This window comes from Elaeis guineensis, chromosome 10 (assembly GCF_000442705.2).
Source record: "Elaeis guineensis isolate ETL-2024a chromosome 10, EG11, whole genome shotgun sequence".
Classification (NCBI taxonomy): domain Eukaryota; kingdom Viridiplantae; phylum Streptophyta; class Magnoliopsida; order Arecales; family Arecaceae; genus Elaeis; species Elaeis guineensis.
The window spans coordinates 36,885,682-36,957,770 of NC_026002.2; the positions used below are offsets into that span (position 1 = coordinate 36,885,682).

At 39.7% G+C, this 72,089-nt stretch overlaps 2 protein-coding genes across 2 annotated transcripts; both read left to right on the top strand.

Moving 5' to 3' along the window:
• Positions 1–13,043: 13,043 nt before the first annotated feature.
• Positions 13,044–28,974, top strand: LOC105052389 (protein DETOXIFICATION 21). The gene is made up of 8 exons (XM_010933186.4): positions 13,044–13,392; positions 15,018–15,559; positions 15,695–15,781; positions 15,899–15,955; positions 16,249–16,487; positions 27,880–27,998; positions 28,421–28,507; positions 28,687–28,974. Exons 1-8 carry the CDS (start codon positions 13,114–13,116, stop codon positions 28,765–28,767), a joined length of 1,491 nt encoding a protein of 496 aa, XP_010931488.1. The 5' UTR covers positions 13,044–13,113; the 3' UTR covers positions 28,768–28,974.
• Positions 28,975–35,243: 6,269 nt separating this feature from the next.
• On the top strand, positions 35,244–44,230 carry ADPRF (ADP-ribosylation factor 2-like; the record flags this gene model as incomplete). Its single annotated transcript, NM_001303607.1, is given in 7 exon segments — positions 35,244–35,375; positions 35,899–36,059; positions 39,361–39,431; positions 39,613–39,732; positions 40,953–41,071; positions 43,413–43,494; positions 43,946–44,230. Coding segments are annotated over 6 exon segments (546 nt in total). The 5' UTR covers positions 35,244–35,375; positions 35,899–35,911.
• Positions 44,231–72,089: the final 27,859 nt, after the last annotated feature.

Genomic DNA, 72,089 nt, shown 5'->3' on the forward strand with positions numbered 1-72,089 from the left:
AGGGGGCAGTCGAAGGAGTATCGGCTCCTCCACCCACGGAAGAGGTTCGGGCCGAAGCACGTGAGCCCGAACGACCTGCGGCGGCTCCCGTCGCGCCCTCGGAAGGGACCCAGTCGAGTTCGAGCTTCTTGTCTCTCTCCGATCTCCAGGCCTGGGCGATCGATCGGGGGAAGGCTCCGATGGCACCAGCGGAAGACACAAGGTCGGGGGGCCGCATCGCGTCGTCCGACGTTCAGGTTCCCGAAGGAGCGTCGGCCCTGGCCAACCACAATTTGGCAAGGAGGTTGTATCGGGCAACCATTCTCCCAGCCGACCGGGAGCTTTTGAGGAGTCGGTCGGTGACCGAGATGCTCTCTTCCTTTTATCCGACCATGATCCAGGTGAGCTCTGCTTCTTCTCCTCCATTATTATTTACGTTATTTCATTTTTCTGACGACCGACCTTCTTCTTGCAGCTGATCTACAATATGTCCGAGCTTGAGGTCGGGTACCGGAGGTTCAACGACGTCCGAGTGGCCTAGAAGAATAGGGCCGAAACTGCCAAAGCTGAGAAGGCGATGCTGGTGGACCAGCTGAAGTTGTCGGTCGACTGCGAGGCTAAGCTCGAGGAGGAGATCTCCCGACTCACCAACGGCCTAGCCACCTCGGAGGCCGAACTTCAGTCGGCTCGCGAGCAGGTCCAGTGCAAGACCCGCTCCATTCACCGACTGCGGCGTAAGCGGGATGGCTGCGTCAGGAAGCTCGAGGTCGAGCGCGAACAGCTTCGGGTTAGCCTGGAGAACCTGGCTAAGGCCGAGGAGAACTTGTCCTCCACCCAAGCCGACGCCGACATAGCAAAGGCGGAGGCAGAGTCGGCCAAAGAGGCGCTGAGCCGGATGGTGGAGGACTTTCGTGGCTCGGACGAGTACCGAGAGGAGCTTCTCGAGAGCGGCTTCACCTCCTATCGGGTGGGCTACGAGGATGCCCGAGATGCGGTTCAGAGTCTGCACCCGGAGCTTGACCTAAGCAGCATCGTCCCTCCAAGGTCGGAAGATCGAGCTGCAGAGGAGGAGGTCGACTCACTGCCGACGGGACGAGTTGCTGAAGGTGATGCGGCTCCAACCTTCGGTCCCTCCCTGACCCGAACGGGCACACCGATTGCTCCCAAACTCTCTCCAGTGCAAGAAGTCGACTCCGATGAATAGTCAGAGTGTCTGCTCTGTTATCTTTGTATTCTTTTGTTTCTGTTTCGTTTTTGATATTTGTAATCGGGCTTCGGCCCAATTTTGTAAGTCACTTCAACTAAATGAAATCAAAGACTTTTCAAATTTTTTTTCGCATGCAGTTCAAAGTGTTTGATTTGCCGAGCCATCCCCGAGAGTATAGGTCGTAGCTCCGATATACCTCGTTAGGACGTTCGGTAGGATCCAGCGTAGCCGATCAAAGTAGTCAGTAGCGTGCACCCCGCCAAAGGCAGAGCAAGCCTCGATCATAGGTCGGCGTCCCGACTGTCGTATAGGTTGCATAGGATCCGATGGTCGAGAGCCGTATCGATTGTAGGTCGAGTGTCCACTACCCAGACCTTGGTCGGGCATGCACGTTAGGCCGAGTGTCGGCCAATCTCCGAACGTAGCTCATTGACACGATCATTCCGTAGAGTCTGATAGTCGAGTAATGTCCGACGTATTCGGACAGGATAACGATGACAAGTCGAATATCCATTGTTCGGCCCTTGGTCAGGCGTGCATGTCGGGACGTATGATAAACGGTGGCAAGTCGAATATCCTTCGACCGGTCGTGATCAAGTCGATATGTCGCAAGTCGAATACCTGTTGCCCAGATCTTAGTTGGGCGGGTACATCACGATGTATGATAAACGGTGGCAAGCCAAATATCCTTCGATCGATCGTGACCAAGTCGGTATGTCGCAAGTCGAATACCCTTTGCCCAGACTTTGATCGGGCAGGTACATCACGGTGCACGATAAACGGTGGCAAGCCGAATATCCTTCGATCGGTCGTGACCAAGTCGGTATGTCACGGGCGTGACTGCGGTCGTCCTGGCATTTTGCCCTTCTTAGTCGAAGCTAAGTCGGCAAGTTAGCCAGCCGCGTTGCTCGAGAGTCGACTGTGGAAGGAGTGCGGCTTCAACTTAGAGAGGTTTCATCGCCAGTGCTGGCCTTCCATTAGTGTAGACAGAATAGTTCTCGTAAGAGTCATGTGTCATCGGCGATCGAGCCGTAGATTCGACGATCGAGTCGTAGATTTCCAACGAGATGTTGGGCCCAAGTCGGGACGTCGAGGCTCGTACTTCTGGCGAGGGCCGATCCTCAGTGGAGAGCCGAACTTTGTAGACTCTGGAATTTTGAAATTGAATTGTATTCCGAGCAAGGGCATACAGAATTCATTGATGATACAACTTCAGGTTGTCGACATTCCAAGTCTGGAGAATGGCCGTCCCTTCCAGGGTCTCAAGTCGGTAGGCGCTCGACCTGCAGGTGTCTGCTATCTTGTAGGGTCCTTCCCAGTTTGGAGACAGTTTTCCTTGAACCTGAGGCTTCGAGACTTCCGCCTTCTTTAAAATCAGATCTTCGGGTCTGAAAGACTTTGGCCTAACTTTAGCGTTGTAGTATAAGGCCACTCTTTATCGGTAGGAAGCCATGCGGAGTTGAGCCTCGCGTCGGAGCTCGGGTAGGAGGTCCAAGTCAGGTCTCCGACACTCGAAGTTGTCTGATTCACAGTATTGCTCAACTCTAGTCGAGGTAGCCTGATCTCTAGTGGGATCATTGCCTTTGTTCCATAGGCCAAATTGAAAGGAGATTCTCCGGTCGGGACCCGGGGTGTCGTTCGGTATGCCCACAGGATCGAGTGCAACTCTTCGACCCAGAGATCTCTGGCTTCATTCAGTCGAGTCTTCAACCCATGCAAAATGATCCGGTTGGTTGCTTCGACTTCTCCGTTGGACTGTGGATATCCGACCGATGTCAGCTTGTGCGTGATATGAAATCTCGCACAGAACTCTCTGAAATCATTGTTGTCGAACTGTCGCCCATTATCGGTGATGATGGTGTGCGGCAGTTCGAACCTAGAGATAATGGACTTCTGAATGAAGTCTTCCATCTTACGCTCGGTGATTTACGCTAAGGGTTCGGCCTCCACCCACTGGGTGAAGTAGTCGATCGCGACAACTATAAACTTTCTTTGGCCAGATGTCGGAGGGAAAGGACTGAGTATGTCGATCCTCCATTGGGCGAAGGGCCATGGGGCGACGATGGAAGTCAGTTGGTTGGCGGGCCGGTGTTGTAAGTTGACGTACTTCTGACATGGCTCACACCTCCGAACCAAGTTAGCCGCATCTTTCTTCATGATGGGCCAGTAGTAACCTTACCGCAGGACTTTGTAGGCCAAGGATTTACCCCCCAGGTGACTCTCGCAGATCCCTTCATGCACCTCTCTGAGTGCATAGTCTGCATCCATCGGTCCCAGGCACCATAGCAAGGGAAGGGAGAACGACCTTTTGTAGAGTCGCCCGTCCATCATTACATATTGGGAGGCCGTCCATCGGAGTCGCTTGGCTTCCGCAGGATTTTCGGGGCTGATTCCGTCAGTCAGATACTGAACGATCGGGTCCATCCAGTTTGGCTCGGTCGTCAGTTGTAGACCTCCTCAACCCTGTTGATGCTCGGTTGCTCAAGACTCTCCACGGGTGTCCGGCCCAAGGCGCCGTAGGCGGACGTCGCAAGCCTGGAGAGTGCATCGGTCCAAACATTCTCCGACCTGAGAATGTGGGAGATCTCGAAATACTTGAGGCGTGCCACGAGATCTCTCACCTTCTGGAGATATTTCACCATGGTCGGATCCCGCACCTCGAATTCGCCTTTGACTTGCCCCACAATCAGCTGGGAGTCGGAGAAGACCCTAAGGCTGTCGATCCCGAGCTCCTTCACCACTCTCAAGCCAACGAGAAGCACTTCATACTCAGCTTGATTATTGGAAGCTTTGAAGTTGAATCGAAGGGCGTACTCGATAACTACTCCCTCCAAGTTGGTGAGCAGGAACCCGGCCCCGCTCCCTTGGGCATTGGAAGCTCCATCTATGTGTAACACCCAGGTTGACCCGAGGTCATATTCAGAGGTCACAGCTTCTTTGGAGCTCCCGCCTTCTGACATTTGGTCGGCTGTCGGGCATTCCGCAACAAAGTCGGCCAGGACTTGGGCTTTCAAAGTAGGTCACGATCGGTACTGGATGTCGAACTCGCTCAGCTTCACCGTCCATTTCGCCAGTCATCCTGATGTGTTGGGGCGATGGAGGATCGCCCTCAGGGGCTGGTCGGTGAGGACCACGATGGCATGTGCTTGGAAATACGGACGGAGTCATTGCGTGGATATGACCAGGGCAAATATCATCTTCTCCGCCCTTGAGTATCGAGTTTTGGCTCCGTGGAGCACTTTGCTGATATAATATACGGACTGGTGAGTTCGGCTCTCATTCTCCCGGACGAGTACCGAACTAATCGCCTCTAGGACGGTAGCCAAATAAAGGTACAATATTTCTCCGACCTCTGGCTTTACAAGTAGGGGTGGAGAAGTCAGGTACTTCTTCAAATCTTCGAAGGCTTGCCAGCACTCATTCGGCCAAGAGAAGTCCTTCGTCTGCCTCAGGGTTTTGAAGAATGGGAGGCACCTCTCAGCCGATCGAGAGATGAATCGACTGAGCGCGATGATCTTTTCATTGAGCTGCTGCACCTCTTTTTTGGTGTTCGGGTGCCGCATGTCGATGATCGCTTTTATCTTCTCGAGATTGGCCTCGATTTCGCATTGAGAAATGAGGAACCCGAGGAACTTCCCTGAAGCTACCCCGAAGGCGCACTTAGTCGGATTTAGCTTCATCCGATGTCGACGAAGAGTGCGAAAGATTTCTTCCAAGTCTTGGACATGATCTGAAGCCTGCACACTCTTTACCAGCATGTTGTCCATGTACACCTCCATGTTGCTCCCGATTTGAGCTTTGAAGTCTTATTGATGAGGCGTTGGTAGGTGGCTCCGACATTCTTCAGATCGAAGGGCATCACTCTGTAGCAGTAAAGGCCCTTGGCGATCACGAAGGTCGTATGCTCTTCGTCCTGGGATGCCATCCAGATCTAGTTATATCCGGCGAAGGCATCCATGAGGTTGAGCAATCGGTGACCGGATGTCGCATCCACCAATTGATCGATCTTCGGTAGTGGAAAGCTGTCCTTCGGGCAGGCCCGATTCAAGTTGGTGTAGTCGATACAGATCCTCCACTTTTCATTGGCTTTCTTCACCATGACGACATTTGTGAGCCAGTCGGGATATGTGATTTCTCTGATGAAGCCCGCCTCGAGTAGCTTGTCCACTTCTTCGTCGATGGCCTTCTGTCTTTCAGGGGTGAAAGACCATTTTGTCTATCTCACCGGCTTCGCACCAGGGGCGATATTGAGTCGGTGAGTCATTGTTTCCGGAGGTATGCCGGACATATCCGCTGCCGACCTAGCGAATATGTCGGCGTTAGCTTTCAACAGCTCTATCAGCTACCGTCGCTCCAGATCGGACAACTATGACCTGACCCAGACAATCTGTTCAGGATTCTTTATCATCGAGATGGAAATCAGCTGTTCAGCCGGTTCACTCCGCTCCTCCTCTTCCCGTTGGTCCAGCTTGTCGACCGTCAGGGAGTCCTTCGATTCATTGCTTTGAGTAGAGATTTGGAAGCATCGTCGAGTGAGTTGTTGATCCCCGTGCATTTTTTCAGCTCCATTTTTAGTCAGAAATCAGACCAGCAAGTCCTATGTCGAGACTATCGCTCTAAGGTCGTTTAGCCCGGGTCTTCCAAGTATGGCGTTGTAGGCCGAAGGTACTTGGATGATCGTGAAGGTCATGTGGACGGTGCTTTATCGCGGTTCGACCCCAGCTATCACGGAAAGAGTAATTTTTTCTTTCACTGCGACGGTCTCCCCAGCGAAACCCATTAGGGGCGTAGAGACTCTCTTGAGTCGGTCGATCGACAGTCACATTCAGAAGAAGATCGAGTAAAATAAAATATTAGTCGAGCTTCCATTATCAATAAAATTTTTTTTTACATTATAGTTCGCTATTGTCGTCGAGACAACAACAGCGTCATCATGGAGAGTTTAGATTCCTCGAGCATCCTCATCTGTAAAGATGATTACATCATCCTGGCGTGGCCTCTTCGTCGACTCTCCTTCAGCAGTCGTTCCTCGATCCAGTCGTTTGAAGATCATGTTGATGACTCCAGTAGTAGGTTGGTTATTCACTGCCTCTTCAGTCGGTTGGGGTCGTTGGTCGTTAAGGGGTCGAGCCGACGGATCCCTTCGGTACTTTCTGAGATATCCTCATCGTATGAGGGCTTCTATTTCATCCTTGAGTTAGATGCATTGCTCGATATTATGACCGTGGCCCCGATGGAATCGACAGTATTTTTTTTGATCAAGGCCTTTTGCCTTCAGAGGCGGAGGCCGTCGCAAATATTCCACTCCTTCAATCTCCATCAGGATCTGCGCACGAAAAGCAGAGAGAGGAGTGTAGGAGTCATACCTGCGATGCGTCGGTCTCGAACTCCACCGTCGAGGCGATCTCGGACTCCGTCGTCGGGGCGAGACCCGTTCATCAGTGAGGGGCCTGCTGGGTTCAGCAGGAGCCTAATTTTTCTTCCGCTTCTCCTTCTAGCCCACGCCCTCGGTCAGACGTCGGTCGGAAGCTCCTTCGTCCACGCGCATGTATTTATACGCGCGCTTCAGTAATTCGACATACGTCTGGGGGAGAATCTTGTCCAAGGAGTATAAGAATCGGGACCTCAAGTGTGGCCGTGTTGAATCGAGCCATAAAGTATCGGAGTGTCTCATTTTCTCCCTGTTTGAGGGAGAAAAGACTGTCCGAGATTCGTGACGGCTTCCAACTGGTGCTGAAATGGACCACGAAAGAATGCTTAAGCTGCCCGAAGGAGTGGATACATCCTGAGCGGAGATCGGAGTACCAAACCCTGGTAGCTTTACGAAGTGTGGCGGGGAAGCCGATGCAGAGGAGGGCATCGGTTGCCCCTTGAATTGTCATGAGAGCCTTGTAGCTCTCCAGATGGTCAACTGGGTCGGTGGAGCCGTCGTAAGGCTCCACATGAGGCATCTTGAACCGACTAGGGATCGGTTCGTCGAGGATAAATTGGGAGAGAGATTGGGTGGTCCGAAAGTCGACGTCGTTCGAAGACTTCTGACCATCCGCTTGGAGCTGGGCAAGCCGACGGTCAATTTTTTCGAACTTACGTTCATAGTCGTTCAACCATCGGTATTATGAAACCCCAAAGGTCGAACCTCCCGACGAATTTGAGAGTGAGGTAGACGGTGTCCGCGGCCGCTTCTCCTTCCTCGCCCGCTCCAGCTGGGGAGGAGAAGGATGTCGAGACTGGTGGGTGTCACACCATGGCCGCCTCGCTCCTTCCCGATGGGAGTGCTGAGATGGCTGCTCTTAAGGAGGAGATAGAAGTTGACGCGGGCGTCGGCGGCTACTTCTGGACGGCATAGGGTGCGCCGTCGGTTGTTCTGCTGGTGGTTGTGGCAACTGGGTCAGTTGTTGTTGGAGATTTTTGACCGCATCCGTCAGAACGGTCATTTGCCGCACGATCACCGCGATCTGTACCTCCGTGGTCACCACCGGATGTGGAGAGCTGGGTTTCGCTACGGAGGGCAAAGGAGGGGCCTCTTCCTGGTAAGAAGAGTGCCTTGTCGATCCGATAGCTCTCGATCGCTGAGCCTTAGTTTTCGTCATCTCGAGAGATTTTTCAAGCTCTATGGAGCTCGCTGTCTTACCTCCGTCGAATACCCCTACCTGGCGCACCAAATCTGTTGCGGCCAATCCCCCCGTCGTCCGATCGCTGGGGTCGCGCACCTGCAAGAAAAGTCCTCACTGACCGGAGATGCCTCCGGTGGGGATCCTCCGACGGTCAAATCAGAGAGGAGACTAGGCAACAGTGAAAAATCAGGAGCTCAGTGGGGGGAGAAAGAGAGAGCTAGAGAGCTCAAGAGCTTAAAGGCGCTTCAGAGAGCTTGAGAAAGCTTGCTCAAAACTTACCAAAACTGTTGTCTTATCCCATTTTATAGTAGAATGCGGTATGGTCCCGCCATTAATGGTGCAGACAACTAAATATGTTGTCTTCGTGGCACGTTCTACTAAATATGTTGGTGATCTCGGGTCTTGGCAAGGAAAGGGAATATATATATATAAAAGATAGAATAGTATTTATAATATTAGATATTAGATTGAGTAAAATTATTTTAATTTTTAAATACAGCTTTAGACCATTATGATTCGCAGAAAAAATTTTTATTAAAATATTTTTTAAAAAATTATTTTTTATAAATATGATATATAGAAAAATATTTTTATGGTAATAAATAGTATATATATATATGGGTGTGTGTGTCTGAGTGTTTATTTTTGATTGTGTATTTATTTTTTTAGAAAATTTTTATACAATATCAATTAATTTTTTAATAAAAAAATGGTTTTATCCATTCTAGTTATTTTTTCGATTATTTTAAGAATATTTTTTAGAAAAAAGAAAAACTTTAACCGAAAGAATCCTCCACGTTATTCTCGTCCCTGGCCAGCAATTATTGCACCGAGCGGGGGTGGGTGGGCTGCAGCACGTGATTCGTTTTTTTTATTCCGGAAAGCGTAGCACGTGATTCGTTTTCAGATTGCAGGCGGTTGGGTTTGATTTGACAAATTACGTTGCATACCGTCCTCCACCAGCTGGCTTGTTCGTTGCCGCCTCTAAAAGTTCCCCAGCTTTTTTTTATATAGTTATTATTTTTTGGAGGCCATCTGTCCGGCCCGCAAAACGTCCCGAGCCTTTCGCTAAGACTTTGTCCCTCCCCACCGATGAAGGATGAAACGGCCTTTTAAGATGGTTTGTCCCAGGACGATCCCGGGATCACGTGTTGCTCTCTAGAACCTTTTTGAACCCGGCCAGATCCACGGTGGAGCCAATGCTGCAAGCACGGCAACCCCTCTTTATATATATATATATATATTATATTCTTAGATCTTAAATTATATCAAAATTTTTTAAATAATTTTTAAACTATAAAAACCTAAATTTTAATCTTCGAACTTTCTGAACCATTTTAATGTTGTCCTTCATCCATTTCTGACGATTTTCTCGTACTAAAAATCTTATATGACAGTTATCAGTACTTACGTGACTCCGTTCTTTTGAATAGGTGACACCGGTGCTGACTGAAACTAATTTTTTTTCATTCTTCTTTTTCTCTGTGCCCTTGCACCTCCCCCCCACCGGCTCACCCCTCCGCCCCCCTCTCCAGCACCCCTTCGACCTCCCTCTCCAGTGCCCGGACCTTCTGCCCCACCCCAGCGCACCCTCGTCCACTCCGATGCCAGTGGATTGTGTGCTGGCACTCCTCTTGGGCCTGCCCCCGTGTGCCCTTATTGCTGAACATGGAGGCCCAGGGTGTGGCGGTGGAAACCCCGGGCACACGCAGAGCCGGGATGGAGGCCGAGGACGAAGGATTGGCTGTCGGTGCACTCCAGGACCTCCAAATCGGCTGCCCCTGTTCCGTCGCTCCAAGCCTCTCATCCTGTTGAGCCTGTTGGGAGGTGCAGAACCCACCGGCGGTGATGAGAGGTGGGGCAGGAGGGGGGGCGATGCACAATCCATCGGTGCCAGAGGGGGATAGTGGTGGAAACTGTGGGGGCACATGGGGATAGGGGCAGGGCCAGGAGGGGTTACCAGTGCACAACCCATCGGCACTGGGACGAGCGAGGGTGCAGTCAGAAGGGTCAGTCGGGATAAAGGAAAAGACTCCTTATAGGAGTCTTTTTCTTTCCTTTTTTTTATGCTTTGCGATTCGTGCGAGGCATCGGTCGAGCTTGATTATCCACGTAAACACCGATTCAGAACGAAAGAAGTAAATTGGTGAGAGAAAGTCATCGAAAATCATCAGAAGGATAACATTAAAATAGTTCAAAAAGTTCGAGAACTAAAGCTTAGATTTTTATAGTTTAGAGACTATTTAAAAAAAATTGATATAATTTAAGAACTAAAAGCATAATTTATTTATTTATTTTTTTGATAATAAATAAAATATTTATTCATACAAGATGATGTTTATAAATAAGGTGACTATTTAAGCCTATGAGTCCTCCCACATGTCGAAATGTACTACAAAGTAGCGCAATGTATGCGTTACCTTGAGAGTTCATTGGGTTAAATTTTTTTTAAATGACTTTTAAAAAATAATATCTAAAAAATAATTTTAATATATTTTATCAAGCATTAAAAAATAATATATTTTATAATTTGAGCATCTATTTTGTAAAAAAATTATGTAAACAATCAATTATATTTTTAATAAAAAAAATCTTGTTCTCTCCTATTCATTACTTTAGGGCCATTCTTTTGAAAGTAAAAAATTTATCTAATAATCTATCTTTTTTTAGATAAATATTTTACAGACAATATTTAGATAGAAAAATAATTTATTCATATTTTTTTATATATTAAAAAAATTTGTTAGTTATATTCTTTTGTATTACTAGTTTTTTTGAATAAATTGCTAAGATCTATCTATATTTTTCATAATATTTTTTATTATATAAATATTATATATAATAGTATAATAAAATATATCATATTATAATATATTATAATATTATAATATATTATAATAATATATTATAATATATTATATTAATATATTATATAATATTATTATATATATAATTTATTATATTATTATAATATTTTATAAATAATATAATATATTGTTATATTAATATATTATTATAGTATTATATAAATACTATAGTATATTATATTATATTATAATAATTTATTATAATATTATAATATAATATTCTATATTATATTATATTATTTTTATATTATATTATATATTATATTATATTATATTATAGCAAAAGTATAATATACTATATTATATTACAATAATCTATTATAATATATTATAGTTATAAAATCGAGGGTATGTGAGGAATGAGTTTAAAATAGTATTTTTTTAATTAATGAAAAAATAATTTAGCCATAGATAAGATTTTCTCTCATTTCACAGGTAAATACTATTTATAGACAAGTAACTTATCTATTTTAAAAAGTATGAAAAAATATATAAATTGATTAATAAAAAAATTAATTAATTTTTACATAATATTTATCAATGAGCTTTTAAAGATAATTTTAGAAAAAATTTCAATTTTTTTTCAATATAAAAATAAAAAACTTATATTTCATAAAAAATATTTTCTCATAAAATATAGATAAAATTTATTTTTATAAAAATATTATTTTATAATTTCTTTTGAAAATTTTAATTAAGTAGAAAATTTTTTTAATTAATTTTTTGATTTTTTTTTTATCTTTTCCTCCTGAATCAAAAGAGTCCAAAATATAATGTTAGGTATCATTGTACATAATTTGTCCCATCATCATTGATTTCAAGCATTTTTTTAAATTTTTTGAGCAAAGTTGCAAGTACCGTCCGCTAGTGTAACGTGTGGTATACATCAATCATGTCAGTTCGGCAACTGTACGACTCAAGAATAATTTTTTTTTTGGTACAAAAGATATCTACTTTTCAATGTGCACTTCCAAGGCACGTGTAGAAGTTATTTCAGGTCGAAGTCTCCGGTGGGAAACAAAATGAGATGTCTAACTTAGGAGGGCAATATTTTCAACTGTTGTGGAATGATTAAATTCGTTTGCTAATGCATGTAATAATGGATTTGATAGTTAGAAAAGTTGCAACATTTTCTATCTAAGAACTTAGGATGGCAACTTTTCTTCGATAGATGAAATTGTTACAAATTTTATATTCCACAAAAGAAATGCTAGTTTATTTTGTTATAATTTATAAATTTTACAGTGAGTAACTAATTCAGTATTCGTATATGAACTAAATAGCACACGTTGCGTGTTAAAAACCTTCTACAATGAAGTCATAGGAAATGTTTCATTTAAGATATACCACGGTGTTCCTCAACTTGGTTTAGAACTTGACAATACCAATGTAACATGGTGGACATTAGGTAGCATTGCAAGAAATTAATTTTGACTTGATAAAATGAAAAATTACTTTTCTACCTATGTTCTTTTCAATTTGATAATTTTGTAACATGAAATGAGAAAGATTTATTGAAATTCATTAAAATGATGGAATATGATGAAAGCAAGTCTTAAACCATATCACTAGTTATAATTATTTCTCTTTGTATATTCCATTATGCATCAACTAATCATATTAATTATTGTACTTAAAAAAATCAGTGGTGACAACCACTTGCTAGGATTGATGATATACAATGACTGATTGCAAATTATTTTTTCTTAATAGATATATTTGTATTTTATATGAGCTTTATTTGTAATAACTACTTGGTTTTTTATGTTTGAATTTTTCTCCTAAAAAATATCATGTAAATTATTTTTAAGACAATCTCAAGATACATGACTCATTAGTGGGTTTTTTTTTTTATGGCTCTACTAACCTACAACTCATCCGAACCAAAATAAAATCCATGCACGCTATAACTTTGGTCTACAAAGGTTCATAGCCGTTCGTTTACCAAAAAAGATTCAAAGCCGTTCTTTTACCAAAAAAAGATTCATAGCCGTTCAATTATTGCTCACAAAATCAGGTACGGTATCTTTGCGTGAAAGAAACAAAGCGATACCGAATCGCCAAAAAGAACGTGGGGTCCGGATATCAGTCTCTCGCATGTCCTGGTGGGGCCCAGCCATGCCCAGCCCCCCCGTTGCCAGTCGCTTGCTCTGGACCATCCGATGGTAGCGTGGATCTCGACGCACCGCGCCGTCGGACGGCCAAACGGTCCGACGCCCGGCATGTCCAACCCCGCGCTTGGAAACCACTCACGATAACGCACGTCACTCGAAATCGAAATTCCCGTTCTACCCTCTATCTTATACGAGGGTGGTAGTTGCCGTTGTGGCATTTTGGTCATTTTACAAGCCCGCTCGCTTCCGGTGCCAGCGCTCCCTACAAAATCCCCCTCCCCAACCAAAGCTTTCGAAGAAAGAGAGGGAGGGGGAGAGAGTGAGGGAGGGAGATGGCAAGCGATTTAAACGCGAAGCTCCTCGATGGGGAGAAGACGAGGGAGGTGGTGGCGGATGTGGCGGCGGAGGAGGAGGAGGAGAAACTGAGCAGGAGGCTGTGGGTGGAGAACAAGAAGCTGTGGGTGGTGGCGGGACCGTCCATCTTCACGCGCTTCTCCACGTTCGGCGTAACGGTCATCAGCCAGGCGTTCGTCGGACACATCGGCGACACCGAGCTTGCCGCCTACGCCATCGTCTCCACCGTCCTCATGCGCTTCGCCAATGGCATCCTGGTACGCCGCCCGATCCTTATCCAACGTCTCTGTTTATCTCCTCCTTCGAACGTTAAACGAAGTTGCACCTTCTAAACTTTGACCGTGCGTTCCATGTACAGCCTCGCTAGCTGTCTGTATCATGGGAACTTCCAGATTCGTGTTTTCTCCATGATTTTAGAATTGTCGTCCAGGGTACGAGGCGAGGAGCAAGCAGGTAATATCAGTGCCTAGCACGAATCTTGGGCCTTTTTGGATGCCCGGACAATTTGTTCCCGGCGACATCTTAACCGCCAGTAGATTAAGGGTGGAAAAGATGGACGAGAGTGGGGCCACTCATCCCTAGAATCTGGAGACAACATTAATCACTTATTTATTCGAATCTAATATCGTTTTCTCCGGACAGTGGACAGTGGGCCTTCTTTACTATTTTGGTATCTCCTTTCATTAATTTAATGAAACATGATTAGGCTTCACCGAATCTTTTCTCAGAGGAGTACAAAAGATGATGAATCTCAAGCTCTGACTGAGAACTGAAGAAACGTAGAGGAGAAGATTAAAATGATGAAGTCTTTGGCAATTGTTCCACTGCAAATACGGATGACGGATTTGATAAAAAAGAGACAGAAAATAATATAATCCACGGGAAATGATGACTAAAACAACACTTTTAACGTGCAATACGATTTTCTTTTGAGGATGGATGGAGAATATTTATATTCACAAATGAAAAAAATAAAATTGACTATATATATATATATATATATATAAAAGAGAGAAATGATGCGTACATAATAATATAAAAAAAAACAACTTTTACTCGGTGGATGATGATGATGATGATGATGATGATGATGGGGGATGCACATGCCACTGTATGCAATCAAGGGTACACCATGGCCATTTGTTCACTTGTGCTAAGAAATTAAATATATATGAACTGTCGTACATCAATCATTAAATGAACATCATTGATTTTTTTTTTCCTGTTGATGATGAACATCATTGATTTTGATCCCATGATTGTTGTCTTTCCTCAAGTAATGGCAGGGAATACTTTCTGGACCCCTCTAGGTGGCTTTCATCTTAGAAAGAACTCTACTAGCATTCTGGTGGGGTTCGTTCATTCACTACCATCGATTGTTCCCTTGTATCCTTTGATAGGAACAGCTGCTTCTTTGGCCATGGTTACATTTATTTGCTAATAGAAGCATCAAGAGTGCATCCATTCAAAAAAAGTAGCTTGATTAAGAAGTGGCATGTCACAATTTTAAGAGCATCAGGATTCAAAGGCAACGCCACGAATTTTTTGAGATATGTTTAATTGTGACACATATGGGGACGGTGGATCCATCATTTCTGTATTGTCTGAAATCTTTAATGGATGTTAATTTGATGCTTAATCTGTCCTTTCTTCATCATGAAACAAGACAGCAATTTATGTTGCAATTAACAACGTTAGCTTGGATCTTGCATCCTCCTCCTTCCGTTAGCTCCATAGATTGATGAAATAGTTACGGAGTATCCTTTTTCACTCACTAATTTTAATATAATAAATTAACCTTATATTAATGGAAGAATTAATGTATCTTAGTTTCAGTGAAACAATCTGATCTGTAGCTTGAGTGTCATCTTCTACACTGCAGCTGGGCATGGCAAGCGCATTGGAAACTCTTTGTGGACAATCTTATGGTGCAAAACAATACCACATGCTGGGCATCTATCTCCAAAGGTCTTGGATCATCTTGTTCATGTGCAGCCTAGTAATCCTTCCAGTGTTTGTCTTCACGACTCCACTCCTCAAGCTACTTGGCCAAGAGGAGTCCATTGCGGAAATGGCCGGCACGATCTCACTATGGTACATCCCGGTCATGTTCTCCTACATATGGGCATTCACACTCCAAATGTATCTTCAAGCTCAGAGCAAGAACATCATCATCACATATTTGGCAGTCCTAACACTTGCTCTCCACATCTTCCTCTCATGGTTCATGACCATAAAGCTTGACCTGGGCCTCGCCGGCGTGATGGGCTCGATGATTTTGGCGATGTGGATACCTGTATTCGGTCAGCTTGGTTTCGTGTTCTTCGGTGGTTGCCCTGAGACTTGGACGGGGTTCTCATATGCTGCTTTTAAGGATCTGGGGGCAATTATCAAGCTCTCTCTATCATCTGGTCTCATGCTTTGGTACTAACTTCCTTTTCCTCTTATACAAGGATACACCCCCGCTTCAACAATGGCAAAATATTAACACAGTCTTGTAAAAAAGCCTGACAGATTCTTTAATATTTTTATTCTAAAGCAGCTTTGTTAACAATGCAGTCTGGAGCTCTGGTACAACACCATCTTGGTTCTTCTGACAGGTTACATGAAGAATGCGGAGGTTGCCATAGATGCTCTCTCCATCTGGTACTCATGTTGCTCCACTGGCATTCCTTATCTCTTTCCTGCTTCTGAATGAATTTTCTTCTCATGCTTTATGTATTGTTGATTTTGATATCAATTACTCTTCATCAATTCCAACAGCCTCAATATTAATGGATGGGAGATGATGATTTCTGTTGGCTTCTTGGCTGCCGCAGGGTACCCCACTCTTCTCATATTTTATCTTACCCCAGTTTCAATTGTAGGAGAATTATAACGATGCAAAATCTTATGTTGTCAACTGAGTTGAACAACAGTTTATAATTTCATTGAGGCATCCACAAGATCACTTTATGCCTTTACATCTGAAAAAAACGGAATCACTCCATGCCTGACAAAAAAGTTTAGCTAGATATTCTTTGTGATTAGTGATATAAGCACTTTTCTTGAGCACTGATAATTTTTTGGATGTTTCTTTGTGCTGCCCTTGAATTTCAAAAAAAAAAATTCAGAGTTCGGGTGGCAAATGAACTTGGTGCAGGGAGTGCAAGAAGGGCATGGTTCTCCATCATCAATGTCGCGGTTACATCCTTGATTATTGGATCTGTGTTCTTCGTGTTGTTTCTGGTGTTCCGTGGCAGCCTTGCTTACATATTTACTGATAGTGAAGCAGTGGCCAGAGCAGTTGAAGACCTCTCTTTGCTATTGGCTTTCTCCATACTTCTGAACAGTGTTCAACCAGTGCTTTCAGGTAAGTTTTTTTTGAAAACATTCCTAAGGTTGTATGATTATATTATGTTGGGTGGATGTCTGATCAGGACACCACTTCCCAAGACCTTTTCAGTATCACGCGATGCAGCAGGAAGAAAGAAGAAACAAAACAAAAGAAAAACAATCAAAATACGTGGATCAGCGCCACAAAAGGGCTCGCCTCCACGGGACATGCAAACTTCAGTATGAAAAAGAAATTTTACAAGAGGAGACCTCACCCTCAACCCTTGCACACCCAATTCTCTCTCATCTGAAGTTCCCCTCACAAAAGCTCTCTCTCTCTTGGAGACCCCCCTGAACCCCTGAAGAGCCTGGCGACCGCTGTCTAGGAGCCCTGCTCCTTCTCTCACAGCAACGCTTCCGCCTCTCTCTCTTCTCGGGTTCGTACGGCGCTGTACAGCGAGAAACCCGAACCACACCCCTGTTTGTTCGTCACAGGCCTTTTTAAAGGCTTAAACCTGGTTTAAAACCTAATTAGATTAGGTTTAGGTCTCCTAAACAAGCCAAATCAACCTCCTGAACCGTCGGATCGTCACCGCAATCTCCCTGGGCCGTCCGATCGCGACCGGTCCATGGAATAGTGCCGTGGACCGCGTGAAATGCGTGGGAAATGCCCACACGGTCCACAGGCCCCGCCGTGGACCGCCCGGTCCACGGTGGACCGGGGCAAAGGGGCCGCAGGCCTGGGTCGCGCGTCCCACGTGGGCCTGGGTCGCGCGTCCCGCGCAGGCCTGGGTCGCGCGTCCCGCGTGGGCCTGGGCCTGGGTCGCGCGTCCCGCGCGGGCCTGGGTCGCGCATCCCGCGCAGGCCTGGGTCGCACGTCCCGCGCGCTGCCGCCTGCGGCCGCGCCGCTGCCGCCCGCCGCCGGCAGTCCTCCACCACCTCGATTCTCGTGTCGATTTCAAAAGCTCGTATCTCCTCCATCCGAGCTCCGTTTCAGGTGATCTTGATCTCGTTGGACTCCATTTTTCATCGCGAACCTCGCTGTGGGCTTAATGTGGACTGAATCTCGAGACGTCAATTCCTAACAATCTTCACCTCGACTCGATATTCGGCCTCCTCCAAACTCCGAGAGCTTCTGGATCTCCTCGTCCCCATGCCCTGAGGCAATCGCCTGCTGATCATGGATGGGCAAACATGGGAGTCGAGCCAGGCTGCTCGATCCCATCTCCATCGTATGCTGTGCTCCTCCTGACCTGAGACCTGCTCGGGGCATCATCCTGTGGCAATAGGAATCTCACCTTGCGATGTCGCCTCTCGTCCTCCCGAGTCCCCTGTCTCGTGCCCGATCCGCCTCTTGGAGCTCCACCTCGCTCTGGGCTCCGCCCGGCTCCCGAAGCTCCACCTCGCACTGAGCTCCCTACCAGGTAATAATGTCCTCTGCTCCCCTTCTTCCCCTCCAGCACAATCCTATTACCGCGTAGCACCCTCAGGATTCCTCCACCAGCTACCATCCTGTAGCCTCTCGAATCCAGTCTGCTAAGTGAGATAAGATTCCGCCTGAAATCGGGTATGTATCGGACCTCGCCCAATCTCCTCACTGCACCATCATGTGTCCCCCAGCTGACCGTCCCAATGCCTCTGATCGCACAGCTCGATCCATCCGGCAGATATACAGTGCCCTCACTGTTCTCCAGGGAGTCAAACTGCTCCTCTCTGCAACATACATGATAGGGGCATGCAGAATCTAATATCCACTGTTAGGAAGAAGTAGATACCTCGTCAGATATCTCCAGGACATCTCCATCTGAATCACTGCCGGCCGTCGCTACAGCAGCCACCATCCGATTTTTCAGTTGAGGGCAATCTCTGGCTAGATGCTCCAACTCTTCACACCGGTAACACCTGGTTTTGCTCAAGTCCCTCCTGGACTTAGACCGCCCTCGTTGCGATCTCCTATCGCTCCGTCTACCGCCTCCTGCTCCTTCAGAAGCCACCAAAGCTGAGCTATCGCCACCTGAGCTCAAAGCTGGGTTCTTCCTCCTGAGAACCTCGTTCTGGAGTATCATCACGGTGACCTCGTCCATCTTGATAGTGCTCTTCCCCACTAAAAGAGCAGTCACCAATGACTCGTACGAAGGGGGAAGCGACGCCAGCAAAATCAGCGCCCTGGTCTTCTCCTCAACGTTCTTGCCAACGCTGGAAGGTCGGTGAGGATCTTCTGGAAGTGGCTCAAATGCTCTTGCACGCTCTGTCCCTCAGTCATCCGCAGTTGGTAAAACTACCTCCAGAGGAAAAGAGTGTTGGTGAGAGACTTCGCCATGTACAACTCCTCGAGCTTCGACCACAGCACCGTCGGGGAAGTCTCGCTCAGCACATGGATCACCACCTCATCCGTCAGGTACATGCGGATGGTACTCACCGCCTGCATCTGTAGTCGTTTCCAATCCCGCACCTCCATGGTGGTCGGCTTCTCATCGCACAAGAGAGCATCGATCAACCCCTGTTGGATGAGCACGTCCTTCACCCTTGCCTGCCACAAGGAGAAATTGCTCTTACCATCGAACTTGTTGATCTCCATCTTGATTGTTCCTGTTTTCTCCATCTTCAGTCTTGCTCACCACCACTGCAATCTGCGTCCTTGTATCGCCTTGCTCTGATACCACTTGTTGGGTGGATGTTTGGCCAGGACACCACCTCCCAAGACATTTTCAGTACCACGCGATGCAGCAGGAAGAAAGAAGAAACAAAATAAAAGAAAAACAATCAAAATACGTGGATCAGCCACAAAAGGGCTCACCTCCACGGGGCATGCAAACTTCACTATGAAAAAGAAATTTTACAAGAGGAGACCTCACCCTCAACCCTTGTACACCCAATTCTCTCTCATCTGAAGTTCTCCTCATAAAAGCTCTCTCTCTCTTGGAGATCCCCCTGAACCCCTGAAGAGCCTGGCGACCGCTGTCCAGGAGCCCTGCTCCTTCTCTCACAGCAACGCTTCCGCCTCTCTCTCTCTTCTCGGGTTCGTACGGTGCTGTACGGCGAGAAACCCGAACCACACCCCTGTTTGTTCGTCACAGGCCTTTTTAAAGGCTTAAACCTGGTTTAAAACCTAATTAGATTAGGTTTAGGTCTCCTAAACAAGTCAAATCAACCTCCTGAACCGTCGGATCGTCACCGCAATCTCCCTGGGCCGTCCGATCGCGACCGGTCCACGGAATAGTATCGTGGACCGCGTGAAACACGTGGGAAACACCCACACGGTCCACAGGCCCCGCTGTGGACCGCCCGATCCACGGTGGACCGGGGCAAAGGGGCCGCTGGCCTGGGTCGCGCGTCCCACGTGGGCCTGGGTCGCGCGTCCCGCGCAGGCCTGGGTCGCGCATCTCGCGTGGGCCTGGGCCTGGGTCGCGCGTCCCGCGTGGGCCTGGGTCACGCGTCCCGCGCGCCGCTGCCGCCCGCCGGCGGTCGCCGGCGGTCCTCCACTGTCTCGATTCTCGTGTCGACTTCAAAAGCTCGTATCTCCTCCATCCGAGCTCCGTTTCAGGTGATCTTGATCTCGTTGGACTCCGTTTTTCGCCGCGAACCTCGCTGTGGGCTTAATATGGACTGAATCTCGAGACGTCAAATCCTAACATATTAACTATTCAAAATTTCCATCATTCTATCCTAATTTTGATTTTAGGTAAGTCTCCTTATAAGGTTAGTTACAGAGAGCCCTCAAGATAATTCTTTGAAAAGCTTAGTATGCTCCTGGACCATTATTTACACTCGAAGATTCCTGTTACTGTTGATATTAAAAGATCTAAGGCAACCTAGAAAGTTTCTAAAGACTGCATTTGGAATGGTTGATGTTCCATTACTATGAGTTATTTGAAAATACTTCTCAGTAGATTTGCATCAACCCCTCCTTAAATAGAACCATAGATACATATTAAGAATGTGGACGGTGCTACCTCTATATGTTTCTAATGGAAGTTCCCCTTATATTATTATAAGATTGTCATCTTTAATCCTCTCCTACCTAGATGAGGATAATCTTGAGTGGAATATTATCACTGTTGCGAATGTAATGAGTGATTAAGAAGCGAACATTGGAGCAGCATTTCTTTAGTCCTTTTGTGTGAGATCAATTGTTGAAGATATGAGATAATCTCTTGAAATGATGAGAATGTTCGGTAATTTTAATCTTTTATGTCTGAATCATGTTTCTATATTCATGTAAAAATCAAATTATAAATAAATCATACCTTGCATCATCATATATCCAATACGATGATTCCGTAGCCTGCAGGACGTTTGATCTTCTTCCGTGAGGCATCTGATCTTCTCTCTCCTCACCATCCTCCTTAACATGAACGATCGATGATTCCCATTCATACCCTTCTAGAGTTGGAGAAAGGGACCAAGCCATCTCTATTTATACCAGCACTTGTTTTGTCCCATCAAAAGACTAACTCCTAATTAGAGTTAAACTTCTAATCTACATCTGATTAGAAATAGAACTCTTAGACTTATTGTAATTGATTCAGTACATGTGGTTGATCCAAAGATTTAAATCTAACTAAGTGATAATTAGGCCATCTATTATGAGTCAAATCCAATATTCTCCCACTTGACCTATATTATTACTTAAAAATAACTCTTTGATTTTTCAAAAATATTTTACTTTAAAAAATAAAATATTTCAATTTTCAAAAACAACAGTGTCCTGAATCAAAACTTTGAAAACAACTTGATGAGTACGCACTCATTTTTTAAAAATTTATCTAATTATCTATTCCTTAAAAGATCTTTTATACTTTGATTAAGTAAAAATCATTAATGTAAATCATGATGGTTATGCATCTCAATTGATATACTCCCTTCCATCTATCATGACATCAATAATTTTCACCTAATCCAGTCTTATATACTGAAGTACATAGGCTATTAAAAACTATAATGCCCATGAAAATAGTCCTACTGTCATGTCATATGAATGACACTTCTGTTTACTTTAATTTTGATAAAAGTTAACCATAATATATACAAACAATGATTAAACAGAAGCAATAGTAGTCATTAAGCTATTAAGAAATCTCTAAATAAGTATCTATTACAAATGAAATATTCTAATGACAAATGCTTATAACTTTTACACACTCTTTGAAAATTTTGGGCATCAAATCTTTATTCAAAGGATCAATTATTATACAAGCAGTACCAATAAAATCAACAGACACTTGATGATTACTAATCCTCTCATTCACAATAAGATACTTAACATCAATGTGCTTGTTTACATTGATCTTCTTACTATCATTAGTGAAAAACTGCAATAGAATTGGCACAATAAATTTTCAACGGCTTAGAAATAGAATCCATAACTTTGAACCCTGAAATGAATTTCCTCAACTATAGAGATGTGAGAAAGCCTCGTAGCAGTTTATATATTCAGCTTCCATAGTAGAGTAAGCAATAATGTATTATTTTATGCTCCTCCATGAAATTGCTCCACCAGCCAACAGAAAATATAACATATTGTGGACTTCCTACTATCAAGGCAATCAGCATAATTTCATCTAAATAATCGATCATTTCTAACTGATCGATCATCCTGTAAGGGAGCATATAGTCCTTAGTCCCCTAAAGATAGCGCATCATCTTTTTGGCAGCTTTTCAGTGGTCCATATCTGGATCACTCTGATATCTATCAAGTATTTTCAAAGCAAAACTAATATCAGGATGAATGTATATTTGAGCATACATCAGACTACCCACTATAGATGTATAGGATTTATTCTTCATCTGATTTTTCTCAATCTTGTTCTTGAGACACTGAAATTTACTGAATTTATCATCTTTAGCAATTGACACTTCACTTGATGAGCAGCTTGATATTCCATAACTTTCTAGAATTCTAATAATGTAAGTCATTTGAGATAAACCAAATAACCTCTTATCACAATGAATTTCTATATCAAGAACATAAGAAGCATCTTTCATATATTTCATATCAAAATAATCAGAAAGAAAATTTTTAGTTTCATACAAGAGATCCAAATCACTGCTGGCTAGTAAGATATCATCCACATGTAGAACCAAAAATATAAACTTACTCTCACTCACCTTCAGATATATACATTGATCAACAATAATTTTCTTAAATCCAATAGAAATAATGATATGATTAAACTTTAAGTACCATTGCCTGAAAGCTTATTTAAGATTATATATGAATTTTTTTAATTTACATACCAGTCTTTTATTTTTTTGTACTGAAAATCCTTCAGACTGTTCCATATACACCTCTTCCTTTAAATCCTCATTTAAGAATACAGTTTTGACATCTATTTGATATAGTTCTAAATCAAAATTAGCTACCAATGACATAATAATTTTGAATATGAATCCTTTCCAAAAATAAGAGAAAATATTTCATGATAATCGATGCCTTCTTTTTGAGTGAATCTGATTGTAATAAGTCTAGCCTTATATCTTTCACTATTATCTTTGAAATCTTGTTTAATTTTAAAAATCTATTTATAACCAACAAGCTTAGATCCTTCAGGCAATTCGACAAGTTTTCATACTTAATTTTTACTCATAAATTCCATCTCATCTTTCATAGCATCTAACCAGAGTTCAAAATCATCGCTATTAATGACATCCTTAAATGAGACTGGATCATCCTTCATCCGAATATCATAATCATATTTTTGTAAGTAAACAACATAATTATCTGGAATGACCGATCTTCTAATTCTAGTGGATCTCCATAATATTCTAAACTCAGTATCATTATTGTGATTATTTTCAATCGGGTTAGATTCATTGATAGTCCATTCAGAAAATGGTATATTAATCACCAGTTGATGTTCCATAATCTCATATTAAACAGGTTTATGTGGAACATCCTAGATGTTACTATAATAGAAAAAGATTATCTTATTTTCTCTAACACCGCATTGCGTGGTTCACCACTCTCATTATTTTCATCATCCTTAATGAACCTAGTTGTTTCAGTTTCAATAATTCTAGTGGTGTGCGATGGACAATAAAATCTAAAATCCTTTGATCATTTTGGATATCCTATAAAATAATAATTAATAGTTTTGAGATTCAATTTCTTTTTTTATGGGTTATATAATCGAGCATCTGCAGGATAATCCCAACCATGTAAATATACTAAACTTGATTTTCTACTTATCCATAACTCAAAAAGAGTTTTAAGAATGGCCTTACTAGTTATCCGATTTAAGATATACATAATGATTTGCAAGACTTCTCTCCATAAATTTAAGGATAATGAGGAATTACTAATTATACGTCTCACCATATCCATCAAGATGCGATTACATCTTTCAGCCACACCATTTTATTGGAGATTTTCTAGTATAGTATACTACGCTACAATGTCATACTATTCAAGAAATTTGATAAAAAGTCCAAGATTACGGTCATACTCATCTTATATATCGTAGAATTCACCACTCCTATAAGATCTCACAACCTTAATTTTCTTATTCAACTGATTTTCTATCTCAATTTTGTACACCTTAAAGACTTCCAAAGCTTTAGACTTTTTATGTAACAGAAAAATATAACCATAACATGAGAAATCATTAATAAATATGATGAAATACCTTTGCCCTCCAAAATAAGATGAAAAATAGCCACAAATATCGGTATATATCAATTTTAAGAGTCTTTGAATTTTAGTAGCATATTTTTTATAATTTTTAATTTATTTTTTTTTTAATGCAATCTATGCACATATCCAAATTACTAAAATCTAGATTTGATAAATACCTTCCTTAACCAATCTAGTCATCCTTTTTTTTGATATGTGATCTAATCGCCTATGCTATAATATTGAAGAACTCTCATTTACAAATATCATGTTTTATTCTAATATTGATATTTAAAATAAGTAAAGATTGTTCAAAAAAAGAATCTAAATTCATTTTATATAACCCATTGCACAATGTTTCAATACCAACCAAAATAAAATTTTTCATTAATTTAAAACTTGAATTTACAAAAATAAATAAATAAATTTTTAAATCAAGTTTTGATAAAAAAATTAAATTCTTAGATACTAAAAGAACATAAAAAATATTATATAGATTTAATTAGAATCTGATATCTATAATAAATCTGTAGATCCTAACTTAAATAGTTTTGAACTTCATTCAGTTCTCCATAAAGATCCATCGCTCTCTGTCATTTGGCTTCCGACTTGAAAGGAATCCTTGTAATAATTAGAAATATGAATTACAGCATCCGAATTAATCCACTGGATATTAGAAAGAACATCAATGAAATTAATTTTGAAACAAATAAGTGATAAAGGAATACTTTTCTTTCTGAACTATTTTCTTCTTTTTTTATAATTCTTCTTGATATGTCCCTCCTCATTATAGAAAAAATATTTTAATATGTGAGAATTTTTCTTTAATGGATTGCTGGATCCTTTATTTGCTTTCTTCGCCTTCTTTCTTTTAGGATGCTTCCATGAAACCATGCGAACAATTGAGATTTCTTTCTATTTCAATCTCTCTTCTTCTTGCATACACTGGGAGATGAGTTTATTTATTGACCATGATTCTTTATGTATGTTGTAGTAAATTTTAAATTGAGTAAACTGAGATAGAACAGAATTGAGAATAAATTAGATAAAAAAAAATTTTAGATACCATCATTCTCAAGTTATTCAATTTTTCAATTATATCACGCATTTTCATTATGTGCTTCGCACTCTAAAAAATCTATTATATTTCATATAAATTAATTTGTTCATTAGGGTACCAGCTAAGGCTTTACTAGATTTAGTAAACTATTATTGTACAGAGAAAAGGTACTTAGAGGCTAATTCATTATCAGGAACAGATCTCCTAATATCTCTTGCTATAGAGCTTTTAATAATTATGAGAGACAATCTATTAGAACACTTCTATTTTTTTATATAATTTCTTATTATTAGGAGAAATAGTAAGAGTACATAGATCTGACTGAGGCTTATAAAGGACCAAATCTAAGTCTAGACATCCTAGAACAATAAGAAGCTGCTCATGCCAATTAGGATAATTAGATGCACTTAGCGTGAGAATATTAGATAGATGCAATGAGAGTGAAGCAGGGGCCATAGCTGTAAATGAAAGAACATACTTACAATTACAATTATGATACAAATTTCATAACATAATTCTGCTAATAATACTTATTATACAACTATAAAATATCTTTAGACAAGAATTATAGTATATAATAAGTATCGTAACTAATTTAATCATAAATCTAAATATAATAAGTAATGCCAAAGCATGCACTGCATAAATCATAAATATAAAATTTTTTATAATCAACAATAAAATGAAATATATAAGCTAGAACAATAATTATGACATGAATACAAAATTTATGTTTAAACCGTGATCCATCATATTAGTTACATTTTCAGTGGTTTAATTAACCATGATTACAAAAATCTGAGGTTATTCTCATCTTTGGGTGTAGGACTCTCCGTCTTTATATAATTCAGGTTAGTCAACTTATTACTGTCAATTTTGTATCTAATTACAGTCATCTTTGGGTCAATTGTAATAAATATATTTTTATGCAATTCTAAAATTATAATGAAAAAAAAAATCATTAGTCCTCAATGACTCAACTACCCAAGATCCATAGAGTACTTTGGACCCTTTGGAACTGGACAAAAACACACTTGAATATTATAATAGTGAGCAAAACTATCAAATAAATTATTTAAATATTTTATTATATATGGAGAATAGAGCTAAAATATTTTTCAAGTCATTACGAGTCTAATAGTTTAAAAATTGCTCAAATTAAATGAAAAATGAGTAAGTTACGGTGGTTTTATTAAAAATTTTAATAATAAAAGGTTTAAGCGCAAATAACAAAAAAGTAAAGAGAATTTTCCATAAAATTATAAAGATCTTTGGGTAATAAAATATGGTAGGGGTTCATTTGTAAAATAATTTAAAATAATCTCAAACTAATGGGTTCGGATCTGATCCAAAATTTTAATGGATCAAAATCCGAAACCCGAATGCCATTATGGGTTCGGATCCTAATGGATTCGGATCTGGATCGTTTAGGATCCGAAACCCGAATCCCAAAACCCTCTTGCACCCCCGCCGCGTGATGCCCCTTCTTCCGCGCCACATGGGTGGCCGAGCGCCGCCCCTATCCTCCCCAACCGCCGGAGAAATCAGGAGAGAGGGCCGCGGACTGCCGCCCTGGCCAGAGGGCAGTGGAAGACCCGCCGCCGCTCCCATCGGCAGAAGCCGCGGTTCCCCACGGCTGCACGAGGACGTGCGGGCGGTGGAGCGCCGCCGCCGGGAAGCCATAGCCAACACCCCCCCCCCCAGCCCGTCGCACCGAACCACCGCCGGCATGGCAGCAGTCGTGGCTGCTACCCCGTTCGCCGGACGACGCGGGTCGGTCGGCCTATGCGGCCGGCCCCAAAAACCTTTTTTTTATTTGTTTTTCAGGAAATTAAGAAAAATTTAATTTAATTTCCTAAGTTCTTATTTAACTCCGATAATTCAAAAAAAATGATTTTAATATTTCAAAAATAAGTCATAAATTTATCAAAAAAATTTTACATGAACACCACACATGAAATCGAAACTCTGATGCCACATATTTGATAATTTTAATTTTTTATATTTGGATCGTACTTCTATATTCATGTAAAAATAAAATTATTAATAAATTATATCTTGCATCATCATATATCCAATACGATGATTCTATAGTCCCAAGACGTCTGATCTTCTTCCATCAGGCATTTGATCTTTTCTCTCTTCATCCACTTTAACATGGATGATCGATGAAAATCGTCCACACTTTTCTAGTTGGAGATATGGATCAGGCCATCCCTATTTATATCTGTATTTGTTTTGTCCCATTCAAAAACTACTAATTAGAGTAAAACTTTTAATTTATATCTGATTAGAAATAGTACTCTTTAATTAATTAAATTTATTGTAATTGATTCAGTACATGTTGTTGATCCAAAGAGATAATTTGACTAAGTGATATTAAGCCATGTATTAGGTCAAATTCAACAGAGAATACTGTACCTAAATGTTTAACGATCAAATGCTACTAATTCACAGTAGCCCTATATATGGGTATGGATTCATGTATTCTTCTCTCAGCTGGAACCTTACCTTTAAGTCTCCAGAAACACAATTAACACAGTATTGTGCTTGACAAATTCATTCTAAAGGAAACCATCGAGACATAGGAAAAGAAGCAGATTCCTGCAACATACATGTTTGTTGATGACACAAAATCATAATGCATAGTTTATGTGGCATCTTAAGATGAAATAAGTTGCAATTTATTTGTTTATTGTTTCATTTTGTCGGAACTTAAGGATATGATCTCCTTTCATTGTTACATTTGTTGTCCAGGGGTTGCCGTTGGTGCTGGTTGGCAGAGTGTGGTGGCTTATGTAAACATAACAAGCTACTACTTGATTGGTGTTCCTCTGGGACTCGTGCTTGGTTATGTGCTTAATCTTCATGTGAAGGTTAGAATTGATTTCCAAGTTTCTCCTCTACTTTGCATCTCAAATCAGACCAGTCTATTGCAACATAACATGATACTTAGGTGTCATTATTTCTTCTCAGTCCTTTGGCAACATGCAGGCAATAATTATTTGCATAGAACAGTGACACTGAACAGAGCATCTGGTGTTTGTTCAAAAAAGATTCGAGCATCTGATAATTGTTTAGCTATATAGGGCCACAATAAGTTTGAATGATAACAACACCTACAGGCCTTACTGCAAGATTTAAAATACACATTCTGAAGAGTTTATCTATAGATTTTTTCTTAAAAAATGAGTTCGATTATAGATTTTGCTCATAACATCCATCAGCTTGTTGCAAAATAATTTCATGAAGTAAAAGAAATAAGAGCCGAATCTTTGTTTCCTTGATCTGATTGCAGGGTATTTGGATTGGAATGATAGTTGGAACAGCTGTTCAAACTCTAGTGCTTCTGGTCATTACTGTGAAAACAGACTGGGAAAAGCAGGTAATCCAAACACTGCATGCATTAACTCTCCTCTTGATCTCGAGTTACTATAATTGCATGCGCTGCTCCTAGCTTACACAAGGGAGAAAAATAATAAATTTCAGGTATCACTGTTGGGGTGGAGTTATAGGCGCAAATGTTTGTGTTATTGATCCTTGTTGTTTGTGAATGGCTTACAGGTTGTTTTGGCTCAAGAGCGCTTAAATAAGTGGTATATGGAAGCATCAAGGAGGTCAAATGGTTCCAGAGGAGCCGCTTAGACTCTTTTTTCCTTTTTTGTTTTGTTTTTTTGGATGCATCCAATTGTTTTTGATGAGGAAAAGATAAGATGGAAGCATGGCAGATAATTGAGGGTTTCACTAGCGATAAGAACTTAATCCAATAGCTCTCTCCAACTAAAAGAAGCAACCTCCTGTAATGCGTTTGTCTGGTTATATTGCCTTACGTATTTTTGATCTCTTCCACCATTCCCAACTTCGTGTACATGATGAAATTTGATGCGCCATGACTCTTTTTACGAGGATATCTGCATTCACTCTACAACACAGCCTCGGTCATGCTTTCAAGGTAAAATTGTCTTATGCGTTACTTCTAGGTTGCCTTGACATCTTTTGGTCATGTTCATAATGGAGTATATGACTGTTCTGCGGAATTTCTTGTGAGTTGTGACAGCATGAATGGAGTAAAAACCCAGAAAAAAGAAAAAAAGCTTGATCTCTTCTCCGTTCCATTTCTTGGATGAAAAATGTCCTTGCCCTTCATTTCAAATAGAATGGGGGAGCATAGCTCCACTGTAAGTTAGAAAAATAAACATTTGATGTCCATGGGGTCTTGCGAGTATGTAATTTGCATAGGGCAGAAACTTTTAGTGGTCTAACTTGTGGCTAGATCTTTGTTTTTGAGTGAAAAGAAAGCAAAAGACCTACCACCCGGTGATTACTGATTGAATATATACATAGATAAGAAGAGGTTCAAAGAGGACTACAATAGAGAAAGAACTAAGCTAACTGTTAGGATTTGACGTCTCGAGATTCAGCTCACATTGAGCCCATAGTGAGGTTCACGGTGAAAAATGGAGTCCAACGAGACCAAGATCACCCGAAACGGAGCTCGGATGGAGGAGATACGAGCTTTTGAAATCGGTACGAGACTCGAGGCGGCGGAGGACCGCGGGCGGCGGGCAGCAGCGGTGCTGCCGTAGGCGGCGGCGCATGGAAAGCACGACCCAGGTGGGTGGGCGGCCTAGCCGGGCGCGCGGCCCAGGTGGCCTGTCTGGCCCTTTACACCGGTCCACCGTGGATCGGGCGGTCCATGGCTGGGCCTGTAGACCGCGTGGGCGTTTCCCACGCATTTCACACGGTCCATGGTACTATTCCATGAACCAGTCACGATCGAATGGCTCAGTGAGTTTCCGGTGACGATCCGACGGTTCAGGAACGTGATTTGACTTGTTTAGGAGATCTAAACCTAATATAATTAGGTTTAAACCCAGTTTAAGCCTTTAAAAGGGCCTGTGACGAGCAGAGAGAGGTGTGGTTCGTTTTCTCAGCTGCGCAGAACCCAAGAAGAGAGAAGAGAGAGGCGGAAGCGCTGAGAGATAAGGAGTAGGAGGCTCCTGGACAGCGGTCGTCAGACACTTCAGGGGTTTAGGGGGTCTTCCAAGAGAGAGAACTTTTGTGAGGGAAACTTCTAGTAAGAGAGAATTGGGTGTACAAGGGTTGAGGGTAAGATCTCCTCTTGTAAAATTTCTTTTTTATAGTGAAGTTTGCATGTCCCGTGGAGGCGAGCCCTTTTGTGGCTGATCCACGTATTTTGATTGTTTTTTCTTTTTGTTTTGTTTCTTCTTTCTTCCTGCTGCATCGCGTGGTACTGAAAAGATCTTGGAAGGTGGTGTCCAGGCCAGACATCCACCCAACACTAACAAAAATTGGACAGACAAATAGTCCAAATTGAGTTTCAGAGAATGAACATAGATAAGATTGGCTCTTCAATCAATGGATGATATAGAGGCTTCCGACCTCAAAACTCGACCTTCCACAAATCCTATCTTCAACACCTTCAATTGAGAACCGCTAAGGTAGAAACCAGCCTCAATATATTCCTCCGCAAGGCGTCATGAGCTACAATGTCAGAGTTGGAACAGAGGTTTCTCCACAGATAAAACCTAAACAAAATTCTTTGCAAGATTGAGTAAACTGACGCCCTCTTATTGAGGAAGATCCCGTTGTTCCTCCCTAACCACATCTCCCAACATAAGGCAGCAGTCAATTAGTCAGTTAGCTTCCTTAATGATGTTGAGAATTTCTACCCTCTCCATGTGGTCCAGAGGTTAGTAAAAGTTGATGGCTATCTTCTAATCCTTAGCGGGATCTTCAAGGCAATCCATAAGCTCTTTTTAAATAGGCAGTTGATGAAAAGATAAAGAATCATTTCTTCATTTGCTCCACAGAGTGAACAGCCTTGACTAATCATCTAACATTCTTGGTGAGATTGGCTCTCATGTGGATTTTATTTTTGACAGCCAACCATAAGAAAACTTTGACTTTTATTGGTACAGTAGCTTTCCAAATAACTTTTTAGTATGGATAGACTAATCTACTGTTGTTTAAGAAACTATAAAAGAAGTCCACTATGTAAATACCTGTCTGAGAGAGCTTCCAATAAGGAGCATCTCTCACCCTCAAAGGTTTGATACTCCACAGAATAGCATTCAAAGCATCCAACTAATCCAACTAGTTCAGAGTGAGAGGCCCTTTGAGATGAATTTTTCAATAGAGTGATCGAGCTAACCTTTAGAATTTAACAAAGTAATTATGAGAAGTCATCCTTCTGTAGAGGTCTTGAAATAAGTCAACGAAGGAGATCGGTCCAGCACAGGAGTCTTTCCAAAATCTAATCTCAGTTCTACCATCCAGATTGAATTTGACATAGTTTCAAAAAGTACTCAAGTGTTTGCTCACATCTTTCCAAATTTGGAAGAATCCAGAAAAGTTTCTTATTGCCCATATATTGAGTCATCTTCTAGAGTAGTAAGCTGCTTTGACTTGTTGCCACCAAGGGTTAAAAGAACCAGAGATGAATTTATAGGCCCATTTTGAAAGCAAAGTAATATTTATCATCTCAAGATGCTTTACATCCAAACTCTCTTACTCAATAGATCTGCAAACAGAATCCCAATTAACTTGGCAATGAAAACTGCTCTTACCTTCTCCTTCTCTTTCCAAAGGAATACCCTTCTCAATTGATTAATTTTTGTAATGACCCACTTTAGCAACTTGAAGATGGACATAAAGTAACTTGGTAATGTAGTGGGTACTGAGTTGATGAGGATTAGCCTCCCTCCCTAAGATAGGAATCTCCCTTTCCATGTGGCTAGTCTAGCTTCAATCCTTTCAATTAGAGGCATCCAACAATGTTTCGAAAGTTTTCGATTATGCAAAGGTAAACCAAGATAGGTGATGGGTAACATGCTTCTAGTACAATTCATAAATGCCGCGAATGAATCAGCCTCCTAGTCATGCATGTTTAAAAATATCATCACACTCTTGTGAAAATTAATCTTTAGTCCAGATGGACCTTTGAAGCTCTACAAAATAGCCTTGGCAGCAATCAGATTGTCCTTTTTCCCCACACAAAAAATAGGTTGTCATCCACCAATTTTAATGCTTTGGAAAGCCTCATTTGGCTCAATTCCATTGATGATCCCCAGGACCCTGCCTTCTTGAGAAGTTTGCACAGCACATCGGTAGCAAGAATGAAAAGAGCCGACGATAATGGATCACCTTGCCTTAACCCCTACCTGCATTTAATCCATCTCCTGTGCAAACTATAAACCAAGATTGCAATTGAAGCAGAGGACAGAAAAGAATGGATCCACTGAACCCATCTACGAGGAAAACCACGAGCTTCGAGGAGGGAGAAAAGATAGTTCAAATTGATTTTATCAAATGCCTTTTCAAAATTCAATTTACACATAATACCTTTGAAAACCGATCTTCTGCAATAAACTAAATAATTAGCTAATACCTTGATGATGATTGTGAAGACACAATTCAATAGGCTAAACGATCTAAAATCATGTGCTAACAACTCTTCTTTCTTCTTTGGGATAAGAAAAATGAAAGCATAGTTCAATCTCTTAAGATCGAGAGTGCCTTTATGAAACTTCTCAAAAAGAACAAGTAGATCATCACTAACAAGATTCTAGAATTTCTTGAAAAAAACTATGGAGAATCCATCTAGTCTCGGAGCCCCCGTCGAAAGAGAAAACTACTCTTTTAACTTTATCCAGAGAAAATAAACTGTCCAACTCCACTAGGTTCGGTTCCTTAAAGTCATAAAATAACTGTCAGTTGATAGAAATATTAGGAGAGAATGCCATACCAAAAAAATATTTGTAGAAGTTCAAGAGCTTAGATGCAATGTCCTCATGATTTTGGTATTCAATCCCATCTTCAAACAGTGAGGCGATGAAATTTTTTCTCTTCTTACCCAATGCCATTTTATAAAAAAATGCTGTGTTTCCATCTTCTTCTTTGAGCCATTGAATCTTAGTTTTTTGTTTCCAATAAACCTCTTCCTTGTGGTATATATCCTCAACAGAACGTTTTAGAATTCTCTTGGTTGATAACTCTCTAGGGGATAGGGGCAGTTGCTCTTCTTTTTTCTTTAGAAGATTTATATCATGGATCAATTTCTCCTTTAGTTTCTTATTCTAAATTCTCTTTTCAGAGGATCAAACCTTAATGGGACCATGGACTCTCCTTAAATTCTGCACCTAAGCAGCTGCTAGGTTTACCTCATATCTAATGCTTCTCCATTGGTTTTGAATAATACCCTCCAACTTTAATTCTTTAGCCCACCATGCTTCAAATCTGAAAACTGAATAACGCAACAAGCTACAATTGCAGTCCAAAGAAATTGGGATATGATTAGAAGTGCCGCTCGACAATGCCTTTCAAATTGACACCAAAAAAATATCATCCCATTCTGATGAGAGAAGAAATCGATCAAGTCTGGCCAAAGATGGGTTCGCTGTTCCATTGCTCCTTGTGAAATCTCTTCCTTTCAAATCCAAATCTATTAAACTAAGAATTGAAATAAAGTCCATAAAGATGAGGTTATCCTTGATACATTAGAGACCACCTTTGCAATCATGGCTAGATCTTTGTTGTTGCCTGTTGTTGTTGAATGTGGAGGTGCCATTTTTTTTTGACCAAATAAAGTCAACCAAGCTCTATACTGCTTAAGACTTGGCCAGCTATTTGAAAGGGACGATCAAACTTGAGTTACGCTAAGCTTGTTTAGTAGATGATCTATGCTCTTTTAAGGTGAATCCATTGAAGATGCAAGTCTGGTCCAACAACCTTTTCTTGGCAATGACTCCTTTGTATCCTATTCCTAAATACTAAACATGTGAAACTTTTTATTTTCCCTAAAATTGCAGTTTTCCACGATGCATTGCAATGTCGGCATCACCAGCCTTCGCCATCATTGATCTTATAAAATGAAGCCCTTATTGTTTTCATCCTTCCATTGCTAACATAAAGGGCTTATTTATTTCGTAAATTTTTTTTTTTTATTAAAATATTTTTTCTAGAAAGTCGATTTATAAAGATATGATGCATAGAAAAATAATTTTGGCATGTTTGATTAATTTATAGAAAAGTAGCATATTCCAGGTTGTTTTATATTAAGTTGGACATCTATTTTTTTGAAAAAAATTATATAAAATATTATTATATTTTTGATAAAGAAAAAGATATCATTTTATTTTATTCATGGCTTTAATGATATTTTTGGAAAAAAAAATTTCAATTTCTTTTTTATGAAAAAACCAAAAATTCATGTGAAAATGAGTTTTGGGCTTTCAAGAAATCTATTATCACGATAATACCACTTTTAAACTTTTTTTTTTTTTTTTTTTTGTAAACTCCAACAACTACTCTATTCTACCGTTGAACATACTTTTCTCCCCTTGTATTCTCGAGTCCGAATGAAAGGAATAATGAAAGTATTTTATCATCCACGAATTGTTTGGTACAGAGATAGTTACTCATGGTATTTCCTCCACATCTACTGACTATGACTAAAACCAAACAGGCTATTAAAAATTATCTCCTTAATCTTTAAGCAACAAATCTGTTCATCGGCAACATAGTCGGCAATACAAGCCAATCTAGCTCAGCATTGAACTCATAGCAATAAACTGGACCGGGTTCTCTCCCACTGAACACCACCCACTTAAAAAAGTGCTGGTCAAACCGTACTAAAGGCGCTCCATCTCGTGGTAACGCGAGCCTGGAATGTCCTACGCGCTTTATTGCATGCCAGAAGCCAACTTGGTCGAACCAGACCGGATTCGTCCACTTTGGCTGCTTTTGGAAATGTGACCGGCCCGGAAAACCGCGGCTCGCTGGAGACAGCTGGTCTCACACACCAACTGGAAAAATGGCATTCTCGTAAAATCATACCAAATCGATGGTTGTTCATGAAATTATACTAGGAATTTGGTCGATCCGACGGTTCAATGCTTTTTTACGATTGGGAAACTCATATAAAAGATCGTCTTTGTATAAGATTCACACACTCTTAGCGTGGGCCCTTGTGCGAGTGGGACAGGAGAGGGCGGTCGGTCGCATGCGCGTGAGCTTAACGCGGATCCCATTCTTCGCCGCTCCTCCCTATAAAATTACGGGGCGGAGCACCGCAACTTATGTTAGTTGCCTATTCCGTCGTTTTCTAGTATATCTGGAGAGAGAGGAGGCCAAGAGAAGAGACGAGAAGAGGGATTTACATTCGTCGAGCCCTCACCGCTCGCTCTCTCTTTATCGCTTGCTAGCAAATCTCCTTCGAAGAGGATTCTCTGGTAATCTCCCGATCTCTGTTTCTCCTCGATCTCTCTTTTGTCCGACGGATCTGAGATCAATTTCTTGTCGTTCGCTTTCTACTTATCTTTGATTCGTTTTACGTTGTTTCATGTAATAGATCGGTCGTTTTGTTTAAAAATCTTTTGGGTTCATAATTTGATCGGTTTCTATCTTTTTGTGATCATTTTGTCGATCTTGAAGTGTTTGTTTCTCGATGTTGTAGATCCTGGATGAGGCTCCTTTTTTCAATAGATCTTGGATTCTTTACCTTATTTCTTTAGATCGTGGAGTAATCTCTCTCTTTTTAGCATATTAATTCTTAGATTGTTTCGTTTCGCGAGTTTTACATCACGAATTGAACGTTTTTTGCGCTTGGATTAGACGTTTGTCTCTACGAGATACGATTTCTTGTTACAGATCGATTGTTTGGCATGTCGACCTTCGATCTTTGTGGATCTATTTGATTTTCTTTTTTTTATTTTTCTGTATTTTCAATTTGAGATGTGCGATTTTGCGTTTCAGAAGCGGAGAAAAAATGGGGCTTACCTTCACGAAGCTCTTCAGCCGTCTTTTTGCGAAGAAGGAGATGAGGATCTTGATGGTCGGGCTTGATGCGGCTGGTAAAACGACTATCCTGTACAAGCTCAAGCTTGGAGAGATCGTCACCACTATCCCCACAATCGGTGAGCGCATGGTTTCTTGTCTATTTCTTTTACTCTTTCCCCAAATTGTCTGTTTCCTTCTCTGTTTCTGCATGCGTACAGGCGAAAAGGAAGATGATTGATCTTTCTGATGGATAAGTGATTTAATTTCGTGTTTTTTTTTTTGGTAAACGGATTCCTCATTGACAAATTTGTAATTTTTTTCATTGTTGAAATGTGACGTTCTGGTGGTATATTATGTTGGATCATATTCATGTTCGATTTGACCTGCAGTGTTCACTATTTGGAGCTTTTTAGAAATTTCCAGGATCGCTTAAATCTAGTTGATGCAGTGTGTTTAATTACCTGATTGCTATCATATACTTTTGCTTACATCGATGGTAAATTTGTGTGCTTTTGTTATGGGGATAAATGAAATCGAGTTGGCCTATGGTCCTTCACATTCAAGTCCTAGATATGTTCATGTTTGTCCTTTATGGATAGGAATACTAGGAGGTTCAAAAGGAAGAATCTCCTAGTGTTATCTATCAAGGCTGGTTTATACTAAAAGTATGATATCTGCATGTTAGGAATGAATAACTTGAGGGCATAAGGAAGGCTATGATGCTGAAAATTACATTATGGAATCCATATTGGTTCTTTCTACCTACATTAATGGTGTCATTACCTGTACAGAACCCTATGCAAAGAGGAGTCTAGGTTTGACGTGGACAAATTCCACAATTTGGCATAAAGCAGCGTCTCTATGATTGGTAGAGCTGCAAATGATCCAAGCTGCTCTCAAGCAGCTCAGGTTTGCTCAACTAAGCTTGCTTTAGGCTCAGATTAGTTAGATAACCAGCTGAGATCAAAAGTTTTTAGAGTTAAGCTCATAAATGTGCAAGTCTGATGGGAATTAGATCAGAGAACTAAAGGGAGGCTTGGCTTGGCTCATTAAAAAGTTGGCTTAGAGCTTATATGAGCTTGAGCTTGAACAGGATATGTCCAGCTCGGCTTGAGGTCAAGCATTATCCCAAGCATCTCCTTTAAACAGTAAGCCGAGCCTGAGCAGCTTGATAGTTCTCTCTGCTCCACTCAACTAGTTTGCACCCTTGATGATTAATGAGTAAGCAATATTCCATTTCTATTCTTGTCACATATGACACTATTGGACAATTCTGGTTGCTATGGTTTCATATCATTGCTATTCTTTGGTATAGACAATTGATTTAGAGTTTCATGTATGCTATGATATTTTCTTATGTGCAATCACATGCATATTCATTTTTCATGTTTTTGTATGATTATATTAGGTAATTCAGGCTGCTTCTGGCTTAGGTAAGATTCTTCTATCTCAAGCACCTAATGGGAAAGAAAGGTGGATAGAAGAGAGATTTTTTTTCTGTCTGCAGGCTTTACAAAGGCATCTATAGATATCTACATAGATACACACACACACACAAATATATACATATGTACATACATACATACATATACATGTGTATATAGATAAATAGTACATGGATATACATACTCTATCTAATCTATCCAATCTAATCTATCTAGTCTATCCATCCTATCGAATTTATCCATCCAATCTAATCCATGTATCTAATCTATCTAGTCTAATCTATTTAATCTATGCATCCAATCTATCCATCCGGTCCAATCTATCCAACTGATCGATCCTTCTAATCAATCCAATCGATCTATCCCATCTAATTTGTCCTTCCAATCAATCCCATCGATCTATCTATCCCATCTATCTATCGATCCAATCGATCTATCTATCCAATCAATCTATCTATCCAATTGATCTATTCTTCTAATCGATCCAATTGATCTATCCTTCTAATTGATCCAATTAATCCTTCTAATCGATTCAGTCGATCTATCCTTCTAATTGATCCAGTTGATCTATCCTCCTAATCAATCCAATCGATCTATGCCATCTATCGATCTATCTAACTCAAGCACTCAATGTGCGTGCGCGCGTGTAAGCTTGTTCGGTGCGTGCGTGTAAGCTTGTTGTAGCCCTTCGCCCGCACATTGCCCCTCTTTTGCTCCCTTATGCACATCTATTATCTTTTTTCCTTTTTAGACTTTTTAGTCTGCAACTGTTGCTAATATTAGCTAATGCAGGCTGCTTTTGGCTTAGGTTAGATTCTTCTATCTCAGGCACTTAATGGAAAAGAAAGGTTGATAGAAGAGACACTTTTTTTTGTGTCTGCGGTCTTTACGTAGGCATCTATAGATACATACATACACACAACACATAGATATATGTACATACATGTATACAGATATACATACATACATAGATAGATATACATACTCTATCTAATATATCTTTCTAATATAATCCATCTAATCTGTGTCCAACCTATCCATCCGATCCGATCTATCCATCCAATCTAATCTATGTATCCAATGTATCCAATCTAATCTGACTAATCCACGTATCTAATCTATCCATCCGATCCAATCTATCTAGTCTATGTATCCAATCTATCCAACCTCATCTATCTTATCGACGTATCCAATCTATCCATCCGATCCAATCTATCCAACCGATGTATCCTTCTAATCGATCAATCGTCCAATCAATCTATCTTTCTAACTGATCCAATTGATCTATCCTTCTAATTGGTCTATCCTATCTAATCGATTTATCCTCCTAATCGATCCGCTCTATCTATCTATCCATCTATCTATTCTTATCTCCCTCCCTCCCTCTATATATATGTGTATGTGTATGCATGTTATCCAAAATAAGCTTGCTGTAGGGGTTAAATTTTAGTAGTGGCAGAAGTGCTATCCTCTCCCCCCCCCCCCCCCCCCCCCCCCAAAAAAAAAAGAAAGAAAGAAAGAAAGAAAGAAAACCATGCTTCGCCCTCACATTGCCCATCTTTTGCTCCCTTTATGCACATCTATTATCTTTTTTTTTCCTTCTTACAAGCATTGCTACTTTTAGGTAATACAGGCTGCTTTTGGCTGTGGTTAGATTCTTCTATCTCAGGCAATTAATGGAAAAGAAATGTCGATAGAACAGTTTTTTTTTCTCTGCAGTCTTTACATATGCATACATACATTCATATATATAATAAGCTTGTTGTAGGGGGTTTAAATTTTAGTAGTGGCAGAAGTGCTAAACCCCCCCCTTCTCCATTGCCCTCACATCTATTATCTTTTTTCCTTCTTAGACTTTTTAGTCCACAAGTGTTGCTAATATATTAGATTAAATGTTCATAAAATCATATATCTTATATTTTAGAAAAAAATGCTACAGATAAGCTAGCTGTGCCACAAATGCATTGAAAAATTGGTATCCGAATTTATGCAGGATTCAATGTGGAGACTGTGGAGTACAAGAACATCAGCTTCACTGTTTGGGATGTTGGTGGTCAGGATAAGGTACTGTGCATAACGCAAGCTTTTGTGTTGAAGCATGGCTTCTATGCATATCTAATTAGAGGCAATCAAACATATAAACGTGATTCTATATATTGAAGAGCTGATTATATTGCCAAATAAACTAGTTATTTTCATGATAGTTGACTGGTGTTTTGATGATGTGGATGTGTGGAAAAAACAGATCAGACCTTTATGGAGGCACTACTTCCAGAACACTCAGGGCCTTATCTTTGTTGTTGATAGCAATGATAGGGATCGTATTGTTGAGGCGAGGGATGAGCTCCATCGGATGCTAAATGAGGTAGGTTTAGTTAGTTTGTTGGTAATCCATTAAGATGGCTTCATTATTATGTGGCATAAGGGTCCTGTGTGTCTGTCTCCTTGAACTTTAGTTTAGGACATGCATGGGTTTATGTTAAATGGTATTTAAATGCATTGTAATCTGTTTATTGTATTTTTCCTAGCACACAAAAACAATCCTTCAAGCACAATAATTTTTTGGGATACATCATTTTCAAAATATTAGAAAATTATGCCTTCATGTAATCAGTTGGTTATTATTGAACTGGGAACGATGTTAGAACATGTTGGTTTGCTTGTCTTTATGTTTTCTTGAGCCAAAATTTTAAACCATGCAATGACCTGTTACTGAATTGGATATCCACAGAGTTATCTTTGGCACTATTTAAATTTGAGTGGAAAGACTAATTTTTTGTGAGGCATAACTGTTTGTAAAGTTCTTATCTGATTACCAGTAGTATGCAAATATATGGTCATATGTGGTGTTTCTTCGCCGAGATATAATTCAGGTGATCATTTCTTGCTTTAATTACCATTATCATGTATTTAAATTTGTTGATTTGCTCATTTGTTGAACTTAGGCATCAAGTAACTGTATTTTGGAGTGCTCTTTAACAAACTTACCAATTAACAGAATTGCAAAGTAACAAAGTGGATCAGGTAAACCTGTTCAAAAAAGCTGCGCCTTAATGGGACAAAAAAAGGGGTTGGCTGTCAATTTGTCTCTATACACAGTTAAAACATGCATTGTATCTTTAATTGACATGATAGGTCCCATTAAAATGATTGGTTTGTGATTCCTATCATAACTCAAGTAACCTGGGCCTTAGAAATGACAGGACCTTTATTGAGAAAAAAAACAAATCAAATTGTTCAGGTAAGACTCTGTAGTTTCTTAGTCTGATCATACGAGGATAACTTTATTGGCTCAACTTGGTGTACCAGGTGGAGGTATTGCTGACTGCAACAGTTCAAGTGGATATCTTGTGCTGGACCTGTCGTAGAAACATTTAATTTATATTTTACTGTGACCTCTTGTGTATTATCTTTATATATATATATAAAAAAAATCAGCCTCTTTTTTTTTAACATGTTTTTTGAGCCGTATGCTGTGATATTATATCATGTTATTGAAGTTGCTGTTGAGACTTGTCTCATTGAATTAATATTTGGATTGATATCAAATAAGTGGTGACTGATGTTTTTGCGGGATGGTGGCAGGATGAGTTACGTGATGCTGTGTTGCTTGTGTTTGCAAACAAACAAGACCTTCCTAATGCAATGAATGCTGCTGAAATTACTGATAAGCTTGGCCTTCATTCTCTGCGTCAGCGACACTGGTATAGCACACGTCCATTTTATCATAATGTTCTGTGGATTTTGATTTCTTTTTCTGGTTCTGCAATTTGAATTGGTGTTGTGTCTGTAGTATTCCTGCTAGGAGGATTGTGTGTAGTGCTAGAAGTCAGGTCATTAGTGTAACTTCGGTATATAGAAAAATTGAGAGATAAGGGACCCCAGAAATAATTATCATTATTTATGCTAGAATAAGCTTGTTAAGGAAGGTCTATTAGATTGTTGGCGGCTAAGATATAAAAGATCATGTCTATTCTTGTACTAAGGGATCTGGATGTATCAGTTGCATTTAAAAAGAAACGAGTACCAGCTTTGGTCTTCTTGGTTAAAATTTTTACTTTTGATCCTGAATAAGCATAACCATGAGTAAGCTTCTGAAGTTACAGAAGAAAATGATATTATTCTTTGATGTATTGTTTAGCTTCCAGGTTTCTTTTTGGCAGAAGTTCTAGTTCTGTATGCTATGTTTATTCGTTGTCACTAATTTATTTAATCAGATGTTTCTGTGATTTGATAGACATACGTGTGTACAATTGCAAACATAAAGTCATCAGATTGAAGAATAATAGATTAAGAATGCTAAATTTTAAATTAGCTTTTAATATTAATTGTAAGATATGCTTCCATAATCTTGGCTGTAGTTGGTAGAAAATATACCTTGTTCCCCTGATTAAGGTTCCATATGATTGGTTGCACCGAGGCCTATTTGCTTTGCGAAGTTCTAAGCAGCAGAGGAACCTAGATATGTGCCCTTGTTTTCCTCTTTTGTCCATGTCCCCAAAAATGCTGGTATCTTCTGTATTAATTTTGTTGTGGATGAGATGTTTTAATTCTTTTTGCTTTCTAGTATGCATGTATTACATATGTTTTATTCTCTGTTTCATACATAATCAGGATCCCAGATTGTTGATATTAATCATATGAATCTGATTTCATGCTAGGCATTGGGTAACCAATGGATCCTATAAGATTTATCATTCTGATCCCTTTGACCTTGATATGCCTTACTTTTTGCCATGTATTATAGAAATTATTTTCTGGTTGTTTGTGGGCATTTTGCTTTCTCTGAGTGCTGTAGATATGGATGAATAATCATACATTATGAATGTCACGGGTGGACTTTCACGGTTGACTTGATGGTAAGCATGGAAGAAGGATCCAAGATAGTTCAATTTCCCTAACATCTCGTCTCACGTCCCACGTATCACTTGAATTACAAAATATCTGTGAACCAAAGAACATTCACAAGATGACTAGCAAAACATAACATATAGCTCCGCTGCATATACGATGAATTAGTAAGATGTGTTGTAAAGGTATTATACATTTAGCATGGGATTTTTGGAAACAATCATGTGTCCATAAAATTAAACTTTGTTTTCTCCACTACTATTTTTCCCCCATCCCTGCGGCCGAGCTGGAGCATGATTCTGTGAAATTTATCGTTTATTTATTTCATTTTAGTGTACCTGATAAAAGTTTGTCGATTTGTAATTCGGATCTTATTTATTATAGAGAGATAGTGTTCATGATCTTACAAATGCTGGAGTATGAATAGCAAATGAGTCTTTTTGCAGTGTTACATGGGCAAAAGTGAATATATTAAATATAGATGATTTAATAGTTTCTATGTGGATTTAGTAGATACCATGAGACAAATATCAATGCAAAGAGAACTTGCTCATAATGTGAAAATAAAGTAAACTAAATCAATTTTTTGTCATTTTAAATGATTAATTGCTATAGTCTAGCATTGTTTTTCTCTTGGCTAGGTCTATTTTTTTTTTGTAACAACTAGGCCAGGTGTTCTGGAGGATTTTCTGATTTACATCTTTTTTCCTTCTCATGTTGAAATCATCTTGAAAAGGATTTTGCATGTAGTATGGTATTGCTTGGTATGCAAAAATGCACGGTCCAATACTGGCCGGTGTCATTGGAGGGGACCGTGCATGGCCCATGCGAGTTTTCTTTCTAAATGGGGAATTGTCTACATTTTGACATACCCCAGAGCATGTCTACTTAATACTGATGAAGTTTGAGCTGGTTGCTTCTTGGCTACAGTTTGACATACTCCGGAGCATGTTTAGTTTACCAACAAACTGCGAGCTGGTTACTTCTTGCTATGCTGTATCACCTTTTATGTTTATTACCTTTATTATCTGATCTTGTTTGTGCATCTTGATTGTGCTCTTCCGCATGTTATTGTCTATCCCTTCTATTTTTAAAGTAGATATTGATGTGGTTTAGCCTGCCTGTTCGTTTATTTTCTTCTGCCCAAACGAAGCAAACGGCCACTAATGCAGGAAATGTGTGTTGTGGTTGCAGGTACATCCAGAGCACTTGTGCGACCTCTGGTGAGGGGTTGTATGAGGGGCTGGATTGGCTCTCCAACAACATTGCCAACAAGGTGCACATCCATTGCCTTTTCATTTGTTTATTATTTGAATTGTGTCATCCAAGTCTTTAACTAACTCGAATGGTAGGGCTGCTCGTATATCCTTGTATATGGAGGCATGTATATATTGAGTGCTTTCGGCCTACCTTTGCACCTTGGTTCTTTTATTAGGACAATGCTTTTAATTCACATGTTTGCATAAAATGAGATTTATGGGCCCTGGTCTAGCATATCAGAATGTCCTTTCGCAGCGTCCCCATCCACTTATGTATGTGGCATGCATTGGAATGCATGCATGGCTGATGGGCCGCCCTTACGGGCAAAATGCGGTGAATTCAATTTTGTTTTGCGGTCAAGATTTTCTTGTGTGGGTGCCCTGGAACCTTCCTTAGGGCTGTGGAAGTTTCTATTTGGTATTTTCTGTTAGCTGTGGCGCATTCTGACTTTTTTGTTTCTTTTGCAGGCTTAAAATTTTCAACGTTGCTGGGCAAAGGGTTTGAAATATAATTCTGGGTTATATATGCCTCTTGCAGTTGCGGTGGGTGTTTGGTGTATGATAGTCTTTTAGCCATCAGTTTGTTGGCCAAGGATCATTTACCATCTTTTTTTTTTTTTTTTTCGTTTTTTCTAGGTTTCTTTCATTTTGTTCTACTGTTCGGAACCTTTCTTTTTCTGTGAGCGTTGTAGTAATTGACTTATGCAGTCTGCAGAGTAGTGTTATATGATCTTATTACATTTCCGTGGGTTGAGTAACTCGATAGCTGAACAAATTTGTTTTTTTATTCGTTTGATCTGCCCCTGTTATTTCATGAAAGGGGATGGCCCTGTTATTTCTTTTTCGTGTTGCCCATTTCATTTTTTTATCGAGGTTTCTCAAAAAAAAAAAAAAAAAAAAAAAAAAAAAACGAGGTTGGTTGTGGGGTGATGTGGGAGGAAATATATAGGGATTCTTGAATGTTAATTGACCAAATTGGGGGTGGATTGAAGCACGAGCGAGCCAATTGAAGGTGAGGTTGGGTAGTCTTGGTGGTCAAAGCCAGAAAAGTTGAGAAATTCTTTTTGGATGATTCTGAGGCCAAGTGATGAAATGATAATGGTAAAGGTGCTTACTGTCTGCCCTTTATTCAATATATTTCTACTAGAGCGGTTTTTTTTAAAGGGCAGCATCAAAAAGTTTATTTTTATATAAAAGATATATCCATGAGAATATTTACAAGGAAAAAAAAGATATTTAATAGTATTTTTATCTCCTTGCCCATGGATGATCGTGTCATTCTAGTGCAAGCGTTGTTTAAAAAGTTAATATAAAATATCACAAAATACTTTTGGGTGTTTTTCTTGACGTCAGGATCAATCTTCAATGTAAAGTTATGGAGTAATGGGGGGAAATTTTTAATTGCTATGTTTAATTTTGGATCCAGTCAATGATTATCGTAGAGTTATTCTTCATAAAGATCTTTAACGTTCGTAGCTCATGTTAGGCATAGATGTCTGTTTAAGCGGTCTGGAGCTTTACTCCGGAGATCAATAGCTCAAAAAGAGAGGTAGAGTTGTACTTTGGAGATCAATGGCTCAAAAAGAGGGATGGTTCTAGCAGTCTATCATTCAGACTCTCTGTTTCTGCCGACATCGTCAACCTTATGGATTGTTGCATGCACAATAAGGGAGTCCCAAAAATTTGGAGCAGTTAGGAATTGTACTCTTTCGTAAGATAACAGTTTCTATTTAGCACTCGATGCACCAGCACAATCTTGATGTCGAAAATCAAGCTATTTTTGGACAGCCAAATCTGACAGATGACATACGTCATCCTACCACTCGAGGGTTGGTTCTCTACTGTGTTCTGACGGATCGCATCCAAGGAGGGGAGTCGGGAGTCAGGAGCCACCGGTTGTCCCCCTAAGATTGGCCGTTCGTCGTCCTCCAGATCAAGCATGCCTTCGGACAACGAAGCAACGCATACTTCGTCGTCTCATCCTTCAGCCCACAGATCGGGCAGGCAATCAGTAGCTCCATGCCTTTGTCCCTAGGTAGTGTCCGAGTCGGCAGCCAATTCCAAGTAACTTTCTAGAGGAAAAGTCTAACCTTAAGATGGACAACCACTCTTCAAATCCAAACAGCCTCAATCCTTTTCTCTGGTATAGGCCTGCACATCGTAGTGAGATCTCTAGCAAAGATCTTGGGGCAGTATGACTAGACCCACACCCTCAAATAATGGCTTCGATGGATAGGGATGCAAGAATCTTGTTAGCAAGCTGACCACCAAAAAGATGGATGACATTCTGAGCCCTCTAGCTCCTGTCATCGTCAGTGATCAACTCACGAACCCACAAGTTATCATCCACCTCCATACTGATGTAGGTCGGCTAGCATGAGAGGGGGAGGCTGGAGATTCAAGTATTCTGGCTCACATCAATCAAAATCTTATCACCAATCAGCCACCTAACCTGGGCCACCACTATAGGGGTGCGGATACAACATTCCTTTAGATGAAGGAGTAGTTATGATCAATATGAATTGGGACCCCTGGCTCCAAACCCTATATCGAGCCCTCATCATCCCACTCCACAAGCAGTCAAGCTGGATAAGTAATCTAGCAGCATGTCTGGCAATCATAGCCTCCCTTTTAACCTACAAGGATGGGATCCTCAGGCTGCCATCCCGCATAGGCTAGTAGATAACCTCCCAGGAAAGTAGATGAAGCTCATAACCGCCCTATCTGGAGTCCTAAAAAAATTTCGGAGCTACTACTTTAGACCCCTGAGACGAGCATGGTACAACAGTGTTCGTTAAGAGGTAAACCGAAATGAAACTCAGAACAGATCTCATGAGAGTAGTCCTTCCCATCATGGAGAGGGTATGGGCTTGCTAGCCCTCAAGATACTCTCGAACCCACTACTCCATGGGCCTACAGTCAGCCTTCCGAAATCTCCGCCCCATAATAGGAACCACGAGATAAGTCGAGTCCCGATCTGCTCAGAGATCTCCAGTCTGTCCTGAATCACCTGCTTCACCTGGACCTTCGTCTTGGGACTAAAGGCGATAGTAAAGTTCTGCAAATTCATGAGCTGGCTAAATATCTGACAATAGGCCTTAACAATGGATGCGAAAAACCTTGCATTCTATACCGAGGCCCTTCCAATGAGCAAGCAATCATCTACAAACAAAAGATGTGAGAGCAGCTACATCCTAAGGGCAGTAGGCTTGGTAATGGGTCGGGTCTAGGGGTGCAAATGGGTCAGATCGGATCATGAATGACCCCGATCCGATCCGATTTCTTGATCGAGTCTAAATATTGGACCCAAATCCAGCACAACAGAAGATTGGGTCAGGTCTATGATCAAATTTTTTGACCCAACAAATCATTCGGGTCGAATCGGATCCATATATAACTTAGTCCCGATCTATGAAATACGGATCTAGTTCGGATCCGGATCGAGCTGATTTGGATCTGAGTTATAAATAATAAGATCAATAAGTAGAAGATTTATAAATAAACCTTATTTGCACTATAAATTTTGATTTTGATATATGAGACTATTAAAGCTCCCATATCTCACACTCTTCACTCAAGAATCCAAAAAGTTTAATTATATTTTTCTCACCATTGCTCCTGACTTGGTTAATCCAAATTCTAAATATTTTAATAAAATTTTAAAAAATAAAGATTTAAAAATCAATAGAATATCTTTTCAAGAACAACAAATATTAAAGCAGGCTTGAATAAAATTAACATTCATGTATATAGGAATAAAAAAAGATAAGAGATGGGTTTGGGTTGGGTTGGATCAGATCATTTATCTCAAGATTCAAATCAACCCAAAAGTCTTCATGAATCGGATCGGGCCAGATTGAGTCAAAATTCAGTAAATCCAGACCCGACTCGAAAAATAGAATGGATCTAATTTTAGAATCCGATTCGGATCCATGGATCCTTCAAAATAGTTCGGATCGGATCTATGCCAATCAAATCGAGTTAGGTCATGGGTCAATCCGATCCATTTGCAGTCTTAGTCGGATCAGGTGTGGATTTGAATCGATTCGAATCCGATCCGATATCCTAGCATTTTGATTCAAACTCGATCGATGATCTGGTGGATCAATATTTTTTTTACCCATATCCTATCCAATTGAGTATCAGGTTATCCGATCGGATACCCACTCTGTCTAAATGAGATTTTTTAAATAAAAATAAAAATATTGAACAATAGTCCACTACAACTCTTCAGTCCTTGAGGCCTTAACCAAGTCTAAAAGTCATAAGGCTTATATTTCATACATTCAGTCTTTAGCCCTTCACTAAGCCACAAGGGGCACAAGGCCATATGAAAACGTAAAAGCTTCAATTTATAAGCTTATTTTTTTATTCTATAATTAATCTGAATGTACATCAATTTAACAATAACAAAAGGATAAGATAAAAAAATAATATATATACATAAGATCGGGTTAGGTTCGAGTTGGATAATGGATCAGAGTGGCCACTATCCGAGCTCGACCCGATCCAAGATATAAATTTATCAGGTTCGAGTCAGATCGAATCGGATCGGGTCAAAACCCAATCAACACATTGACCAACCCGACCCATTAGAGCCGAGTTGAGTTAGAACCCATCTGGGTCGGGTGAATTGCCAAGTCTAAGGGGCAGGCCAGTAGAGCTCCAGCTCTGCCCCTTGATCCACCGCTCAAAGAGTATGAAACAGAGCATCGGCATATAAAACAAACAAGTAGGAGGAGAGAGGACACCCTTGATGAAGACCATCCGTCGAGTGAAAGAACTCCATCAGAGAGCTATTGATCAGGATAGCATAACCCAGAGCCTCCACATAATCCATAACCCAATCAATCCATTTATCTTAGAAGCCAAACTCATTGAGTGTTTGATGCAAAAATTGTGAGCTCATCTGGTCGTACGTTCACTCGATATCCAGCTTGATCACCATCAAGCTCTGATGAGCGGGGGCACACCACAGATATGCATAAACTCCTAGGCGAGTAAGATGTTGTCGGTAATGCAACGGCCACTGAGAAAAGCATCTTGCTTCTGGCTAATCAGATACAAAATAATCAGTTTCAGATGTCTAACTAGGACCCTCGCACATACTTTATAGAGAGTAGTGCAAAGGCTGATCAATCTGAAGTGCCTCGAGATCGACGCATCAGATCTCTTCAAGATGAAGGTGATCAACATCTTCTTCTGCTGCTCCAGAGTGCCTCTAGCTCCAAACACCATTTGTATCACCTCAGTCACCTCTCCATCAACAATCGGACAGTACTGATGGAAGAAGAGAGGTGGAAATTCATCCAGTCCTGAGGCTTTGTCCTCCTCGAGGAACCAGAGGCTCCATACACCTCCTCAGCCGACATTGGATGACTCAAGGCTTCATCCTCATCAAAATACTACATGTAGGGTGGGACCCCTGGAGATGGTCATCCCCACCCAAGGGAGCGGTCCAACGAGACCTAAAGAACTAAAGAATCTGACATCTGATCTCCTCGTTGTCCTCCACCATCCTACCATCACTCTTCCTTAGTTGTCTGATGTGGTTGGTAGACCTCCAGACCATCATCGATTGATGGAAGAACTTGGTGTTCCGATCATCCTCCCTGATCCACTGCACCTTGGACTTTTGCCTTTACAGCATCTCTTACTATCTCAATAAAAAGTGATGCTCAGAGAGCTTATGGCGAAGCTCCCTTTGGTCAGACTCCTGAAGACCCCCCTCTTGATCCTCTCTCCTCTAAAGTTCCATAATGTCTGCCTCCATCCCTTTGATTTGCCTGAAGATGTCTCCAGCCTCAAGATGGTTCCATTGGATGAGCCTGTATCTCACCAACTCAAGCCTATTAGCGGGCTGGACCACGCTCGCACTTGAGCCCGCGTCCATCTCCATGCCCAGGCCTGAGCCCGCACTAATCTCCATGCCACCCCCAGCCTTTGATCCAATAGTTGATCCGAGAGGCAATCGTCGTCATGCGATCTTGGCCGACTTGATCCAACCATTGGATCCCTCTGCCAGGTTGAGTCAGTTTGAGCCATCTCGAGTTGGCTCCTTGTCGGATCGGTCTGGTCTAGTTTCCACTCCAGGGGCTCGAGTTAACTTTGCCCCTTTCTTCCCCATTCCTCTGCCCACCTCGGGTCTTGGCAACCATTGCCAAACGGCAACCAACCACGACCCTAGCATCTCCTCTCCTTCGGCACGAACCACATTCTTTGAGTGAAGACCAACCAAAGAACTCCCCTCTTTCCTATTCGACGGGCACGCTGCTGCAGCATGGAAACGGCCACATTGGAAGCATACTCCATTGAGGTTCTCGTACATGGATCTTCGCCACTGGGGGCCCTCTGGTCCGTTGATCAACACTTCTAATCTTAACAACCGAACAAGATCTAGCTTGACACAACACGACAGTCACTACATCCTGACTCCTAGCACGCTCCATGTACCAGCTCCAGTGATTGCCAGTCTCCTCCTCGATGAGCTCCACGAGAAGGCCGACTTCACAAGGAGGCCGACGTAGACTTCATTCGGAGGCCGACCTCATCAGATCATCCAAAGGTCGACTCCATTTGGAGACTAACCTCATCAGGTCATCCGAAGGCCAACTTCATCCGAAGGCTGACCTTATCAGGTCATCCGAAAGCCGACTTCATCCGAAAGTCAAGGAGAAAATCCGAAAAAAAACTCCGACAAGACTGGCAAATATGAGGAGAAAATCTAAGAAAGTCCACCTCACCAGGAGGCCCCTACAAAATGACTAAGCATCAAGACTCCACGAGGTAGATGACTCAAAAAATCTAAAAGATAAATATTCCCTCATCGGCTAGTATCCGATGAAGCATTAGTTGACTAACACTCGATTGACGAAGCTGGGGTGGGTCTGTCAACCACAAGTGCACCCCCAAGGGACCACAGCACCGAATTGAACACGGATGAGTCCGTCGACTGCAAGAGCACCTACTAAGACTCAAGGGCCACAACGTCAGGTTGCACACGAGGCCCAGACGAAACAAAGCTATGAGACATATGCGGCCTTTGCCCATGCTGGCAATACGGCCCCACATATGGCCAGGCCCACGCTGTCAAAGTGGATAATTTCTCATACAAGAACAGGACTGCATGCATTCGTCCTGTCAGTTTTCTAAGCCACATGACAAAACCCTAAGGCTCCCATAGTGGCAAGATGCTGTTCGCTTTACACGTGGCTAATCCCTTGTGCACGCAGCTAGAGGGGACAATTCCTCAGCGAGGTGCCCTTTTCCAAAGGGCAAAGCTATGCGGCCCCATGCTGCAAACACTGTTCGTATTTACGTATGGCTAAATCTCGTGCGGCGTCAAAGCAGACAATACCTCCACCTCGGGAAGGAGCCGGATCTGACCTCATGAGGCTAGGATTAACTCGACCCCGACCTCTGGTGATCATCAAGGTCCCCCTCCAAATGATGAATCAACGATTCAAAAAGCTCCTCCAAATGACGACTATGTTCTGATTCAATGGAACAATCTATGGCGAATAATCTATGACTACGACTTTAATCCGACCATGTTCGTCTGCAAAAATTGACTGCATGACTTAGAAAGTTTTTCTCAAGTTTATACATTCGGTTATCTTCTATTTGGTTTGCAACTTCCTAACCAACTACTTTACTTAGTCTTGCTGACTTTACTACTTAATCATTTTTGCAGAAAGACAAGTAAGCAAATAGAGAAGGAAAGCATGTAAACAAATAAGTCCAAAAGGAGGACAAGTTGGGAAAAGCGGCTTAGATCAATACAACAATTAACTCCCTTCGTCCAATTAAAGATACGCAATCGAGCTCGGAAGTTGGGAGGCAAGTGTTGGGATAGATCCTCATCACTTAGCTGACCTTATGAAGTCATTCGGAGGCCGACCTCATGAAGTCATCCAGATGCCGACCTCATGAGGAGGCCAACAGCATCACAAGGAGGCCGACCTCACGAAATCATCCGAAAACTGACCTCACGAGGAGATTGACATCATCACAAGGAGGCCAACCTCATGAAGTCATCTGGAGGCCGATCTCATGAAGTCATCCGAAGGTCGACCTCACAAGGAGGCCGACTTTATCAAGAGGATGAGGTTGACCTCATCAGAAGTCATCTGGAGGCCGACTTCATTGAGAGGCTGAGGCTGACTTCATCAAGAGGCCGAGGCCGACCTCATCAGAAGTCATCCAGATGCCGACTTCATCAGGAGCCCGAGGCTGACTTCATCAAAAGGTTGAGGCTGACCTCATCAGAAGTCATCCAAAAGCCAACTTCTTCCGGAGGTCGAGGCTGACTCCATCAGGAGGCTGAGGCCGACGTCATCAGAAGTCATCCAGAGGCCGACTTTATCAGGAGGTCGAGGTCGACTTTATCAGAAGTCATTCAGAGGTCGACTTCATTAGGAGACCGAGACCGACCTCATCAGAAGTCATCTGAAGGCCGACTTCTTTCTCAGTACCTTACCGACTATCCAAACTGATGACTGGATTGCACCATTCAATGGGCTCCTTCAACCGACTTCTTAATACGAGCGTCAGCCAAACGATCGAACGACAGGCATGGCCGTCATGCCATCCTAACAGACCACATCAGGTCACATCGCTCAGACGCTATATCTTGACAGACTGGCTGCGCGCCATGATGGAATTTATGAGACTATTAATTATGCCACATGCATGATAAGGCCCACCATCACGGCCACCTGTGCACCGAATAGAAGGCACGCCTGCTGTCAGAGCCATTTAAAAATGTCTATGCGGTGCCATACGGCTGACTGGATATGTTGACATAATCATCTATCCTCTCACCATCTATTTTGCTCCCTCTATAAATAGAGGTAAGTGGAGACCCCTCCAAATATGTTGGCCAATACAGTGCCAAAACTCTGCCGCTCTTTCACTATATTGAGTTACCTCACTGACTTGAGCGTCGAAGGATCCTCGCCAGAGCTACCTCCGACGGGACTTTCTTTGTAGGTCTCTCTCTTCCAGTGCCGAGCAGAGACCAGCACCATCGTTTATCGGCAACTCCTTGCTCTCACCTTCAGTCTTCACTATGTGCACCTTCTCCGATGATGGCATACCATCTCCCGACATCCGATCAGCCCGCATTCAGATGTAGCACCTACTCAGCTCCAGGACAACTATCCCAATCGGAGAAAAGCCGCAACACCCCATCAGCTGCATTCTTCTTCTATTGGGAGAAGGTTCCAAGTTCAAATCCCAAGAGCTATTTTCTAACGGTTTGACATGTACAATTTTTGAATTGTTTTCATCATCTATCAGTGCATTCATGAAATGATTGTTGGAGATGCCGCAATTGTTATTATTTATTTTTTTTAAGAAAAGCCTATCTTATGTATTTACAAATTATTATAGGTTACATGGATATAATAGTAAGAATATGATTCGAGAGGTTTCAAAAAGCTGATCCTATTTAGCAATTGTAATGTGATTGTTTTCTTGTGATTATACTTGATTATTCATTTGATCTGAGTATTGCTACCGGTGCTGTAAAAGCTTTGGATGAGGCTGTAGCAATAATCTTGTTCTCAAGTCATATATGAGTTACCTGAATATACACTTGATTTTATATGATAACTAATATTAGAAAATCTGAAAAGTTTATAGAAAATGGAGAGAGATTGAAGAAAAGCAAGGCACTACATAAAACATCAGTTCTATTTGGAAATTTAGAATAAACAACGATATTTTCATCAACTAGATTGTGATACAAGCCAAAAAGGAAGATATGAAGGATTTTGATTGAAGAAGATATATATGATTGCATGAGTTAAATAGATAATTTTAGCTCATTGCAATCTTTGCTTTCAAAACCAATCTAGCAGTTGCTCAATAATCTCTCTACACCTAAGGGGATGTTTGGTAGGAGGGAGTTGGGGCTTGGAATGGGAATGAAAATAAAAAACTCAATTCCAACTGTTTGGTTGGAGAGAATCCCATTTTGATTCTAATTTCGAGATAGAATAGGAATAGCCTAATCCTCCTAAAATCCAATCTTGACTCTTCTCCGAGGATTCAAATCTCCATTAAGATTCTAATTCCGATCACGAACCAAATATTTTGGAGGATATGGTTATTCTAATCCCATTCCAATCCATTCTAATTTGGATTTCGATTTTAGTCATGAACGAAAAATCCTCTTAATATATCAACTTGCAGAATAGGAATCTCCTCACATCTTGGATACCTAATGGTCGTTTTTATTGTTACACTTGCCATCTCCATCACAATATCAGCATTGTTGCTATTATAGCCATTATTATAACCCAACCCCGATCCATGAAATATGGATTTGTTTCGGGTCTAGATCTAGACCGATTTAGATCTAAGTTATAAATAATAAGATCAATAAGTAAAAGATCTATAAATAAATTTTATTTACACTACAAATTTTGATCTTGATATATGAGACTATTAGTGCCTCCATATCCCACACTCTTTACTCAAGAATCCAAAAAGTCTAATCATATTTTTCTTACCACTGCTCCTAACTTGGTTAATTCAAATTCAAAATATTTTAACAAAATTTTAAAAGATAAGGATCTAAAAATTAATAGAATATTTTTTTAAAAATAACTAATATTAAAGTAGGCTTAATTAAAATTAACATTCATGTATATAGGAACAAAGAAAGATAAAAATGGGTTTGGATCAGATCGGATCGGATCTGATCATTTATTTCAAGTCCCAAATGAATCCAAAAGTCTCCACAGATTGGATTGGATCGGATCGAGTCAAAATTCAGTAAATCCAAATCCAACCCAAAAAATGGAGTGGATCTCATTTTAGAACCCGATCCAAATCCATGGGTCATTCAAAATGGTTCAGATCGAATCTATGCAGATTAGATCGGGTCAGGTCATGGGTCAACCCGACCCATTCACAGTGTTAGTTAGATTAGGTGTAGGTTTGGGTCGATCTGAACCCAATCTGATATCCCAACATTTTGATTCGAACCCGACCTATGATCTGGTGGGTCAACACTTAATTTACCCATATCCTATCCAATTGGATATCAGATTATCCGATCTGCTACCCATCTTGTCTAAATAAGATTTTCTAGATGAAAATAGAAGCATTGAACAATAACTCACTACCACTTTTCAGCCCTTGAGGCCTTAACCAAGTCTAAAGGTCATAAGGTCCATATTTCATACAACCAATTTTTAGCCCCTCACTAAGCTGCAAGGGGCACAAGGCCATATGAAAATGTTAAAGCTTCAATTTGTAAGCTTATTTTTCTATTCTGCAATTGATCTGAATGCACATCAATTTAACAATAACAAAAAGATAAGATAGAAAAATAATATATATACATAAGATCAGATCAAGTTCGGATCAGATAATGGGTTGGGACGGCCACTATCCAAATTCGATCCGATCCAAGATACAAATTTATTGGATTCAGATCGGAACGAATCGGGTCAAAACCCGATCAACACGTTGACCAACCCGACCCATTAGGACTGGGTTGAGTCGGGACCTGTCTGGGTTGGGTGAATTGCCAAGTCTAAGGGGCAGGCCAGTAGAGCTCTAGCTCTGCCCCTTGAATCGCCGCTCGAAGAGTATGAGACAGAGCATTGGCATATAAAATAAATAAGTAGAAGGAGAGAGGGCACCCTTGACAAAGGCCACCCGTCGAGTGAAAGAACTCCGTTGGGAAGCCATTGATCAAGATGGCATAACTCGGAGCCTCCATATAATCTATGATCTAATCAATCCATCTGTCTTAAAAGCCAAACTCATGAAGTGTCTGATGCAAAAATTATCAACTCATCTGATCATACATTCACTCGATATCCAGCTTGATCACCATCAAGCTGTGATGAGCGGGGGCACACTGCAGATATGCATAAACTCTTGGGCGAGCATGATGTTGTCGATGATGCAGCGGCCACTAAGAAAAACATCCTACTTTTGATTAATGAGATGCAGAATAATCAGTTTTAGATGTCTAACTAGGACCCTCGCACACACTTTATAGAGAGTGGTGCAAAAGCTAATCGGCCTAAAGTGCCCCGAGGCCGACGCATTAGGTCTCTTCTAGATGAAGGTGATCAATGTCTTCTTTCATTGCTCTGGAGTGCCTCTAGCTCCAAACACCATCTATACCTCCTCAGTCACCTCTCCATCGACGATCAGACCGTACCGATGGAAGAAAAGAGGTGAAAATCCATCCAGTCCCGAGGCTTTGTCCTCCTCAAGGGATCAGAGGCTCCATGCACCTCCTTAGCTGACATTGGATGAGTTAGGGCTTCATTCTCCTCATTAGAATACTACATGTAGGGTGGGATCCCTGGAGGTGGTCATCTCCATCCAAAAGGGCGGTCCAATGAGACCTGAAGAACTAAAGAATCTGATATTTGATCTCCTCGCTGTCCTCCACCATCCTACCATCGCTCTTCTTCAGCTATCTGATATGGTTGGTAGACCTTCGGACCATCATCGACTGATAGAAGAATTTGATATTTCGATCGCCCTCCCTGATCCACTGCAACCTGAACTTTTGCCTCCATAGCATCTCCTACTGTCTCAATAAAAAGTGGTGCTTAGAGAGCTTATGGCGAAACTCCCTTAGGTCAGACTCCTGGAGACCCCCCTAATCCTCTCTTCTCTAAAGCTCCGTAATGTCTACCTCTATCTCCTTAATTTGCTTGAAGATGTCTCCAACCTCAAGATGGTTCCATTGGATGAGCTTGCATCTCACTAACTCAAGCCTCCTGGTCATCTAATATCTCGCATCACCTTAAACCAGTATCCTCCAAACCTTCCTAATCAAATCTACGATTTTGGATAAAATATCCAGAACTTCTCAAACCTGAATAGAGCTCGGGACAGTCATGGGCCATCAGTAGTGATGAGAAACAGATTGTGGTTTGAACCAATCCTTGAAAAGTGCTGCACCTAGTGTTTTGAGAATCAGGCGGCGGTAGAAAGCACCCAATCAGTCCTTGTTGCTCCAAGAATTAATTTTGATGATCACAAACCATTTGAGGGGACTACTAATGAGTTTTTTATGTTTGGAGATTATTTTTATGATGTTTCAGATAGTCTAAGAAATTAGATTTGAAAAGCTTCATCAAATATGCCAAAAGTTAAAGTTTCAGCAAGTTGGTGAAGTTTTGAAGGCTTTTGAGAATGTCCAAACTGATTTGAATTTATTTGAGAGCGTTTGGATGAGTTCTGATAAGTTTCTAACCTTAAATGTATAAAAACTGAGTTAGAACATGATGGGACGACCCACCTGGGTCATCCCCTTGATGGAAAAATTGTAGGGTTTCATGCATGAATTTTAAAATATTTTTGAAATGTAACGCAGCGAAATGTATGTAATCAGATTACTAAACCCTACAACTAGGACCTATAACATGTCATATTATATTTATAAGTCAGAAAATAAAAGCTTTGGTATTGATCAAATCAATACCTTAGATCTAAAACAGTTTTAGATCTAAAACTTATATCACATCTAGGTAAGAGAAGAGATCAGATCTCTTACCTTCGTACGGGTTGAAAACTCCATGATTAATTTTTTTTGTTATCTTTGGAGCCGCACATGCGTCCGACCTCTACAGGAGATCCATACGAGGCTGCAACAAAATTGGAGGTTCGTCGAACGAAGATCCACTCGAAGTGCTAGCTTCTTGCGGATCCCTCCGGATGGTTAATCTAAAAATATTCTTCGGATCTCTTGAACATTCCAAGAGATGAAGAATATGAGGAGGAATGAGGAAGAAGTCAAACCCTTTGACTTCCCTAAAATTAAAAATAATATATAATAGTAAAGGTCCTAAGAGAAGATAGATCTTCTCTTTCAAGACATCAATGATTAATATCCTGAGAACATCTCTATGCTAGGATATGAGGAGACCTTCTTCTCTAGATGTTTTTTAAACTTTCAGATCTTATGTTATCTAATTTTTCTCATAGAAAAATCTCATGATTAATAGAGAAGAAGGGTTCTAAAAGAAACCTTAAGAGATGACCTTCTTTTCTTCTTCTTCTCTCATCAGGATATGATCAGATCATGTCCAAAATCAGATCACCATGCCCCAACTCATTGGAGCATAGATCCACCACGCCATCCCTCTTTCTCTCTCAGATTTTTATCACATAAAAATCATAAAAATAAAGAAAAAATAAACTAAAAGAAAAATAATAAGAGAAGACAATCTTCTCTCTTACCTTTTGTCTCTACAAGACATCAACTTTTGATGTCTTGATAGAAGACTCTCCTCCCAGAAAACTGGTGCCTCAAAACACCCATGCCATTCTCTTTCTTCTTTACCTTTTTTATGGAAAAACCACAGATTTCTGACACCCACCTCCTATCATATAGGAGGCACCACTAGATAAGGTAGACTAGGTCAAATGACCTAATCAAACAAGGAAACCATGGGACGTCCAACTCTTGGACACCCCTTCCCTTATTATCTGCATGGAGATCAGGAAACCACGAATAAAAGAGGTGACAAAAAGAAAAGGTAGGCATGAAGAAAGTTGGCGCAAGAGAGGGGAGAGGAGTTTTTGTCAAGAGAGACTTTTTCAAAGGAAATAAACCCAAACCACTTTCCATAATGAACCAAATCAAATTTGATTCAAATATCTAGAATAAGTAGTGTGAGATTATATTCCTTAGATATGGATATCACAAAAAAAATATCTAAAAATAAATATGTGGGTGTGGGCTTTCTTAGGTGGCGCAAGGGAGAAGATGGAATCCTAGTCTAACTAAGATTCTCATGTAGACTAGGTCAAACTCTTTGAACCCAATCTAGATTAATTGCAACCTAATTAAGGATGATCCCAGTCTAACTAGGAGCCCAATTAAATCAGATTAAATCATATTTAATTTTGATTTAAATCTTAACTTAATTAAAAATTAGGTGCATACAAGTCCTAGTCGAACAGGGACTTGTTCTTCCTTGCAACTGGCTTATCCAATAAACTAATTAGACTTAATCCAATTAAGTTCAAACCAATTATAATTGAATCAAATTTAGTTAGACTTAATCTTAGTCCAATTGCTCAATCAAATTGAGCCAATTAGCAATCCAATTGCTAATTGATCCTCCTGCAACACTTGCATTAGGTCAAACATCAATCACATTGATCGTTTAACCTTAGAATGATTCTCAATCGTCGATTAACCATCTGATTAGATTACAACTTCTTATGTGTGTGACCCTATAGATTCGAACTTAAGCTGGTAGCACAGCAATCAATTCCTGTACCAGTCGAAGTAACCATCCAGCAATGGTTCTCGACGTCCAAATAGGTCGAATGTATGCAAAGCAACATTCTAAGAATACTGACCCATGATTATCATATAATTCATCCCTTTGATCAATAATGCTCAAGACGACTTCGAGTATACTATCAACACTCATACAAGTCATCTCTATTGTGTCTCAAAATTTTGCAAATCCCGTGACTCCTCACGAAGATTATCCAAGCCTAGATTTTGCTAAATTGAAACACAGCGAGACATTCTCTTCCTGAAGTTAATCAGAAGTGGTCAATCCCATCTTGACTTATACACCGACTTCACAAGTACTTGACCATATCCAAAAACCTTTTGAATCTATAGTAAAAATACAGACAATCCGGTACCAAAGTACAGTGAGTTGCTTGCAAGTCACCGTGGTGATCTCAAGTCGGAGGGACACTTATATCCATTAGACTTAGCTAGCTACTCTTAACAGTAGAGTGTTACATTGATCATATTTAGTACAGATATACTTCTACATCTCACTTGGATGCCATACCAGTGTCTCCACACCACTTGATTACGAGGACAACCAACGCATATGGCATACAGCGACCTATACTTGATAAGTCATCGTCCTTGTTAATAACTTATCATTTGATCGTGAACAATTTAAGAACCATCCGATAAATTCTCCTTTATCGATTGATTGTGGTTCTAAGGACTTCATCATAATTTAGGAGTTCATTTAAGGAAGATAAAACTTTTATGATGAACCTGCCAAATAACTATTATTATTAGATAATTCATATACTAATTTCAATCATCTACCACTTAGATGATTGACTTTAGAATTTATTTTCTAACAATTTTTACTTGTACTAAAGTCAATCAGAACGATATCAAATATCCTATCTTCCACTTGAGTTCATAGAACTGCTTAGTTCCGAGGCCTTAGCAATTGGGTCGGTCAAGTTCTCCTTTTTCATCGATCTTCCAAAGATCGATGTCATCCTGATCTAAAATCAAAAGTGATAGCAATACAGAGTATGCTGGTCCTTCGATTCTTTAGCCAGAGCTATGGCTCCAGTGCTATGATAGGACTAGACCATCGGTGGAGGGTGCCACTCCCAACTTGCTAATGAAGCTCAGCAACTACACAGCTTACATGGCAGCATCATATGCTACGATGTACTCTACATCACTAACTGAATGGGCTAAAGTATCCTGCTTGGAACCTTTCCAGCAGATTGCTCCTACAATTAGGGTATGATCTGATATTATTTTATTGTCATCTTGATCTGACTGAAATCGAAACATCCACATGTTTAAAATCAGTATTTCTATATTTGAGTCATTGGACCTTAGTATTTCTCAAATACTTAAGGATTGTCTATACAATCTTCCAGTAGTTCTTACTTAGATCAGACTGGCATCTGCTCACTACCATTAGTGAGTATACCATATCTGATCTTGAACATGGAAAAATTAGATGACACCCAAACTTTTATTCCTTGCAATGTTGGAATGTCATTCTCGATTAAGAGAATTTCATCCACAGACAACACAAGGAATAACACTACAAAATATTTTGCCCACTTATAAATGCAAGGTTCTTCTTTGTTCATAATAAAGATATATGTTCAAAACATATGTTCCAACTCTGGGATAATAGCGAAATGGACTTTATAAGTCTCCACCTTTTCGTCTGCGCTACTCTAATCCTTTTGAAAAATTCATTCACACCCAATGGATTTTATCCCTTCAGGTGAATTATCTAGTGTCCATACACTATTGATTTTCATGGACTTCAATTTAGATTTAATAGCTCCAAGCCACTTCTTAGAGTTAGACCACTGTATTGCATCCCCATAGGTGATCGGATCCTTATTAATCTCATCGAGCTCAACAGGATCGCCGTCCTAGATCTAGACACTGAAGTGTCTGTCTGGCTAATGTGTACTCTACCAGATCTCCTTAAAAGTATTACTTTAATGGGCTCTAAGTTTGATATAATCAAATCCGGTTCTGTAGGTTTACTAGATTATGTCGGTTCATTTTCTACCAGTCAAACTTCCAAGTGCAACTTGATAGGCATCAGTTCTTTCTCTAAGGAACTCCTTTCCAAAAGGAATGCCCTATTGCTGATGAGCATCTTATGTTCTTCGGCATGTTAGAATTAGTAATCCTTAAACACCTATTGGACCAAGAACTAAGTTTATCTGTATGCAAACTTTTGACATAGCCCGATCAACTCCAAATCCCAAGGTAAGAAAGTCTAGGTCTATGCCCAATCCATATCTCATATGAAATCTGTACAATAGACTTACTCAGTATATTTTCAGAGTAAAACAGATAGTCACACAAGAGCACAATCCTAAAACAAGCAGAGAAATGAACCCTATTATAGATTGAACCATGTCTAATAAAGTTCAATTTCTCCTTTTAGATACATTGTATTCCGAAAAAAAATCCACTGAGAGAGAATCCAATTCTCTCCTAGATATGTTACAAACTCACTAGATAAGTATTCGCCTCCTCGATCTGATCGAAGAGTTCTAACACCTTATCCAGTTTGTTTCTATCTTTCATTATTGAATCATTTGAATATTTCAAATGATTCAGGTCAAACGCACCCATGCTCAGATAGGTCATCTATAATGAAATATTAATATCTTCCTCTGGCACTTAAGTTCTCAGGTCCACATACATCATTATGTATGAGACTTAGAACTTTATCAACTCCTTCACCTATGATGTGTACATTACACTTAACAGGCTGTGTAAATGTTAAATATCATTTTCTTATTGTCTATGTATTATTGTAACATTATTCATAATAATATCACAATAATCTTCCTTTATTAATGAATGATGATCATCTTTGGCCAAAAGGCCAACAAAGATTACATTCATCATAAACAATGGATAATAATAACAATTACTCAAAATGATAATATTTGAAAATAAACTCTACAATTTTTAAAGTTAGAATTGGAATAAGACTTCCATCCCTAACATTCAAAAATCTCTCACCATTTTCAAACATTCCACTTACTTGTAATCCTAGTAATAAATTGCATAAGACCATCGGTATCTAATACCTAGGTAGTAGAATTACATAGAAAAACTTTAAGGTGTTATTATATAACATCCTTGATGAGCAACTCTTGCTCCTCTCTTGTTCAGCCTATTATGGTCAAGGGAAGCAAAACAATTCTTCTTCCTATGACCCTGCTTCTAGTAGTAGAAGCAACATGCCTGATTTGGATCAATTTTGGACTAATTATTTTGACTGAACTAAGAAGCCCCAATACGAACCCATTCATACTGCTGAACCAAATTCAACTTTCGATACTAATTATCAAAGTTGGATCCCATAAGTCATCACTATCTAACAGTGATTGAAGCAATTAAGGTTTAGCCTTATTTTGAGAAAAGAGAATAATGACTTAATGTATATGAATTATTTTAAGCCTAGAGACTTGAATTTTAGTCTCAAGGTTCTCCTACTATTTTATTCAAATTGATAGCCTCTACCTCCAATTTGAAAAATTACTTTAATTTTCTAGTAGGTACTAGAATCCACATAGACTACACACAAGCCCGACTTTGGTCGACCAATCCATCTGCATCTACGGGTAGGTTCATTAACCAATTATTTCTCCAAACAACTTCTAGTAATTTAATTTTGCCTCAGAAATCTAATCAGTAGGCTTTGGCCTCCACTGTAAGGATCTGGTTAGGTCCAACCATTAACATGACCATACTTGGTGCACCTAACCAACAAATGATTAAGTCCAACTTTGGTTAGCCAACCTAACCACCATTAGAGAGACACTTTCAAGTCGTCATATGATGAGTGATAATTTTATTAGTCAACAAGCACCAGGCCTTTGGGTCTACAATGATTATTAAGTTAATAGATCCATTATCAAACACCTTAATGGGAGGCCATGACTCAGTTATCTCCATAACTTTATCATTTTAAGGACCTAATAATTTTAAAAAATTTAAAATTATTAGTGATTTAAAGATAGAAAGGACATGGACCAATTTGCTCCCACTGACTTCACCAAGTCAAGTCCTCCCACTGACTTCTCAAGTCATTAACAAGGACTAGGATCAAATTTGGTCCATGGGCACCTAGATCAGTCTCACTGAATGAAATCAAACTCACTGATTTTCTATATGACATGGGTTAGCACGAATCAATGAGCAACCTAATCAAGACCTGATTAACCACATTAGTCAGGTAAGTATGATCGGTGGGAAGGTCTATCAAAGCTTGCCTTAGACACTATAAGAAATGGTCAGGTAAGTGGGCTGTCAATTAAAAACCACCGATTTAGTTTACCTTAGACACCAACTGATTTATCAATTTTGATTTGGTCTGCCTAAAGACTCGGGCTCAGCCGCTAAGCCACGATCAGTGTCCATTTGTTAGATATATGAATTTTGATTAACTACAACTATTGAAGTGATCTATAGAAATGACCTAATCTTAATTAACTTTTAATTAGGTTTGATCAATTTCTTAACTTAGTCCATATTTAATCTAACCCTAGGTTTAACCCAATTAATAACCTGATCAAAGCTAACCCATTACCCTTTAACCCATGTTTTATGAATTGTCTTAGGATCTTTAAATCACAAACCTAGATCCTAAACAATAACTTAATTCTTTTAATTAAGTTCATGGCTGAGGGTTGGGGTTCGGTATTTTAAAAATTATTTTTAATTTTTAAAAGATTTAATACAATCTAGTGTTGTTTCACTAAATAAGTCGACTCATTTCAAAAATGGATCGGCTTATTTCACTAACAAACACTAATTGTAGGTTAAAACAATTAAAATCAGTCAGAAAAATAATTTAGCCAACTTTTCAGTCGAGCTCGCTCGGATCCTATCCGAGTCGGCCCAATTTTCAGGCAAGTCGGCTCGATTCCTAATCGAGCCGGCACGAACAGCATTCTACAATGCTGTTTCAAGCTGATATGCTGGTTGAGCCGGTCTGATTTTTGAGAGCGCCGGCTCAATCAGCAAACAGAATCTTCGTAAGATTTTGTTCTTGACTGATTTTAATTTATATATATTACATAAAAGTTTATAAAATAAAATAGATCTAATCTAAAATATTCATGACAAGATTTATTTAATTTTTTTTTAAATTTTTTAGATCGTAACGTACCAGGACAACCTTTGCACTGTAAGGGGTAAACCTTACAGCAGGACAACCTACAGTCCGTACGATCATTATTTTATTTTTAAATTTATTTTAATATAATCATGAATATGTTATAAAAGAATCTAGATATTCTGATACCACTGATGAAAAAATTACAGGGTTTCATACATGAATTTCAAAATATTTTTGAAATATAACACAGTGGAATATATAAATTAAATAATTTAATTTACAAATGCATGTAATTAGATTACTAAACCCTACAACTAGAACCTATAACATGTCATATTGCATTTATAAATCAGAAAATAAAAGTTTTGATATTGATCAAATCAATACCCTAGATCTAAAACAGTTTTAGATCTAAAACCTAGATCACATCTAGGTAAGAGAAGAGATCAGATCTCTTATCTTCGTGTGGGTCGAAAACTCCATAGTTAATTTTTTTTATTAACTTTGGAGCCGCACATGCGTCCGACCTCTACAGGAGATCCACACGAGGCTGTAATAAAATCAGAGGTTCGTCGAACAAAGATTCACTCGAAGTGCTAGCTTCTTGCAGATCCCTCTGGATGGTTAATCTAAAAATATTCTTCGGATCTCTTGGACATTTTAAGAGATGAAGAATATGAGGAAGAATGACAGAGAAGTCAAACTCTTGGATCTCTCTAAAATCAAAAATAATATATAATAGAAAAGGTCCTAAGAGAAGATAGATCTTCTCTTTCAAGACATGAACGATTGATATCCTGAGAACATCTCTATGCTAGGACATGAGGAGCTCTTCTTCTCTAGATGTTTTCCAAACTTTCAGATCTTTGTTATCTAATTTTTCTCATAGAAAAATCTCATGATTGATGAAGAAGAAGGGTTCTAAAAGAAACCTTAAGAGATGACCTTCTTTTCTTCTTCCTCTCTCATCAGGATATGATCAGATCATGTCCAAAATCAGATCACCATGCCCCAACTCATTGGAGCATAGATCCACCACATCATCCCTCTTTCTCTCTCAAATTTTTATCACATAAAAATCATAAAAATAAAGAAAAAATAAACTGAAAGAAAAACAATAAGAGAAGATAATCTTCTTTCTTATCTTTTGTCTTTACAAGACATCAACTTTTGATGTCTTGATAGAAGACTCTCCTCCAAGAAAACTGGCACCTCAAAACACCCATGCCATCCTTTTTCTTCTCTACCTTTTCTATGAAAAAATTATAGATTTCTGACTTCCACCTCCTATCATATAGGAGGCACCACTAGATAAGGTAGACTAGGTCAAATGATCTAGTCAAACAAGAAAACCATGGGGCATCCAACTCTTGGATGCCTCTTCTCTTATTATCTGCATGGAGATCAGAAAATCATGTACAAAAGTGGTGACAAAAAGAAAAGGTAGGCATGGAGAAAGTTGGCGCAAGAGAGGGGAGAGGAGTTTTTGTCAAGAGAGACTTTTTCAAAGGAAATAAATCCAAACCACTTTCCATAATGAACCAAATCAAATCTGATTCAAATCTCTAGAATAAGTGGTGTGAGATTACATTCCTTAGATGTAGATATCACAAAAAAAATATCTGAAAATAAATATGTGGGCATGGGCTTTCTTAGGTGGCGCAAGGGAGAAGATGGAATCCTAGTCTAACTAGGATTCTCATGTAGACTAGGTCAAACTTTTTGAACCCAATCCAGATTAATTGCAACCTAATTAAGGGTGATCTTAGTCTAACTAGGAGCTCAATTAAATTAGATTAAATCATATTTAATTCTGATTTAAATCTTAACTTAATTAAAAATTAGGTGCATACAAGTCCTAGTCGAACAGGAACTTGTTCTCTCTTGCAACTGGCTTATCCAATAAACCAATTATACTTAATCCAATTAAGTCCAAACCAATTCTAATTGAATCAAATTTAGTTAGACTTGATCTCAGCTCAATTGCTCAATCAGATTGAGCCAATTAGCAATCCAATTGCTAATTGATCCTCCTGTAATACTTGCATTAGGTCAAACATCAATCACATTGATCGTTTAATCTTAGAATGATTCTCAATCGTCGATTAACCATCTGATTAGATTACAACTTCTTATGTGTGTGACCCTATAGATTCGAACTTAAGCTGGTAGCACAGCAATCAATTCCTGTACCAGTCGAAGTAACCATCTAGCAATGGTTCTCGACGTCCAGATAGGTCGAATGTATGTAAAGCAGCATTCTAAGAACCCTGACCCATGGTTACCGTATAATTCATCCATTTGATCAATAATGCTCAAGATGACTTCAAGTATACTGTCAACACTCATACAAGTCATCTCTATTATGTCTCAAAATTTTGCAAATCCCGTGACTCCTCACGAGGATTACCCAAGCCTAGATTTTGCTAAATTGAAACACAGCGAGATATTCTCTTTCTGAAGTTAATCAGAAGTGGTCAATCCCATCTTGACTCATACACCGACTTCACAAGTACTTGACTGTATTCAAAAATCTTTTGAATCTATATTAAAAATACAGACAGTCCGGTACCAAAATACAATGAGTTGCTTGCAAGTCACTGTGGTGATCTCAGATCAGAGGGACACTTATACCCATTGGCCTTAGCTAGCTACTCTTGACAGTAGAGTATTACATTAGTCACATTCAATACAGATGTACTCCTACATCTCATCTGGATGTCATACCAGTGTCTCCACACCACTTGGTTACGAGGACAACCAACGCATATGGCATCCAGCGACCTACACTTGATAAGTCATCATCCTTGTTAATAACTTATCATTTGATCATGAACAATTTAAGAACCATCCGATAAATCCTCCTTTATCGATTGATTGTGGTTCTAAGGACTTCATCATAATTTAGGAGTTCATTTAAGGAAGATAGAACTTTTATGATGAACCTGCCAAATAACTATTATTATTAGATAATTTATATACTAATTTCAATCATCTACCACTTAGATGATTGGCTTTAGTATACATTTTCCAACACTCTTTCTGTTAGCAACCGGCACGCAGCGTTTTGGGTCATGGCACGTTGTGGGACGACCCACTTGGGATGCCTCATATACATGGAACGCCCCATAGGATGCCCCCCTGAGACCCTAAGACCAAAATAAAAAACAAAACTTTCTGTCAGCCATTTGGGAAGCCCCATGGTATGCCCCAATGCCAGTGGGATGCCCCATTCTGGGTTGAGCTGCATAATGGCTAGTTTTCAGTCTATTTTTTATGCATTTAATGTGCATTAAACAAACTTCAATGGTTCTAAACCAACTCTAAGATATTTTCAAGGATAAATGGCAACTATAAATACTCTGTTCAAGTAAAAAATTATAAGATTTTTACAAGTTTAAAGATTAAATTCGAAAAAAACTATTTTCAGCCCTAAGAAAGAGATTGAAGCATTTAAGCACTTCACCAACCACTCTCCAGCAGCAATCAAGTGTAAAATTCATTGAGTGTGAACAACAAAGGCTTCCACCCCTTAAGTATTGTATTTCTATTACTTTAATTATGTGTATTTAAGGGATTTGTGTGCTGAAATTTATATACTCTATTTTTCTCAAACAGTTTTTGGGTGTTTGAGTTTTGGGGGCTTTCAAAACTCGTTTGGATTGATCCAACCCTAAATTGGAGTGTTGAGGGTTGGTTTGTAACCGAAAAATAAGTGTTCTTGCTTAGAAGGCAAGGGTCAGAGATGTCCGACGTGATGTAATCCTTTGTTATCAATTTAGTGGATTGAATTCTCAAGTAGGAACTTGAGGAGTGGATGTAGGTGCAAGGTTGACACTGAATCACTATAAATCCTTTGTGTTTGTTGTGCTTGCCTTTCTTATTTTGTTCTTTGTGTTCATTACTTGCTTTCTTCTTATTTGGGTTTGATTTTATTTTCTTTGCAAGTTGATACACTTCATTCTTCACCTTGGCACTTTGCTTAAATAGTTCAATCTTTAGAATTTCAAAAAAATCCAATTCACCCCCCCTCTTGGGCTCCATATCTGGACAACAAGTGGTATCAGAGTCCGGTGCTCTAGTTCTTGCTTGATTTAACCATCAAGAGCTAAAGATCCATGGCAGTCCAATTTGGCACATCCCTATCCGAGGGACAATCCACAAACTGACCTTCACTTTTCAATGGGTCAAACTACATCTATTGAAAAACTCGGATGAGAATTTTCATTCAAGTACTTGACTATGACATGTGGGGTGTCATAGTAAATGGACTACATACACCCACCAAATTGATTGATGGTATGTCTATCCCTAAGTCGGAAGGTGAATGAGATAATTTTGATAAGAAAATAGCTCAGCTCAATGCTAAAGCCATGAATGTTTTATATTGTGCTTTGGATGCTAATAAATTTAATCATATTTCCACATGTATGTCTGCTAAAAAAAATTGAGATAGGCTAGAAGTCACACACGAAGGCACAAATCAAGTAAAAAAATCTAAAATCAATATGCTTATACACAACTATGAACTGTTTAAAATAAAACATGAAGAATCAATAACACAAATGTTCACTCGATTGACTGACATCATAAATGGCTTAAAAAGTCTTGAAAAATATTACTCTAACAGTGATCTTGTGAGAAAAGTGCTCAGGTCATTACTAAGATTATGGGAAGCGAAAGTCACTGCAATCCAAGAGGTCAAGGACTTGAATATTCTACCATTGGAGAAACTGCTTTGATCCCTCATGACCCATGAACTGACCATGAAGCAACACACTGAGGAGGAAACCAGAAGCAAGAAGACCATAGTCCTTAAGTCAACAGCTCGAAAAGAGGATGACTTAGAAAAATTAGACAATAGTGAAGAAGATGAGGACTTGGCCCTGATCACTAAAAAATTCAGACGGTTCATGAGAAGGAAAAGATAAGGGACCAAGAGAAGGCCACCAGCTAAGGAGGAGCCAAGTAAAAAGAAAGAAAAGGAGCAGCCCATAATTTACTATGAGTGAAAGAAGCCTGGCCACTTCAAATCAGAATACCCTCAGCTCAAGAAAGGCCAAAAGAAGTTGAAGAAGAAGAAGGCCATGATGGCTACATGGAGTGACAGTGACAACTCCACCGCTAATGAAGAAACCCAGGAAGAAGCCAACCTGTGCCTTATGGCACACGAAAATGAGGTATCATCTGAAACTCAATCTGAATTTACTTATGATGAATTATTAGAAGCCTTTCATGAACTCTTAAATGACCTAAAAGAATTAGGAATTAAAAATAAAAATTTAAAATCAAGAAACCATGAATTAAGTAAGGAAAAAGAAAAAATTGATAAGAAAAATGAAGAATTAGATCTAAAAAATCAATCACTAATAAAAGAAAAAGATGAACTCTCTAGTCAAAATTAAACTCTTATATAAGAAAATCAAAAACTAAAAGAAGAGATATCAAAGTTAAAACCTATAGTTGATAAATTTACTTTAAGTTCAAACAAACTTCAAATGATTATTGACAGTCAAAAGGCTATATATGATAAAATAGAACTTGACTACAACACTCTAGAAAAATAAAGTTCTTTAAAAATATTTTTGTCAATGAATCCATAAGAAATCTATCAAATATTACTTATTTTAGATGTGGTATGGTAGGGCATAAAGCATATACATGTTCATCAAACAAATTTAATGGTAGAAAGATTAAGAAAATATGGGTTTCAAAAGGAATCATTATGACTAACCCCAAAGAACCCAAGTTAGCTTGGGTACCTAAGGTTAAAATTTGATCTCATGTGTACAGGTGTATCTTGCATCCTAAGCAAAAAAAAGAAAGTGATATCTTGATAGTGGATGCTCAAGACACATGACAGATGATGAATCACAATTCATCATATTGGAAGCCAAGAATGGAGGGATGGTCATCTTTAGAGACAATGACAAAGAAAAAATCATCGGTATCGGTAATATTGGTATCACTCCCTCCACTTGTATTGAAAATATTTTATTTATAGATAGTCTTAAATGATGTATTGCATTTTTATAGTAATTATTATTATTAGTTTTTAATGATTTTGATGAAATTGGTATAATAATTAACTAAATAAATATAAAAACCTGATATGTTTTATGTCAATTGCAGGTAATTGAGCCAGGTCACACCTAATTGAGCTTAACCATATTTTAAAGGTCAAATTAAGTGAAATTGGTTGAGTCCGATTCAGCAGAGTTTGTCATCCGGAGTCATCAGTTCTTGCATCAAAATCAGAGTCCATCTCAAAGCAGAATAACCAAATCAAGATATCAATGGACCCCACACCTTATCCTTTTTAGCATCATCAGCCAGAAAAGAAACTAGAGGTGTAAAAAATAAATCAAGCAGTTAATCTCTCCCATTTAGTCAACCAATCTAAATTCTGAATATTTTGGTGTGAGGACTCCTAAAAGGTAAGCTACAAGACTCCAAATTGAGCAAGATTAGATCCTACAGAATTTTGAGAGAAGCAAGAAAGGAACATAATTTACAGAATTAAATTGGATTTCAGATGAAGTGGCTACAGTAGGTTGAAGTTGGTAACAATGTTGGACACAACAAGAAACACCCGATACACCCAGTAGGTTAAAGTTAGACCGGGTTCGAATTGATTAATTGCTCGGTGTCTAAGGCAAGTGGTTTAAAAAGGTGGTTTTCAATTGGTTCCGTTGTCTGACCTGGCCAACTCAGTTGGTGTCTAAGGAAAGCAACAAGCAGGGGACCTCCCACATCTTACACTTATCTGGCCGAGATAGTTAGTCAGTTTTGGGCTTGGAGTACTTGAAGGCGATCTTGGAATAGTTAGAAGCTGTCTAGATCTAGGTTAATCCTAAGATAGAAAGTTCATTTTGTGCTAACTTGTTTGTCATTAAAATTTAAACCTAATTAAAACACTCTTCTCTTTCATCTCTAGATTTAGGACTCCTTAGGACTCATCTCTAGAACTCTTTTTTTTCTCTTTCCTCTTCTCTCTTCTCTTAAAAAAAAAAAGGAGATAATAATCTTTCAAAATTACAACTTGGAAAAGAGAATTGGGTCGACTTGTGAGAATTGAATCAGATTCTTCTTAGTGTTTCTTGGCACAAAGATCTGATATGGCAACCAATTTTGGGTGGCAAAGAGCTATCTTGGAAAGAATTAAATGAAAGAAAATCAGAGTCCAAACTAATTCTGCATGAGGAGCAAACTGAGAAAGAATTGGAACCAATTCTTAGAAAATTTGATTTGGGCAGCCGAAATCTTACCTTGTTTTGCAGATTTTGTGGACCCAGAAAGGAAGAAATTCTTCTCCTCTAATTAACCATGCCTCCTTTCCTTCTTTTACTATAGAAATCATAATAAAATCAAAAAATTTGGGCAGCATAAGGAGTAGATGGCTGGTGGTTGCTTAAAGCCTATCCAAAGGAGGAGAGATTCTATACCAAATAAAAAGAATGATATATAAAATAAAATCATGGAAAAAATACCACCTTAACCCTAGCCCTAGCCCTATTTAAGGATCCTAAAACACCAGCAGGAGGGAGGAGGAGAATCATCTTTGAAAGCTAGAAATCAAGCAAGGAGAGTTTGGAGTATCTGGAAGATTTGAAGAGAGGATTCATTCGGCTCTGCAATTCCTTCAGAGTTTTTAATTCTTTCTCTTGTTTACTTTGAATTTATTTTCTAGAACTCGTTGTTAGGATGATTTTGGAGTTTTATTCAAGTAAACTTGAGTTTGATTTTGATATGATGAAAAGCTAAATTTCTAGCTAGGGTACTTGATGTAGCTTGGATTTAATTTCAATTCTAGAATCTTGTATTAATTTTCTTTGTTAATGCAATTGTTTGTTATTTGCACTTAATGCTTTTAAGTATTATTATCTTTGATACTTGATTGATTTCAATTTATAATTGGTACTGGAAAGGAAGATTATAAATTGGAGTTAATAACAAACATCATCGGAATAATAATTGGAACGGGAGCAGAAGATTTGACCTGTGGGATCTTGGAAATAATCACTTTACTTGTTGAACTAATTGAAATCTATTTTACTATTGGAAGATAGATTATAGGTTTTAATTAGTATATTTAATAAGACTCGAGAGAGATTATTAAATAATTTAAGATTATTTATCCTTGCATTAATAATTAAATTTAGATTATTAATCGGAATAGCTGGAATTGATAATTGGTCCAAGTGAAATCAGATATACCTTAGTGC

Excerpts from the sequence above, each read along its gene's own strand:
- LOC105052389 (XM_010933186.4), top strand. The coding sequence starts at position 13,114 with ATGGCAAGCGATTTAAACGCGAAGCTCCTCGATGGGGAGAAGACGAGG. Across the intron at positions 15,782-15,898 it reads ATAGATGCTCTCTCCATCTG|CCTCAATATTAATGGATGGG; the intron begins GTACTCATGTTG and ends CAATTCCAACAG. Across the intron at positions 16,488-27,879 it reads TGTTCAACCAGTGCTTTCAG|GGGTTGCCGTTGGTGCTGGT; the intron begins GTAAGTTTTTTT and ends TTTGTTGTCCAG.